This window comes from Argiope bruennichi, chromosome X1, assembly GCF_947563725.1.
Source record: "Argiope bruennichi chromosome X1, qqArgBrue1.1, whole genome shotgun sequence".
Classification (NCBI taxonomy): Eukaryota; Metazoa; Arthropoda; class Arachnida; order Araneae; family Araneidae; genus Argiope; species Argiope bruennichi.
Window position 1 is genome coordinate 109,203,420 of NC_079162.1, and position 72,089 is coordinate 109,275,508.

A 72,089-nucleotide genomic window follows, 5' to 3' on the forward strand; every position below is an offset into this window, starting at 1 on the left:
AAAGTTTTTACAAAATTAATAGAAAAAATAAATGCAACTATGTATGTTTCATACCAAATTTAATTTAAATATTAATCCTTATAGTTTGCACCAATTAGATGAATAACAATGTTGTAAAAAAAATTTGATTTTGATTTGTACAGAAATGAGTTATTTTAACTAAATTAAAAAAAAAGAAAATGTTGAGTTTTTTTTGACAATGAAAACTAAAATTTAAGAATTGGTCATAATTCTTTTGGGGTTCTTAGGTTATGGTTTAAACATTAATCTGAATGAAATTCACATTTCATAATCAGCGGTCAAAAGTTTGAATTTCAGATGACTTACATACATGAATTAACTTTTCCTAGCTATCTTCTTCAATTGTAAATGATTGAGCATTTTCTTGAGTTGTATTTTTATTTTTTTGGTTCAATAAATTTAAATTTCTTTCTTTCAATTGATCGCATCATCCCACTGTAGAAGCTTTTAATTATGCGATCTGTATTTGAGAATAGCTGCTTTATCAGACGTCAGACTTTTTATTTTACATTTCTTTTGCTTATTTAAATTTTTTTAAATATAAATAATAAGCATATTTTTTCCTCTGAAGCAATAACAAAAAAGTTTAATTAATTCCCTCAAAAAAGAGCATAATGAATTTAATATATGGTGATACAGTATATAAATTTAGTAATACATAACAGAAAAAAGCTTTGGTAAAATATGTATGTAGCACAAAAGTTGAAAATAAAAAATTAAAAAAAAAATCCCTCAATTTTATAAGAACAGGAAATGAAAAAGACATAATACAGCTGATACAAAAATTGGTTTGCCATAAAATGACCTATATAATTTTTTAAAACACTAATCAATGAATTGCGCTATGAAGTTTACATAATATTTAATTCAAAGAACTTATTCATTAATATCAGAAAATTATAATTAGAGGCAGGCATGAAAATAGATCATAAAGGAAAGTTTTTATAATGCAAAAATCAATCCTGTAAACCAGCGTTTCTCAACCTTTCAGTATTTGCGACCCAGTTTTCAATCATAATTTTCATCACGCCCCCCGCTTACAATAAAATGTATACAACAATAATGTATATTGAGTATTTTGAATTCTGTTTTTAAACTATTTTTAACTAACTGCGAAAACAAGAGTAAAAGCGAGTCAACGTTGGCGAGAAACCACATCTTGCATTTTGGACAAGCCGGCGGAAAAGAGATGAAGCGAATGAAAGCGGGGAAAATTTAAATATCATATTTGAAATGAAAGCCAAACAGGGAGATAGCATTAAAAGTATATGAAAGTAAAAAAAATCGTTAATGAAAGTTAACCTAGACAGTGTAAGATAAATTTAGAAACTGGAAATACATTTTTTAGAATAATAAACGAAATAAAACAGAAGCATGACTAAACAAAAGAGAAAAAAATAAGCAATGTTTGTGGTAGTGAATCTACACTACCTATGTCGTCTCGAGCATGTGCGGAGCAAATGTTTTCTCATAGGAAAAAGGAAAATGTTCGATAACGCAAGTTTCAATTCCAGCCAGTCTCATTCAAGTCGATCCTTTTATCGCTATCGAATCTACAGTGAATGTGTATGTTATATATGTTTTCGTGTTAATTGCAATTCACCATATTAAATATTCACAGCAGTAGATTTATGCAGACTCATGGATAAATTTTTAAGCGGAAGTAAGCAAGCATTAGACGATAGTCAAGCATCAAAAAGTACACAGACGAGCGTGGTTCCGAAAATAAAATCAAGAAAATATTCTCAGGAATACTTAAATTTTGGGTTTTTTACCAGTGCTGATGTAAAAGAAGAAGAAAGACCCCTGTGTATCATTTGCTCAAAAATGTTGGCAGCAGACAGCATGAAACCTAATAAACTTAAACGACATTTGGAAATGCTTCATAGTGAGTACGTCAACAAACCCAGATAATTCTTCGAATTAAAATTAAAATCATATAAAAAGCAAAAATCATTTTTAAAGAAACTTTGTCTGTGAATAAAAAAGTTTTAATTGCATCTTACAAAGTTCATATAAAATAGCCAGATGTAAAAAAACCCACACCATTGGTGAAGAGCTTATTTTGCCAGTAGCAATTGAGGTTGTAGAAACTATGTTTGGAGATAATTTTTCAAAACAATTGCAGTCCATACCTCTTTCAAATGATACTGTTGCTCGTCGAATTGGCGATATAGCCGAAGATGTACAGTGTCAACTTTTCTCGAAGTTGCTGACACAGAGAAGCTTTGGCTTCGAAAGCAATGAGTACTGGTCTGAATATTGTATTAACTACGGTTGTAACCGTAGTAAATTATATAAAAATGAGACCCCTGAAATCGAGAATCTTTTCCGCTCTTTGTAAAGACGTGGGTTTCGGTACATTCAGCATTACTATTTTATTCCGATGCAAGATGGTCATCACGTGGGAAATTTTTGCAACGTGTTTATGAATAAAGAGAAGAAATTTCCAATTTCCTAGTAGAAGAAAACAGACCGGAGGCCAAGAATTTTCGCGATGATTTATTTGTGATGAAAATGAAATACTTGGTCGACATATTTGGGAAATTAAATAACTTGAATCTTCAACTCCAAGGAGCAAATACACATACTACGTTAGATAGGAGTGATAAAGTTAATGCTTTTTGTAGAAAATTGGAATTGTGGAGCAGAAATTTAAAGCAAAAAACCTAACAATGTTTGCAAATGGGGATGATTGTACTAAAACTTACAAGGCTGAAGAAGAGCATGTAAAAGTTGTTTTGTAACCAATGAAAAATTTTTTTTAATTCTTTTCCAGCATGAGTAAAAGTATTTTCTTGCTGACGACAAACTGATAGCAAGTTATGAGTGGGTTATGGATCCATTTCATAAGACTCCCGAAGGACTCTCAATTGATGAGGAAGAAAAATTCATAGACTTCACGATAAGTGGCGAAACTAAAAGACAGTTTAGTAATAAATCGCTATTTGAATTTTGGGCAGGAGTAAGGATGATTTTTCTGGACTAAAAATAAGGGCATTTCACATTCTGTTACCATTTTCAACATCCAACTTTTGTGAAACTGGATTTTCTGCTGTGGCTTCTTTGAAGACAAAATATAGAAACAGAATTCAGAGTGGCTATTTCTAATACTAAGCCTTCCTCCGAAAAACTTTGCTTTGCAAGACAAGCCCAAGAAAGTCACTAATAATTATTAAATTTGTTTTTAATTTAGTATGTTTTGATTTAGTAAGTGGTTTTACTTTAATAAGTTATTAAATATGTCGAAATGTATTTTGTTTTCCATATGTATGTGTGCTTTCCTTTCACTCAGTGTCGGCGCTGCCGAGCTTTTTTAATTCTTATTTCTCATCAGAAAAATTAATAAGGCAAAGACTGCCCTTTTAGTAAATAAATGTAAACGAAAATAATTGGCATGACACCATATTTAAATTTTTTGACAACATTTAATTGACGTAGGACGAAACATAACATATATGAACACTATTACAAAATTTAGCATGAGAACATCCTAGAACTCCGAACATCCATCTCTCTCCTCTCTCGGCACCGTCTCTCCCGCCGTCCTCCTTCTCCACACTCTTCCCTTCAGTTCGTTTTCTGGTTCTAATCCTCCGCAGCGCCCTCACACTCAGTTAATCAATTTTTTAAAATAATATTTTCTCTTGGATATTCTCGCCCCCTCTAGTGTGCTCGCACCCCCCTAGGGGGCGCGTCCCACAGGTTGAGAATCGCTGGTTAAGTACTTTTTCCCTCGAAGCTATTGCTAGCTAATATTCCACCCCCAAAAGTATAAGCGTTTTCCCCTCTGTGGCATGAATAAATTTTTTCTTAACTCTTTCGCATGCATTGGCGAGTCTGAATCACACAATAAATTACTAAATTCTTAATTTTAAATCTACAATTAAGTGAAAGTATTAAGTAATTGAAAATCCAAATATCACTTAAAAACACCTCAATAACTACAATACCTTTTTTTAAATAATTATTTTAGGAATTAAAATAATAATAATTGTTCCAAATAGGAAGTGTCATCTAATTAGGAAGTAAAGAAAATTCATATGTCAAGGAGGTTAATGTAATTCATGCATGTTCTTGAATAACTGCTTTAATCATCATTTTATACAAAAACCATTAAAAAAAATTAGAAGCTTTGAAATTATATAATTTTGCAATGAAGAGTAATTGCAAGGAAAAGAGAGAGAGAGAGAGAGAAAAAGAAGAAGAAAAGAAAATATATTTTCAGATTGCATAGTTATAATACTGAAAGTAGTTTATTTAACAAGTTTAGCGCATATTTGGTAAGCTCTTTTAGTGTTGTTGAAAAGATACCATATCACAAATATTTATATTTGTCGTCGATTGCAATCGGTAATATTTCATTAGTGAAATAATTGTAGCCTAACAAACAAGAATGCAAAAAAAAAAAGAAAGATATTTTATTGTTAAATAAACTTAATTTATAACTATGCAGTTTATTTACTCGGGCGATTTATAGTAAATTCACATAATATGGCTACATCTAAGTAACTCTTGTTCGTAATACACGGCCACGCTGTACTGGTAGTAAGGTCTTAGCTTCGAAACCGCAGGGTTTTCGGTTCGAGTGATGGTTCCATCGAAGAACCGTCGTATGAGAGGGTCTGGTGCACGTTAAACCCGTTGGGGCTACGCGTCCATACCGATGGTGTAGTATGGAATTTTGGAGAAGGACTACCAACTCAGGTGTCGTTTTCGGCATCTGACTGCGGTTAAAATTGCGAGATCTATCTCAAAGCAGCCCTAGTTTTGCTATAAAACGGGACGTTAATATAACTAAAGCTAAACTTAGCATTACATTTTCATAAGAGAGTCTAGAGAAAGGAGTGTTTTATGAATATCGTTTAACTATTAACCAATTTTTAGTTCAAGAATTCTTATAATGGAATAATTAAAATGAACTTACAAATTCATTACCGAGGAAATAGCAATTGGATGAATAAAACAATGATTCTTTTCCGAACTATTCATCGCCCTATTCACATATAGTAAAAAAGTTTCGAATTCCCTAAAAATTCCATTGAGAAGTGATCGAAATAGTGGATGCAAAGAATCCCCCCCCCCATAAACCATGATACCATCTTAGCAGAAAGATAACGACAAAAGACGACAAAACTGCGACATCTTATTCACTTACTAGTTTGTAGATTATTCTACTAAATATAGTGGAAGTTATAAGCTGAATAACGACATTTGAATCAGATGTCTGAAAATCCACAAACTTAACGTCACCGAAACCCGACCAAAATTTGTCGGCAATTGTTCTTATAGATTTGCCACCTTATCAATTATTTTGTCAAATGTAGTCAAAACGCTTAAACCGTTATTTGGATATTTCGATTGTTTACAGTATATTAACTTTAAGATGGCTTTTAAATTATCATATTATGGCTCAGCTCTCTATAACCGTCTTAAAGTGGTGAAAACTTTTGCCGTCGAAACTCGCAATCTCTCGCCAACGGAAGAGGGGGGGGGGCAAAGCGGTTGCCAAACAGGAAAGACAATTTCCCCCAAGCTAACGTCGCCTCGTCTGTTCTATCTCAGAATATAAATGGATTTTTTTTTAATCTATTTTTATACAGTAAGGAAAAATATCTCTAATGGAAACACGGAAAAAAATGATAAGGAATAAAAAACGATGCTATTAAACGAACATCATATTTTAAGTTAAAAACGTAAAGAGAATTTCAATTAATCTCTGTTTATCTAGAGAAAGGGATAAATTTTTAGTAGAATCATTTACAACAATCTTGAATTTCTTTTGCTCATACAGCGTTTTTTCTTTATCGCTGGTATCAGCGTTTCTGGTATTGAAAGGAATTTTTCAATCATAGCACTCCCATGGACATCACGAACCTTTTTAGGGCAATACTGGGATCCTTTAATGCCTCTTTCTTATGTTTATGTCTCAAGTCTTCATTTTCACGCATTCATTCATTTGCAGAAAAAAAATATTTAAGGTCTAGCAGAGCATACTACAATAAAGTTTCTGCCATGGGTTTAAATTCCCAATAGCGTTTTTTATTTATTTGTAAATTTGCCTGTGTCTTGACATTATTTATTACTATTTTAGCTTGGTGCAGTATAGTCAGTATAATGGCCCCCTAAAATTCTTACAATCCAAAAAATAAAAATTAAAATCCTTTATTCATTTCTTGAGAAATTTGCTAAAGCATCTGACAATCCAGAACCATAAAGTATTATTCAACCTTCTATACTTATATAAAGCTCAATGTGTGTGTGTGTGTGTGTTCGCGTTCTACTACGTTCGACCTACAGGTACCAAATTTAGCACATGCATACCTTGGAGGTCGGAAATGTGCACCTGGGTTCTTCTTTTTGAATTTTTAATTAGAATTTTAATTATTAATTAAAAACTAACTTTCCTGCCAAAAAATCTTTTCATTTCTGCACCGCCAAATGAGTAAGGCTTCAGTATTTTTTCCCACGCTAACGAAGATAGGCTTAACATATTTTCGGCCGATTATCTCAAACTATTCTGTTTATTTTCTTAGTGTTTGATACACTTAAAATTAAACATTGTTAATTAATCGATCTTTCAGATTCATTCTGAAGTACTTTTGAATTAAAATAAAGCGGAATAAAGGAAATTAAAAATTTCTAATCTGTGTAGCGTTACCCTAACTGGCGTAGAAAATTCACGCATTTGCGTTACCACAATTGGCATTGAAAATTCACGCATGCGCATTGTGACAACTCTATTGTTGACAACTCTATTTTCAATGGATACGAACTTGGTTTTGAAGGCTTGACATGTTTCCGACCGATTAATTCAAGCGATTCTATTTATTTTCTTAGAGTTTCATGCATTTAAAACTAAACTTTGTTAATTAATTGATCTGTTCATGATGAATCTGAGGAAATTTTGTAGAAAACTTCTTGAGATATTACATAAATTAAAAAAGATATTTTTTAGTGCCCATAAGATTTAAATACTCAGCGACTCTGTTTTCAGTACTCATACTAAAAAAAAGAAGAAGAAAAAAATGCTTCGTTTCAGTAAAAAAATGTTCTTATATTAATTGCAATTTAACCATTTTTACTTTAATTTAAAGCATAAATTCTACGGGAGCTAACAGAAAATTAGAGAAATACATATTACGTTATGGCTGAAGGCCTTTATAATATTATGAAAGAATTATATGACTGTACAAATTTGAAGCTTTAAAATACTTTGATGAAGAAGCTATTAAAATAGGAGTTACATATAATATTTAATTAGTAAAATTTTAACGAGCATTAAGATTGGCGAACAGGCTGGTCTCCAATGGCGGCTAGTAGAAGAATATTTAAAAGAAATCGACTTCGCTGTTAAGAAAATGCATTCAACTAATTTACATTCAGACAAAAGTCTTGAGTATAAATTAACCTCGCAAATAACTATATTAAGCATATTGTAAATAAAAGGAAAGGAACAACGCTCGTGAGTTTAAATAGCAATATAAAATATTGATATGAAGTTTTTATGTGGAGGAAAAATAATATATAACGATCAGCATTTAATTTCCCATTCTTCACAAATTCAGAAAAATAGGATTAAAATCATTTTAAGAGATTTCAGTCACACGATAAAGAAAATTGTACTTAAGAAACGCCATGATTTGCTATAAACCATTCGGCAAGATTATGATCTTAAATCTCCCCCAAGATATGCAATGAATATAAATATATTTAAGCGAGCGCAAAATTTTATTTATGTCACGTCACCTTAAATTAACCTCATTACTTTGTTAAACATTTTGAAACTAAGAAGAGGAAAAACAGTAAGAAGTTTTTTTTCTGAAATTCACAGATGCCTTTAAATAATTTTTGTGATGTAACAATCAGGATATCGTTTACCGCAAAAAGAGAATCAAGATTTTAAAAATAAGTTATTTTACTTGATATTTTTTTCTCTTCCAGTATTCTAAATGTTGCTATAATTATCGGCATCAATTTATTTCGATTCATAATAATTAAAAAATATTTTCCGACATTGTTGTCTTTATGCAAAGAAAAAATCTTCTAATTAAATTTATCCATTACAATTATGGAAAAACCATCTATTTTATCATGTAATTTTGTTAAATACATAAGACTGTTCAAAATACAATGCAAAAATATGGAAAAATGCATTCAGTTTTCATTACAGTTTTACCAGCTGGAATTCTGAATTGACTATTCATCGGATAGTCTCCCAGCTATTTGTCTTTATACACATACATCTGTTTGTAAACGTCAGTGAATACACCAAATAATCATATTTGTCTGACATAATTACTCTGCGATCTTTCATGAAAAAATGACACTTCTATGTTAACGAAAGTCGTGCTTTGTTGTGTTTGGGAGCAGTTGCTCATATGACAAGAATTAAGATGTGGTGCTACGATATGAACTTTGAAGGGTATGTTGTATTATAAGAATTTCTTTCCTTCATTAAGTACTGGATTCAGTGGAAGGTGATTTATTTGCATGTTTTTCTAATTTCTTGTATTTGATGTTGACTGAATATGAATATGGTGAACATTTTTTAATGATAACCCAGATACAATCATATTGATTTTGAGGAAAACATTTGACCAATCAATATCCACAATAAAAGGTTGGAAGAATGGAATCCGTAATAAAAGAACCAGAATCCGTTCATCTGTCTACGATCTAACATAAAGGAGACACGCATGCTTAGAAAGAAAAGAAAGGTGTGCGGCAATTTGTTATCCAATTTATATTCCCATTGTATATTATCCCAATAGTGTGCACATGCTTGTGTTTTTAATGTTAAAGTATCGATTGGTGACGAGAGTTTTCAAATTCTGTTGCGATCAGTTTTTAATCTGGTAAAAACGTAGCTCAACTCAGATAATACTATGTCTTGTTTTGCTGTATTATAACGATACTTTCAGTCTGTAGAACTTGAGAAAATTCAATATATATATATTCATTTAAGAACTCCTTAAGCTCTAAAGCACCAACTTCTTTCCAATGTTTTATGAAAGGAGATCTTCAGTTTTCTGCACTCGATTTGAAGAATTTAATCCTTATTTGAAGTCTTTTCTTCGATTCTTACCACTTGAAATTACTTTGAAAATATCAAATCTGGTGTTTTAAATCTCAATTGCTTTGACTGTTTATGTAAAAAATGAGCCTCTTTTTATGAAAGGTTGCCATAATTATCTTACTTTCACTCTTTCTGGAGATATATAAAATTTAAGCTGAGAATTTGTAATTTTACTTTCTTTCTTATTTGAATCCCATGGCGATATTTTTAAAAAATTATCGTCTAAAGAAACTATGAAAAGTAATAAGAAAGCAGAAGCTTCGAAAATTGTTGTAGAAGAGCATTACGTAGAAGTCGTAATAGTAACCAAATGGATTTGACGATTGCTTAAATCGATGGGCTAGTATAATGTAACTTAGAGCGAATATTTATGCAGAATAGTTTAAATATGATAGGCCAAATATATAGAAGAAGTTGAAGGGTTTAGATAACTAAAATTGCTAGATCATTCTAGGTCATTTTTGAACAAAATATGTTCTCTGATAAAAGAATATCTTCTTCAGGTAGAGATATTCCAATGTCTTTATGAATAGAAGAGATGCTTGATGATATTTTTGTGTTAATAGAGTACGGTTAGTAAAAATTTTCATATTGAGGTTTAAAATGTGAATTATTGAGAATCAATTTCAGATCTGTAATTAATATGCCGGGCTAGTCAAATAAAAATGGATCTACTTTTTTCAACATAGAAACTTCTTACGTTGTAGCAAACTTCTTTGAAAAAGGTCTTTGGGTTTAGATCCGCAACTGTTTCCAAACAATGCACCTATTTGCATCCAATGCCACTGAAAATGACCACGCGAAGTTTATCAGCTCGATAATCAAATTAAGTCCCAAAATGTAGGCATAAATATGGTTAAAGTGCAAAAAATAATTAATGAAATTTTTACTCTCAGTTCGATACTTTTGCAAAATATGTACTGAAAATGAGTTGGAAAAAATTTAGTTATCGAAAGAAAAGGTTGTCTCTACAAAAAAAAAAAAAAAAAAAAATCCGATTCATTTTCATGTGAATGCAATGCTCGTATTCTCCAAAATCAGCTTTTTAACTGTAGATTCAAAAATGCGTTACTTTTTCATGCAGATGAGTCTAGAGTCGGCCAAGATAGATTATTTATCGAATCGTTGGAGTATGCATGCATCAGATCACAAAATCAGTGCGATTAATCCGCAGAAGATGATGATGTTAAAGACAAAAAATTAAATAGAATTGCATAAAATTCTTTACCTTAACGAAGATACAAATTTCAACCTGAAAAAAAAATAGCTTTGACTTTTTTTGAACATATCATACTTAAATTTGTTGCAAATAAGTGTCATTTCTTTTTGTCTTTAAATTATGCAAAATTTCTGTTTGTATATGATGATTCAGAATAAGGAAGAATTTTTGGTTATTTAACTTCAGTTCGAAAATAACTAGCTACATAGATTCAATGCAAGTTACAAACACAATGAAAATGTTTTACCTTTAATTAAAATGGTCTCATAGTACCCTGATAGCCAGTCTTATACATAATGCATATTTAATGTATTTTATGTACAAAAAAAAAAGTCTTCGGTACTATATTTCTGAGATTTCAAGAATTGTTCATGTATTTTTCAGTTCCTGTTAACAATTCGAGATTCCTCTAAACAGTGACATTTTGCTGTTTGTAAAGTTCTTCAATTAAATTCGTAGGTCATTCAATTATTTTTTCTCTGTCTCTTGAATTTCCTAATAAAATAATGTCAAGATATCGCTTATAATTCGAATGTATTTTGGTAATGTTTTAATGCATATATTAAAACTTGTATTCACTTCTGAATTGTATTTATTATTTTAATACATACGTACATTGTGTCTACAATGCTCTAAAGGGAATAATGTTTAAATTTCTTAAAACACTCGTGCGTTCTCAGGAACTTTCATAAGCAATTATTAAGAACAAATCTTCAGTGATTGGAAATCCTGCTTCTGCCAAATTTCAAAACTTTTTTCTCCTACACTTTAATTTTGAATTCATAAAATCCACTTTTTATCTTAATATATTAGGAAAAAAAGGTAGATTTTTTTTCGTATTCTATAGAAACACTATTCATAATGATACTTTCCTAAAAATTTTAGTACCTTTGTATATTGAATGCATTTAAATAAAACTCATAAAAAAGTATCATAAAAACATTGATCGAATAATTATAATATTTACTACTTTGGGTAAATTTATTTTATATCTTTAGTCTTTGAACCCTTTTTTTTTAAACCAATTCCAGCAAAAAGAAATAATTATCTAACTGAAGCAGTGAAATCAATATAGAATTTCATTTCCCAAATTTTTTCGGAAAAATAAGGTTATACCTCCGCCCATAAGAGTTGTTTTTTGTAGTAGAGTAAAATTAACCGAATATGTGTTTTTGGTGTCTTTTTTATACCGGTTCAAAGCCAATTTGAATTAGAGCTACAATTTTAATACAAAGAGCACATATCAAACTTCGTTTATATATAGTGTTGCATTTTTCAGTCATCGCGCTAACTTGTATACGAAAGTACAGAGCGACAGACAATCAACCCGATAGATTTTGTTCCCAAACCTGTTACAATCTACAATTTAGATGCTAAATCTGTGTACCAAATTTTATTCATCTAACTCACACTTGTAGTTATAGTGTTCACATGTACTTCATTAGAAAAACCAAATCTCAAGTTTGAATTTTTTGACGATGATAGTTTTTTCTTTTTTTATATTTCACACGGAAGAAAGTTAAAATGCTTGAATGCTCTAAATTACTAAATGTTCCATCTTTCAAAATTTTCCGTAGCATTCGCACATCATCTACAAAAACTTGTGAAAGATAATTTAATTCACTGAAGATGATTTTGAACCATTTTCAAATGAACTTAAATGAAGAAAGTTTGTGTTCATTAATGTTCCTCCTTTCCTTAGAAGATATAATGATGAATCTTCATTCGTGTAGTTGCAAAATAAGTGATCTCAATTAAAGAGATCAGTAAAATAAAACTGTAGATGAAATTTGTTTTACAGAAAAACATCATGAGATTATTATATAGCCTCATAAGATTAGTCATAAAAATAAGTTGCATCTTGATATAAGTTTTTTGACCACAATCATTTTTGAATTTTTATTTTTATATTATTTAACATCATTAAATATTTTGAAGCTTTTATTGTCACTTTTGTCTCATTACTTTTTAAGATGTGTGATCGCATATGATGCAGCATTAGACTTCGTATACAATACAATTTTTGAATTTTGAATAAAAATTAAAGTTAATCGAAACTAAAGGATTCACTAAAGTTCAGTCATTCGTCATCACTAGTAGGAGGAGTTGAAGGCTGCTCTTTTTCTTTACTTTCATTGTCCTTCTTTACTTTTCTGACTAAAAATAAGAGAAACAATTAGGAATTAGTAAATTCATTCTTTCACTATAACTGGCAGTTTGATTAAGAACAGTATATTTCAAATATACTAAGAACAGTCAAACTGAAACATATGAATTTATAAAGCTCGTTTTTTCACATTCTCTATTCTCTACTAATAATAAAGATGAAAGTATATGTTGGTGCTATGCAGATCACTCCATGTAACTTACATTTACCAAATTTGACATTTAAGAAGGAAGCACTTTGAAGGATAGAAATACATACATTGGAGCGATTTTTCAAACATTTTAGTTAGAATTTTAATTAATTGAAAATTGAGCAAAATTTTGGCATTTTCACCCGATAACTTCCGAAAATATATATTAAAAATGGTTTTTACTCAGTTCCAAAATCTTAAAAAATTTTTGTCGTTTTAAAGATGACAATTTAATAATCGCGCAAAATATTTCTTGATTTTTGGAAATTTTTAAATTTTTTTTAAATGTCCAACAGCAGATTTCATTGCTGACCTGAAATTCATACGGTTTTCTTTGTTTCATCAAATATTTAATCGCGCAATTTTTTCCCATTGCTGAAAGCCAAAGAAAGAGAATTCTGCTTAATATCTGTGTAGTTTACAGATGGATAGAAAATGACTTTTCAATACAGAGAAAGTTACAAAAGAGATTAACCAAATATTAAATTATATTAATTACAATAGACTGATCTTCATTAGAGAAATATCATGTACACAATAAACAGGGCGTGCGTAAGACGATTAAAATAACAGGTTTTAATGTCTGACACATTGATAGAATCATGAACACGAAATTATGTGTAAGCGATTGAATCGAAATTAAATATAACCAATATCCCCGGCCAACCAGCTGATCGCATACGGCGACTAGTGTATATTAAAAGAGAAACCTCTGTTAAAACAAAAAAATCTGATAGGCTGTAACGTAGAAAGTTTCATACTTTGGAACTGACCAGATAGCCTTTTCATATCTTTTCTAAATAATTTTATGGATTATGTCTTACCAAGTGATATTGTATTATAATTCTTAAATGTTTAATTTAGCATAATGCTATGTTACCATTTTAAATAATTGAGAAATAGATAAAATAATTACATTATTCTCAGAATTTCAAGATCTAAATATCAATAAAATTGATATTAGAAATGTCATGAACCGGCAAAAAAAAAAAAAAAAAAAAAATGTTCTTAAGCACGGATTGTTTACACATTCGGTGTAAACATACGGTGAAATGTTATTAACTAAAAACGACAGTTCATTTAAAAAATGTTTTGAGAAGGGATAATGCTGTGTAAACGGATATTTTCACTGAAATCAATTTCAGACTTCCCAGAAAATTTCCAGATATTCATTTCGGGTCCTTCTCAAATCTTCTACGTTCTGAATAAATTTTCAAGATTTCATATTTTGTGAGAAAAGAACAGCATGTTTGTTAACCAATTCAAAAATATATTTCTTACAAGAAAAAAGTTGGGTTTTAATGTGAAACAATTTGAAAACTGAAATTCTTTAAGTTATAACATTAATTATTGGAATTACGAAATACTGAATGCCGCTCTTACGTGTTCAATGAGAATATCGCATTCAATCTGAATGAAAACAGGAAGTATACTTTTCTATGAAATAACTATAACATAAACTCAAAGTATATACAATCCCATATTTGTTTTAATATACAACATACATACAATTCCATATATATATAAGCCCTCTGACTTATGTGTCCGGATACACATTTTAGTAATAAAATAGCTTAACATTTTTTTTGGGGGGGGGGTTCCATTTAAGTATAACTAAGTTCTATTAAGCTAACTGTTTCACTCCATAAAATATAAAATAATGGGTAAATTAATTTAAAGTTTCAATTCTTAAATTAATTTTATTAAGATATTTCAAAAATTCATATTCTTTCCATCGGCGGTGATTTCAAACTTTTAAAATTAAATCTTCATATTAATTTTTAAATTTTAAAAATTAATACTAGAAATTTTAGAAATAACTTCAAATTGTATTAGTTGTTTAAAAAATATCAACTCACCTAGGCGTACTCTCATCGTCATACCCCTTCTAGGTGGTGGCAGGCGTACTCTCATCGTCATACCCCTTCTAGGTGGTGGCCTGTTTTTTTTAGTTGTACGAACATTACGTGCTACGAATAAGAAAAATAATTTTAAAATTTTGCATCTAAGCAGTTAAAAGAAATGTGATTCTATAGGTATTCCAACTTTGATTATTATTAAAAATTCTAATGATATATACAAATTTTTTAATTATATTTTAAATGTAACTTTAACTGATTAATATTTTAAATAGTACCAAGTTAAAATGAGTTTTCTAATTTTAAATGCCACGACAGACAATTTTAAAATGTTTTAAAAAGTAAAAATTAACTTTCATAAGGTATTGATAGTTATGAAAAATTACAGAATTATTTTGTTATACCGGGAGGGCAAAAAGTAGGCAAAAAGTAGGCAAAAGTCCGTAAAAACATTAAAATTTCATAAAACCCGTAAGATTAAGAAAAATAGAAAATGGTTTGCAGATTTAACATCGATAAGTCACGGGATTTTTTTAGGTAAGAAAAAAAAATTCATATAACATCCGATAGGTGGTGCTGGTATGAACGACTTAGTTGGAAACGTGCAAATGAGGCAGAAGATTATAAATACTTACGCTCTTGAACAAGAATCAGTTCTCCGTTGCATGCTATGTAAGTAAACAAGGATGCTATGTGAAAAAGATAAAGCTTTGTTGATGAAGCTGTTTTACCTGAACCAGGAATCAGCGACTGTTGCACTGCGTAAATTCCGACTTCAGAAAAATGTGAATGGGAAAGGACGTTTAACAGTGGTAGGTCTCATAAAGCTTGTTCAGCGATTTAAGGAGATTTATAGTGTAAGGTCCAGACGACCAAGTCTAATGCAGACACGTTCGGAGCGCGTTGCAGCCGAAATGGAAAAATTAGCTTCCGAAACCGCGGCAAGGACTAGCAGTGCAGAAGCTGACAGACGCTTGAGATTACTATCATTCTCGGTACGCAACATTCTTCATGGAGTTCTTAATGAGTATCCATACAAATTACAGTCTTGCCATCAACTTTTAGCATCGGATACTATAGAGAGAAAAGCATTTGCGACGTGGGCTCTCTCCAAAATTGAACAAGATCCCTCCAGGGTCTTTAACATGTTGTGAACAGATGAAGCTCATTTTTCGCTCCGTCACGACATTAGTACTCATAAGTATAGTATCTGGGTGACGTTAAATCCACGAGTGTACGCTGAGAAACCACTGCATTCCCCCAAAGTCACAGTGTGGTGTGAGTTCACAGGTTCCTTCATCATAGGACCTTTCTTCTTTGAAACACTGTGTCCGTTAAACGAGTGGAGAACGGTGACAGTAAATGGTCAGCGTTATTTAACGCTCCTGCGCAAAAAGTTTGCTCCATGTTTGCGTAAAAAAGTTGCGCTTTCTGCTGTTACGTTTAAGCAAGATGGAGCAACAAGTCACACTGCTATTCCAGTCAAGGAATTCCTCATACAGACCTTCTGGGAAGAGAGAAAAATTAGTAGACGTTGCAAGTATCCATGGCATTCTCGATCACCAGGTATGACACAAACAGACTTTTGGCTATGGGGAAATTTAAAATCCCGGGTGTATCGATCCTTTCCATCCAATCTGTCGGAATTGAAAGATTCAATCCGCCGAGAGATGTCATGTATATAGCCGGACATGCTGCACTCTGCCGTTCCTGCACTTGGGACACGCCTGCAATGGGTAATCACTTGTTCTGGTGGACATTATGAACACATATAGCAATAATAAATTATTTGATAACATTATTTTTGTTTTTTGCATGTCTATTCTTTCACTTATGTACGAAACGTCAACTATCGATTGATTTTTGAATTAATTTTTTTTTCACCTTACCTAAAAAGAATCCCGTGATTTATCGATGTTAAATCTGCAAACCGTTTTTTATTTTGCTTAATTTTACGGGTTTTATGAATTTTTAAAGTGTTTACTGACTTTTTGCCCACACGGTATATAAAACTATGTACGATATCCAGGAAAACAACCAGAAATTTACCAGATGCTTGGGTAGTTTTCGCAATCCTTTTAGATTTTACCAACACCTTCAACTTTGGTACTGGCCGCTTGGGATTAAATATGTCCTCCATTTCTTTGTCCGACATATATCTACAAAATTATGTAATTTCCTGTTACAAATTTTTATAGCCTTTTATAACATAATGCAAATATTTTTTTTTTTCAAATAAGAGAAAAATTGTATAGTGTATTTGATTTTATTAGTATCTAAAAAAAGATGTAATGGGGAAAATTGGATATAATGGGAACATTATTTTTCTAATTTGTTATACAAAAGTTTTGTAGCTATGCGCTTAACAACAGCAGCAACAACAAAAAAAAAGCGGATTGAGATATATATATCTATCTATATAAAACTCTTTAAAATCTTTTGAATGAATACTGATTTAAATAATTCTAGTACTGTAAATTAAATTGCTGCTAATTTAGATTATATTACTTTCATTTCTTAAGAAAAAAGAGCTGTGAAAAAGCTATATAATTGTTTGCAAAATAATTATCAAAAAAATGTAACGAAACAGTTCATTAGAATCCTCTGAAGAAAAATAACAATAGAGATGCTACAGTAATAAGAACGCCTGCCTTCTTAATAGCTTATCTTTATTTGGGAAAAGAGAATTCAGTATTATTTAATGCAACGTTTTTAGAAGATTTACTAAGAACGCACATTGATTATTTACGTTTCTATGAGATAAATATTTCAGCAAAAATCTGTGCGATAAATTTTTTAAAGCCTTTATTTAGGAGTGAAAAAGTCAGTCGAGTGTTATTTATGTTTAGTAATAATAATGAATAAGCATATTTATTTTTATCCAAATATTATTTTAAAAAATTTCAAATAATATACAAAATTTCAAATAATATACAAAATTTCAAAGACGTTGTAATGGCTAAATTCAGAAGAGAAAAATATCTCACTATTTAAAATCAAATTAAATTGCTATTTATGTAAATGAAATTTTTTTAATGAAAATTGCTGAAACGAAATGAAATTTATTTTATTTCCCTTTATTTAGGGAAGAAAACTTTGAAGACAAATCCAGGAAATTCCAACTTAAAAAAATTCAGTGACATATATGCATACTCTGTATGTTTGACGTTTTCTACAAAGCACATGGCTGAGAGTGAAACGTTCTATTGCATCTTCACGCAGTCTCTATGTCGAATATCTGTACTGGACACTTTGTTTTACAGCTTCTACATAATTCTAAAAACAGATATATTATGATTATTGAATTATCAATTTCGATAGAAAATCCCTGTTTATTTTAAAAATCTCTGCAAAAAAATCGATCTTTGTCTAGAATTCCTTAAAGCCAATTGCCATCCTAAGGCCTGAAATACAAAGTCCGTGCAGCATGTGAAATATAACATCCAACTGGCAGAAGAAACCGTTCAAAAAAAAGTACTCTAATTGTCCAAATTTTTAGGAAAAATTATGAAAAAAATTTTTAGCTTTATTTTTTCGGTCAAAATTGTGTATTAAATGTTCATAAATTGCATAATTATTTTACATCTAATTTGAGAAGTTGGTGGAGAATGAAAAATAAAATAAACGCTCCAGCAGCAGATTCGATTCAGATATTTTCATGCTTATGGAAAAGCGCACTTACCCGCTCGACCGCAGGTTCCTTAAATATTGTGAAACTTGACAAGTATATAAAAATTCTTTCGAACTCGATTTTCTTAAAACTGCCAGAAAATAACGTCTGACAAATTAAATTTATTGATGTCTCCTAGTCATATCTTACAAAGGCGAGGAAAGTATTCGAATCTTTGAAAAAGAACGTAGATAGATTCCCTTTTGTTAGCAAAAATAGATGAGAATCTGAGAATTTGTCATCAATAACTTTACTATTCTTGAAGATAATCATAAATAGGGTATTAACTTTAGCAATAAATACGTACCTGAAATAACTTTATTGTGAGATATTAAATTTTAAAAAAATTGCAAAAACTTTATTTTTAATATTTCATTTGCATGTTTACTTAATAAATCCTACCCGACATTATATGAACACAAAAATGCTCCAGTTTGGGGTTTTAGTAATATAAAAGCATAGAAAAAATTCAAAAATAACCAAAAAATTATCTAAGATATGGTGGCCGTAAAGAAATTAAATGTTTTTGGATTTTCATTAGACGGAAATGACATTAAACATTCTGAAAGCTAATTATTCATTCATGTTAAATGGTAGGAGCCATTAACATGAAAGTAATAAGGAAATATTTTAAAATAAATTTAACCAGATGTTTATAAATAAGCGATTAGATTTCAATATAAATTCAGAGATAGAATAATTAATTTTAAATAACATTTTAAATGATTAAAATTATATTAGATAATATAATCAAATGTATCATAGTATTAAATACCTGACATTTGGAAGGCCTGGCTTTAGGTACACAGGTCTCTTTACATTCCCCTTTAAAAAAAATATCAATTTAATAATAGTTTGCAAAAAACAAAAATGAAATATGTTGTCTCAATTATAAAAAATTTCTGAAACCTTAAAATATAACGATAACAGATAGTAATCATACGGTCGGCATGTGCTGCTGTATTGCAGTAAACAGCTGAACTACCTCAAGCAATTTTCACCAGTATTTAGTAAATCCATTTGTTGTTTACCACTCATGCCTTGTTTGTGAATGCGGCTATGATTTTTTTTTGTCCTATGTGGAGCGCCAAATATTTAAAGAAGAATATATTTTTTATTTAAAGACCTCAAGAATTGATTAAATATTTTTCAATTTTCAGGCGTATGCAGTATAATTTGGTAAGAAAAGTTGCATGTTGTTTTCAAGTTAAATTATGAATTTTTTTCTTTCATTTACTGCAAATTGTGTTTACATTAAAAAAAAAAAATGTTAAGCGCCTCATTTCAATCGAATCACATTTAAACAATGAAACATGTTCCAGAAATTGTTAAGTATTAGCCTTTATATATTTTGATATGCGTTACACACCAATATATGTTAAGAAAATATTGAATTGATATGAAAATAAGTATGTTGCAAACAAACATTAAAATTATCGTATCATTTTTAACTATTATTCATTATATTTCGTAATACGTTATGTTAAATTTTCTTATAAAAATTTATAACGTACGTGGAAAATTAGCGAATAAATTCTCTTTAATTCATTCAAAAATGCAAATAAAAAAAATTATGGTAACTGTAAACAATTGCATTTTTACTTTTGAAAAGCTTTATTGGTTTGTCTTCACACTTTAAAAGATGTCCAAAAGCTAGTTATCTTCAAAAATTCAGCAAAAAAAGTGCAACATCTTATGACGTCAGACAGGAAACGAAAACAAGCAAAAGTGTCCAAACAGTCTCTTCCTTTCCTCATTATGTTAAAGGGAGGCCAGTGTCACAGTTTTTTTATTCTTTGTGAAGGGAGGAAAATTGACATTTCTTGTAAAAGAAAATTTTTCGTTCTTTATCTTTTTATAGCGGAGAACTGTTGATTTGTGAATCAGTTAGAGAAAAAAAGGAAGCTAGAACTCACTTATCCGGAAACAAATTTGAAATAAATAAATCTTAAGAAAAATATTCTGAATTTTGAACCAAAGTTGATTTAAATTAGAATTGTTTAAAGTACAGCATCCTTGTAAATTAAAATAAGTTGCCTATTTGATTTAGAAAAAAAGTATTTGGATCCTCGTGCAATATAGATTTTGAGCCCCTCTCCTAGTTATTGAGTCACGAAGCGACCGCCTTCAATGCCAACGCGAATAATCACCACATTATTAACTAAGCAAAAGATTGGTAGCACAAATTTCCAAATTTCTTCATCAGTTGCCAGGACAATTTGAAATGATCAAAACACAATCCGTCAAAACTACAACATTCTCCCTTATTTATCACCATTCTTTTAAAATATAATTTAAATGAGAAAAAATTGAAAAATTTAAAGTATTTAACTTACAGGGTCTTCTTTCTTAGTAGCTCCAGGATTTCTTTTTTGACGTTTTATTTCTCGTGCAACTATTTTGAAAATAAAAAGAAAATGATTATTTTAAAAAGAGTGCTTCAACATAGAAATTATACAAAAACAATAAATAAACTCGCCGAGCCCCCCGCCCTAAAAAAAACTATATTGACGGTTTGATAATAGCTTCCACAAGGTTCGTTACATAGAAGCAACGAAAATAATTCTATACCAATATTAACTCTAATAAATTAATACATTAATTACAATAAACATTAACAAGTTTCTGAATTTTAACTGTGAAACGTTTGAAGACAAAAATTTGGCGTTGGAATTCCTTTGAAGACATTATTAGATTGAAAAGAGAATATCAAGTTCATACAAAAAAATAAGAAAATATCCCTGATAAATTTCGTTGATTACGTGCACTTGATGTTTAAAGCGGTTTTTTTTAATGATATTTTACAATGTAAGAATAGCTTTTCGCCATGCATAAAATAAGAAATATTTTGTAACAGCTATTTCAAGTCAATACCTCTCGATATGTATGACGGCATTTGTAATTCCATCGGTAAACGCTGTCAGCAATCCCTGTTCAAAAACGACGCGCTATTCCAAAAACTGATAAAATACAACAGCTATATTAATTGACTTGAATGAACAGATTTCAATGCGAGTTACTAATTCTTCAATTAATGACTGACTATTTCCCCGACAGAAATATTAAAATTAAAATACAATTATTATGAGTTACAATTTATTATGAGTTACTCTATAGTAGGTCAGTATTAAATACTCGTCATAATACAGTTAAATATTTCTGAAGTAACATTGAATACTAAAATTCTTACTCATTTATTTGACATTTTTTAGATATTTCATATTGGCTAACAATCAAAATTTTTGATTTCTTTATATGTAATTGAAATTTATTAATGGCACCAGCTTACTTAACATTTTATGTCTAATGCTATATAATTAGTTAATATTGCTAAAATATCATTGAATGAAAAACCTATTAAAAAAAACTAAAGATAATTGTGTTGTTTTGATTTATAATAAATATATTGGTCTCTTAAATGAAATTAGAAATATAAATTAACGACACTTTATAAACTTACCACTCTCAAGTTGACTAGCCTTACGTTTGCTTCTTCGGAGTACTCTTTCTTCAACTGGGGCACTTTAAAAATAAATATTATTTTATTATCCAATCTATATTAAAATAATTTGCCTTTAATTTTTGATACAAAGTGTATTATTTTGAATGCAATGAATCATCTAAAATAAAAGTTGAGATAAATTTTCCAGAAAAAGAAAAATTAATATTCAAAATTTAAAATTTTACAAATGTTCATAAATATCAGGTTTATATTAAAAATATAGCTTTCAACTTTCGAAATTATTTTAAAAGTTATATATATATATATATATATATATATATATATATATATATATATATATATATATATATATATATATATATATACCAGTGGACCAAATTAAAATCAAGGAAAAAATCTTTATAAAATTAGCTTCGATAAAGCAACTGTCGGAAATCTAAAAATTCTTTCATTAAAAAATTGAAATTGAATTTTCTCTAATTTGTTTAAGAGTGATATTGAAATTTCAGTATTTTCATCAAACTGTCAACAAAGCTCTAACAGCGGATTATATTAAAAGATAATAAAATACAAATCTAGGGGGGGGGACAATTACCCTTCATTTCATTGTAAAATTATTACCTTTAGAAAAAACTGAAATAATCAAAAATATATGTGATAATTCAGTAAAAAATAAATTATTAATATGCAAATTATCCACGTGCGAATACTGGGTGGTTATAATTAAAGTCTCACTTTCAAAATGCTGTAAATAAAATAATAATAATAAAAATAAAAAATCATTGATCAGAATGGTTTCAAGTTTTAAAGGAACATCCTTCGAGAAGGGAGAAACAGCAAGGCATAAGGAAAAAATGTTTCAAAGTGTATCAATAGATTGCTACGTAAGTTTTATTCTACGCAAATTAAGAGACATTCATGCCCACGACACATTGCATTTGTTATAAAAACGCAGGGTACATGGCTTTCTCCTCACATGGCAGATGAGGAGCTCTCAAGTGAAAGATCCTGCTTTGCTTGTGAAACTCTTTTGCAAGAACGGCGACTATGCGCTGGCAGCTTTAAAGAAATTTCGGCCATTAAAGGATATAAAAAAGGCCATGATCCGATGTCGACCAAGGATCTAAAGAAAATGATTCAGAAATTCGAAGAGATACGTTCTTTTGAAGTGAAATCTGACAGAGGGAGGAAATCAATTGCTTTGACGTCAGTAGAAGAAGTCACCACAGCATTATAGGAAGCGGAGAGCAGTGGTGTGCAATGTGCGGGTAATTGCCCGATCTTTAGATGTGCCTGTGAGCTTGGTGTATAAAATTGTAAGCAATATCTTACATTGCTATCCACACAAAATTACCCATGTTCAGGAGTTGCTTCCTGCTGACCTGCCAGTAAGACATACTTTTGCTCTGGAATTTCTTGCTCGCACGGAAATGGACAATGAATGGCCATGGAACATTTCTTGGTCAGACGAAGCCCATTTCTATCTCCTAAACTATGTCAACAGAAAATCCATTCGCACGTGCACCAGAACCGCGACTGTAACTGCGTAGTGCGGGTTGAGGACATCATTTACAGTAGGGCATTCTTTTTTCGTGGAGATGTGTCCTGCGGGTCCCGTTACCTATACCGTCAATGGTAAATGCCATGAGAGTCTTTAGCGCAACCAAGTCATTCCAATACTTGAACAGCGAGCATGACTAGATAGAATCATTTTCATGCAAGAAGGCGCTCCTCCGTACATTGTAAAACCAGTGATGCAACTGCTCAACAGGCATTTTGGAATTGAGTGAATTATCAGCAGTCATTTTCCAACAGCCTGGTCTTCAAGATCACCGGACCTTGTGACTTCTGGGTATGGAGTTATCTTAAAAAATTCTGCTCAGTGGCCCTATTTGTGGAATCTAAAGCACAAATTACGCAACACACTCACAAAGTGTCCTCTGAGACACTTATGTCTGTGGTGGAGCATGCTGTTTATAAATTTCAACTTGTGGTAGAAAATAGTGGACAGCATATTGAACATGTCTTGCGTAAGTCTAGGGATAATTAAGGGCATTTTCATTATTTCTTTTTACGAGCGTTTTGACCCCATGACAATAAAAATCCGAATCATTATGTATTTTTGCGCAAATTTTGGCCTAAGGATAATTAAAACCTGATTTCTCTCATCCAGTGAGTTACGACCTTGCCGTGGTAGACGGGCATTCCACGGACAGTGCCACAAATGTTAAATGACTAGGAAGCTATTTTTTCAGTCAAAAAATAATGCACATTCAACAGTGCAGCTGATTTAATGTACAACTCAAGTAGAGTCGTCGTATCAAGAATCGAAATTCAAAATATCACTTGTAACCGAATCCACTTTTGTTACGCCACTTACAGCGCCATATATTTGAAATTTTTTCTGAATTATGCCATACCGTTTTTTTCTTCTTCAAGAATATTCTGTTCAAATTTGAAGCTATTCTGACGAATGGTTATTTTTTACAGCATTTTGACCGAGGGACTTTGATTATAATCACCTTGTATATTTATGAAAAAAGAGTTTCAATCATCATGATGACGCTCTTTATAAAAGTGTGTATTGCGTAATTCTTTGAGAGCCAGAGAGTGAATAAGTCTTGACTTATTGGATATTTTTAGGATATTCCAATTCTTTCAGGTAACTGGGTTTTGAATATAACAATTATTAAATTTTAAACATCTTTATATTGACTATTTTTTCAAAAGTAATTTATAAAGTTTGGCAATAATTTTCAAGAATTTTTTCAATTTTTATTGAAGGAATTTTGGAAAAAATATGTTTTTAATTTTATAGTATGAACCGTCTAACATGGAAAATCACCAATAGATTGATTTGAGAATGGGAAAAAGCTTAACTTTTTTACGTTTCAACTTCTTTCAAATTTTGAGGAGAGAGAAAAAACGCCCCAAAAAATTATGTTATTGTAGTACGTTAAATTTCAGCATATATAAACAAACCAGGAAAAAGTAAGAGAAAGCGAAAAATAGTTAAAACACAAAACTAACTGCTAATTTATAAAGATTTTTAAAGAGAATAATGATATCTGCATATAAACGTTAGAATTATCGCAAGTTTTAATTTAATTCGGTAAATGATTAATATCTTATAGTAAAATATCTCACGATTTCAATTACCTCGAAGTTGATGGCTCATCGAAAAATGGAACTCCTTCCTGTACAAATAAAAATACAATTACTTCTTGACGAAAAACGCAAGATAAATTTACCAAATTATGAAAGAAAAAGCATAGCAAACATAGAAAATGCATCATCATTTATCAATATTTTAATAAAGAAACAACTTTAAATGTCATGCGTTTTCGCAAAATCTATATTTTAAAATAAAAAATACAAGCAAAAATTATTACAATGAAATAAAAAATAAATTTTTTTATTGCTTTCGAAAATTTTTCTTAACAATTTTTTTTTTAATTTTTAACAAATCACATTACTCGCTTCTAAATTATTTTTTTAAAGCATTTAATTTATTTATGTCTTTTTCAGTCGAGAAGAATAAAAACATTTATAACACAAATAATCCTGAAAACCTACAATATTCTGAAAACTTAATGAAAATACGCAGAAAATATTTATGTTTTAATGGCATTCATTCTACCTGTAATTCAAGACTTCATTTTACCATCAATCATTTTCAGATAACTATCGGATTTTTGTTTTTAAATAATTGAAACGCCGATCTCTAGTATTCTTTAATAAAATTCGATTCTGGTGCATGAGATCAACTCACTCATAAATGAAATAAAACATTTCAAATCCGTTAGATCCGACATAGTTTTTATAGATCTGAAATTCTTTAAACATTTACCAACCGTAACCTATTTCTATAGCAAATAAAAATTGAAAACACTTTTTCGTAAGTCTCAAAGTTCCACGCCTCCCGAATTTTCAAGTAAAAAGAAATGCAAAATAAGAAAAATAAACATGTTATTAACGATGAAAGAAAAAAAAGAAAATTTGGCTTAAAAGGCTATTTTCCCCATAATAATATCCTCAACTCTTATACATTACTCAACTCCGACTCCTGCCGAAACCAATTGTGCATTTTCCCATCGAGTGGACCTTTGAGAAAGTTCACTCGATCGTTGCTGGGCAATTTAAAATGTAGTAGTGTTGAAAAACTTACAAAACAGCAGAAGTTGCCTTTAAAAATAACTACTTGCTTGTTATATGATTATGAAATAAGCGATAAATGTGTTTTTCTGATTGGTATGTATTTTATGAACTTTATAGTATATTTCTCTTAGATTTCTTTTAAGGTTTGATTAATAAAGCTGTAATATTTGTTATTAGTTTTGATTTGCTGATTCCCTTCGAATTAAAAAATAAACCATTTCACTGATATTCATAGATAAAGGAAAATTGATTTTAGTCGACTTCATGAAGTAAAAAATATAACCAGATAAAAAATGTAAGTTTTGAAAGTTTCGTTTCTGTCATCGGAGCGAGAAAGGAAGAGGGGAATAACAGCAATAAAATAAAGACATAGCTATCATCTCAATCGTCACAGATGGTCACTGTATTAATTATAAGATAAGCATATTCCAATTGGTCGCTTTCATTATTGAAAAATCTGTCTATTTTTTCTTTAGTCAGTATTTTCATCTGCTTTTTTTTATATGATTTACATTTACTCTCGATCATTAGAAAATTTAGCTAAACCAATAGTTATTCCATTTTCTGTTATTTTTAACACATCAGGTTTTCAAACTAAAATTATTTAAAATTCACAACTTAACACATAAAAAATACAAATAAATAAATAACCGCAGAACGAAATTTTAAAATTATATATAAAAAAAAATTGCAGTTAACTATTTTACTAAACTATTTAATTCATTCATTCAAAAGGAATAATTTTAATTACATAATTATGTAAAAAATATCATTTAAAAAAGAAAAGAGACATTTTTGAAATTGAAATGATTTTATCTTACCACTTCTCGCATCGTCTGAGTTGAAACTGAAAATGATAAAAGAAAGACAATTAAAAAACTTATATAAATATCATAATGAGAAAAATTAACATATTATATCCAAAAACATTTTTGCACTTTACATACATCTCATTTAAACAAGAAATATTATGGTACAATGCTTCAAAACTCTGATTAAATAATGACAATTGACAATGTGGCTTATTGATTAATTCTCATGCTTTATGGTTGTAAAGATGCAGTTTTCTAATGGTTTTTTTCATTTATTTCCTCGTGTAGAAGAGTTCTTAAATTTCGTAAGAGAATTATTTTTTACAGTAGTTATATTATTGTTACTGTTTACTGATTTCAAATATTTTAACAATTTTAGAGTTCCTAATTATTAATTAATATATTAATTTAATTAAAAAAATGATTTCTCAGGAATTTACACATATAAATTAATATCAGAATCATAACTTTCCGATTCCGTAAAATACCTAACCACTAATAACGAAATATATTTAAAACTAAAAAGCAGAAAATAATAAAAATATAAAGGTTTTAAAGATCATTTTCGTAGCGTAGTAAAAAGTAAGAAATACTAGTTATTTTACTATCGAAAAATCCAGCAATATCATAGAAGAAATAGTAAGAAATTCTTCTATATTCATTGAAAGTATTAATATATTATAAATGAGATTAAAATTTCAGAGTATTTCCATTTGAATATCACATTTTTTACAGGCTTGTTTTGATACACATGCTTTTGATTTAAAAAATAATTTGAAGTAAGAAATGAAGAATATTACAGTAAAAATTAAGAAATTTCTTGTTCAAACATGAATATAACTTATTCGAGCTAGAATATTTACTGTTCTAAACCAAACTGTATATATGTTACCGTTAAAGTATTAAATCCGTTATTATATAGAATACCTAGTTATACCATGAAATAATTGATCGTGTCCGTTAAAGTGTAAAACTCTTGTATTTCCTGGTTTAACTAGTTATTTCATAGAATAACGATCTGCAGCATGTTAAAGTGTAAAATAATCTATATCATTTATCTCGCACGACAAATACATTTACCTTCCACCCCTACTGCATAAAACAATTATATTCCCGATCCCAGTTCAGTATCTCCGAACAAAAATTAATTAAAATCGAAGAAGTACCGGATGTAGAAATATCGCTCCAGTCGGTTGCTACAGCTCAAAGTTTAGGTACTTATTTAAAAAATGTTCGTGTAAAACCCAGTGTGTCAACAAAAAATGTTTTTGTTTTAGAAATAATGTTCTTTGTAATTCCAAGTGTCATTTTAGTAATCCTTGTTGTAACAAATGATTTTATCGTACGTTTCCATAAATACCATTTATACGCTGCATAAATTAGATAAATTGCTTCTTTTTCATTTTAATTCTCTATCATTAGTTTAATTTCATTTTAGATAAATTGTTTATTTTACACTTTAACTGTCTCTCATTAGTTAATTTATAGAATACCTAGTTATTTCATAGAATAACTAGTTAAAGTGTCAAATTAATAACATATTACACACTTTAACGGACATGAACAGTTATTTCATGGAATAACTAGGTATTCTATGAAATATCTGCATTATATACTTTAACGGTAACATATACATAACGCTAATGTGAATGCAAAATCAGACCGAATGTGTTAATCGCTGCTTGGAAACAGCTCGGACGTTCGGATTGTTTATACTCTTGTGGAAAATCTGAGTCTTCAATGTTATTAATTAATTAATTATTATTATTTTGAGTGGATTAATACGAAAAATGAAGTCGAGCGGTTTCTATTACGAATCGATTTTAACGAAAATGGACTGTTAGCGCAATTGAAGGCTTTCATAAGAAGTTCTAGTCGGAATGAAGGAAATAAAACGTTTTTATCTTTGGAGGAACATTTCCGATCTGCAGGAGAATCGTCAATTAATTTCGCCGCTTTGAAGTACAATTGACCATACAGAATGTTCTATCATTATTGTTCGAGTATAATTTGAAATAATATGATCAAAATAAAATGGCATCTTTTTATAACGAGATATGGTTCTTCAAAATTGACTCACATGACTTAATTACTGACTGATCTTACTTAAACTACTTACTTATTTACTAATCTTACTGATACTCGCCATCTTCAGCCATTATTTCCTGCTTATTAACTTTAAACTGGTCAATTTTAATGAAATGCATTTTAGCAAAACAGGGAAAAAGAAGCAAATTTAATTTTGATTTTTAGACATCTTAAATTTATATATTTTTGTCTTCTGACATTTACATTATTATATCTCTCTGCTACCAGAAAATGTTAATTTTATAAACTGACGACTTAGTACTAAGTAATTGATGAAAAATTAATGTTAGCATTTCATGCAATTTAAATAATTTAATTTTACTTTTAGTAATAAATGTATTTATAAAATCTTATTACAAGCAGAAATAAACGATAAGAGTGCGAAGCAACATGCAATCATGTAATGATCTAGAGAAAATTACTACATGATTCTTGGAAATGGATGAGTGGAGAGAGAAAGCGATGTAATCTCCTAGTATTGAACTGGTTATGTACAAATTAGAAAATTTATTCTTATAAATCCAAAATTTTAACAGATGATAATTTATTTCATAATTGAATTTCAGATTACTACTTAAAATATAGATGTGAAATCAGTAAAAAACGCCCAATTTAATATAATTGTTTTCTTATGGAGTTCCAATGCCAATATTAAAGAAACCATTTATCGGATGTTTTACATGTTTTGAGCCTTTTTTAAAGTCTCAATGAGTTTCACAAGAAAAAGTCCAAATCCAGATAATAATATCTAGGAAAACGTTTTATTAAAAATAATTACGTTTATCAAGATACTAAAGAGGGAAAATATGTTTTTTTAAAGGTCGAAATGAAAACTATAATAGAATGGAGCACAAAAAAATAATATGAATATATATCGCAAAGAAAATAAAAATACCCAAAATTCTATTCATAAAAATTAAGATACATTATAAATGTGATTACGCTTACATTTATTTAAAGTTTTTATCTACATCCCAAGATTTTACGATTTTTGTCTTGAATTCTAGGTATTTGATTTTAAAATCATTTTTCATATGCTAATGAAAATGATTATTTTCATTCTTTATATTAAATACAAATTTCTTTCAGTGGTTAAATTTGATGGTGAAAGTAAAACAATGTTTCAGGTTAAAGACCAGTTGACGAGTTAGGAGCCAACAATCAAAGAGAATACATGGATTAATGAAAGATACGCTGAGCCGCGCTTGCAATTCTCATCAGTCGGAGTTATTATCAATAGTAATAACTGTCCCATAACGGTGAATTTTGAGACAATAGTCACACTTGCATGATTAACATAAATGGATAAGCCATTTGAGCATTTAACTACATTGTTACGCTGGGTAGGAGCATCTGCATTACAAATACAAGTCTTTTTCACATTTTTGTAAACTTTCTTGTCTAGGGGGAAAATACACTATTTTTCGATTTTGGGCTGTTATAATAAAAAAAAAGAAAAATCATTATTATAGAATGTTTTTCATTTTTCCTAATAAAAGATTTTTATTCTTAAATCAGATTATGCATTTTTTTTAATTATCTCTGGAACTGCTGGGATGCACACACCAGTGTATATATTTGTTGATAATTTTAGGAAACTAAAATGTAATATAATAAATCTATAATTATAAAAGGAAATGTCATTTACATGCAAATGTTGCCCAGACGAAACTTTCGTACTTGCAGACATAAAATTTGGCCCAGATGTACTCATATTTATGACTTTAATATACTTCGATACCTACAATTTAAACTTGAATTTTAAACTTTAATTTGAAAAGTTTTATTGAGTATGTCGTTGTTTTTGCTAGTTTTATGCGTGCCTTTGTCCACAATATCGTCTTTTGCCTAAAACCACGAATTGCACCACAAAAATGTTTGGCATCTTCCCGACATTGACCGGTATTCGGAATATCGACCAACAGATACTGTACAATAATCAATAGATGCAATACAAAAGATATCATACAATATTTTGTGCTAATAGGGTGGTGATTATAGACAGGGAAAAATCGATGGCTCATCATGGATCAAACAATCGCAATTCTAATGTATTTGTTTTGAACATTTAACGCACATTTCTTAATTTTGTGGAATTTTAAATACATAATTAATTGTTCAAGATGATTTTAAGAATTTAATTTAAAACTATGTTTTTGTTATAGTTTTTCAAATTTTATGCGGCAGTAATTAAAATATTTTCAACGATATATTTAAAGCAAGAACGATCGTAATACTCATTTTTTTAATTGATTGCTCACCCTGTAAGTGCAAAGATTTTTTTTCTTTCATATCTGCAGTAAAATATATGTTGAGGCAAGGGATCCCTCTTTCGCAGGAGTGTTATCAGTGTAGTACGTGTTTTTCAAATTTTACTCAGCACTAAGGCTAATCAGATATTATTAATGTTCCAAGAATCATGACAGAGTAACACCGCCACAAGGCTGTTAGTAAAATTTAAATAACTTAGGTAAGGCCAGCTCAATGAAGCTAGCAATACGAAAGAAATGAATGTGGACAAAAAATATATATAATGAATAAACTTCGTAAAAAAGTTGTAAAAAATAACTTTTATTGCTTTAACGAAAAATAGAAATTGCATCATTTTAAGAATTTTGTACGTTTTTTTAGGTTTCAACTTATAATTTGTTATTTATATTACCAATAAATATTGAAATTAATTTTTTTTGTCTGGTGAAACAGCTAGTATTTATTCGGAATTTAAACATAAAAATCAAATGATAAATAAGTTTTAGAGATATAAAAAAATGTATTACCATCTAGAACACAGAAGTGTGCAAAATTTCCAAATTCTAACAAAGAGGTGAGTGAAAGATCGGTTACAAGGGGGAAAAAATTAGCAGTAAAAATACCAATACACCATTAAGAGATTATCTTAACTTCAGAATACTTTCTATTTTTCTCGTGAATATGAATTTGACCCATAGATACTCTTTAAATAAATGATAATATTTTTATACTTTTAATAATTAATTTGAATTATGAAAATTGATGTGTTTTATTAGTTCTGAATATAATGGCTTTTCGTTTTTAAAGAATACATTTTAAAAGAAATATGGATCTAAGAAGCCTGTTGAAATGAAAATTGGTACTAGACACTGAATAATTATTGAAAATAATGATCCGATTCTATGAAAAAGCAAATCTTTAAAACGTTGAAAAGCTGTAAAAAAAAGGTCTGAAATAACCATGCTGCTTTATAGAAAAGAAGACTGCTGCTCAGCCATGCATGAAAACTCCTGTTTGAATTTTAACTGTTATTTTAACTGTTTACCATAAAACTTTTGGTTTCATTTTAGCGCGTTTTTTTTTCTTTGATGGCCAGAGGTAATGAATACATTTTTTAAAATTATAATTTAAAAAGTTATTAAAAAATAAAGAATGATTGTAAAAAATTATAATACTCTTTAAAAAGACCGTATATATACAAATTTGTTTATTTTTAAATAGGAGTAAACAGTAAAAATATTTCTTAGATGTGGTGTGAACCATGGAGTTACTAAGTTTCATCGGTAGCACATTTTAGTTTTTGATTTAAATAGTAACACTCATTCGTAAATAAATGTAATTTGCATCCAAAATTTCTGAATTTTCGAATAAAAATATTTTTTCAGCAAGCATTTGATTTAAAAAATAATTATAAAACTCTTCTCCAGTATTGATTTCTATAGAAAGTTTTGGCGTATTTAAGTAGTTATTTAGGACTTCAATTTATATCCTCTTTTCACATAATTGTTTTCATTATCTAAATATGTGATTCTGCTTTTACCTTTTGTAAAATTTAATTCAATTAATTTTTTTAATGAAATGTCAAAATTAATTATTATTGTAAACATAAATTATATAAAAACTCTTTTTCCTTTTAAATAGTTTCTACACTAAAAAGTATTACATAGAATAAGAGACTTTATTTTCTGGATTGTTAAATTATACAGGTTAATAGAAAAACATTCTTTTTTATATAAGGTGTGATTCTAGAATTTTTAACCATTTATTGATCAAATTTTTTTTTCTGATGGCTATCAGTAAAAAAAAAAAACTGATATCAGTATCATCATGAAAAATTAAGGTGTCTTTATAACATTAACTTGCATAAAATTTTCGTACATCCAGTGCTTTGTTAACTTTTTAGTATATTTAAAATATACCAGAATAAAAATTATATTGGAAAAAATTGAAATATTTTTACATCAAATTGATTATTTTTAGACTTATAGCATTTTTTTAGATTTTAATAAGGTAATAAAAATATTTTGAACTTACCTGGAACATTCTGTGCTTGCCTTTCTTCACCAGTTTGTTCAGTTGCATCAGGCTGACTTGCATCATGTTGATTATCTTCAACCTCTGCTCTTTTTCTGCAATAATATACATTGCTGTCTTATTTAATATATTATATATAGGTGTAACTAATCCATAATTTTTTTGATTGAAAATGTTAGAGTAATCGGTTGGTGGAATACTTGAAATAGTTTTGGAAGAAACAGAATATTAAACTTTTAAAAATCTTGCATTAAAAAAGTGTCAATTATGTTTTAGAATTAACTTGCACCTGCAAATCTCTAAATTATGAGGTAATCTTTTTCAAGTTTGTTTAAGAGTTCAAATAATATATTTTTATAATGCATGTTTTCTATGATTAATTATTTTGTGGAAATTTAGTCCTTTTCTTGTTCTTTATTTAAGGAATCATTACAAATCTTTTACCACTGTCAGTACTCCAGTAAGGCACTATAAAACTGGCAAAAAATTAAAAAAAAAAAAAAAAAAAAAGGGCTTAAACTTAACAACTATCTAAAATTCTACTAGCCTGAAAAATCTAAAATTCTGCTTTTATTTAAAAAAATGATAATATTGAATATTCAATAAGTTGGTTTTGTGTGATATTTAAATTTCTGTGCTCAAACTAGAAGAGCAAGTAATAATAAATATAATCAAAAGGGTCAGATATAAATTAATTGACATTATGCATTTAGAAATGTGATTATTTTTAAATAAAACCGATAAACAAAAAGTATATTATCATAATAAAGTGCCATCATTCAACATTGTTTGACACACTTATCAAGTTCATGTATAGGTATAACAAACATGTTTAATATTTTACACAGATATTCATCATAACTATTTTATATGAATTTTTGTTGAAAAACAGTCTATTGAATGCATTCGATATTTATTGTAGACTGAACTTGAATCTGAATATTATCACAGATGGAAAAAAGAATATTATGAATCAAGCTTTTTGAAAATAAATAATAGTTTATTTTTTTAAATTTAGTAATTGTACTTTAATGCTTAGTTGTAGAATACCAATTGCATTTTTTTTTTTTTTGTGATCTTTATAAAGTTTGTTAAAAAGAAATAAAATTATCCATATCAGAAAATCTATTCTGATCATCTGTTGTTGAAAGTGTAGGTAATTAATAGGAATTCTAATTTTGAATAATAATTTGTATGTAGTATGCTTGATATTATGATGAAAACTATGTTAAGGTGACAAAATAAATTTGTAATGAGGTTCTTATTAGATATGGGTGTGACCGAAAATAGTTGAAAGATGACTGGTTTGGGTTCCAGAATCGTTCAGCTAATTAGGAATGTACCTTGTATAGTAGTACGAAGCCTCACAGCTGCATTTTTAAAATGAGGTTATTGATCATATCTTTTGACAATAAATGAAATCTCCGTTATTCGGTTTGATATAATTGCTTGTTACCCTATTTTGCAGATACTCTCCTTTTCTAAAATATGATCTGTCAACCGAGTTTCCTGTGACCTCACACCATTCATAAAAAGAAAATGTCCTCTAGGCTTTTTGAGCAAATCTCTTACATGAGATTTTACAATCCCTTACCCCTTTATTGGGAAACAGTGGTAGGTTTCAGGATATCTTCAGATGAAGAATTATTAGATAATATTATTAGATTATTATTAATTCTTAGATGTATATTTATTAGATGTATTTAATTTTTGTATGTATGCATATTATTATGAATGTATATTAAATCTTAGCTTATCAGTAAAGAGGGCATAACCTAATCTGCTCTGTCTAAGAATTTTTATTATTATTATTATTATTTTACAAACACAATATCTACCTATCTTTTTCTTCTAGATTGCTCTTTTATATTTGATTTGGAGAATGCATAACAAAAAGTATTCTTTAACATGAATACCAATCTTTTAAATTATTATTTGAATTTTCCTTGAAAAAAATATATGATTGTTCATGTATTTTAAGCTTTTTCCCTTGTACTTCTTTGCAAGTTTGTGTTTTTTTTTTCATTCTTAATATTGAACAAAAGATTTATTTTCTGTTTTTTTTTATATATATTATATTACAAATGGATATTTAATCTATTACAACAGTAATCATGTGTAAAATTACTTTTCATAATCATTGTTTATTATTTTTTTCAAAATTTACCTCAGAATTTTGTTACAAAATTTAAAATGCCATGGTCTTCCAACATTTTAAAAAATGTTAGGCTTTTCTGTTATTCATGCCATTTGGTAAAAATAGGAATTCAGTTATATAAATTAAGCATATTAACTGTTTTATTACATTATGGCTACAAAACAAAAAGTAGTCAGTTATGGAAGTGTTATATTCAACTGGAATTTGCTGTGTCCTAATATTAACTTTTTTTTATTTTAACTTATCCTCAGGTATATTAATTTAAGGGAGTGGCAAATGAAGTGGTGTTATGATTCTAGTAATATTATTCCACCAGATAGAACTTTAGGATTTCTATAGTTGACGTCTGTGTATATTGAAAGAAATTTGGTATAAGAAGGTTAACATTATATTATATAAAGTGTAAAAAATTTAATATCATATCATGGGGTCCCCAAATAATATCAATCTGCATTTATAAAATTTTTGTATGAAGAAAGTGCTAAGGAACTGCATTTAATATCTTATGAACAATGTGTTTGGATTAAATGTATTTTATAATCTTTCCTATTTTAAAGAAATTGTAAGTATAGACTTTTGAGCATGGATGACATTCTACAAGCAAGTTAATTACATGTATTTACTATTGTAAAAACCACTTCATAATCCGAAAAGTGAAATTTGCAACATACAATTAGTTCCAACGATCCTTCTTTTGATTGTAAAGCATATCCTCCAACAGCCACGGAAAATTGAGGAAAACTAAGAATTTACAGATATACAGAGAAAAGCTACAGAAAATTATAAAAAATGCTAAAAATCCTCACTCAGAGCAGTGCTAGTAGTGAATGAATTTTTAGCATAGTTAGAGAAAATAAATAAATGGAATCTTATACTAGCATGAATACAAAAACTGTGTAGTCACTTTTCATTAGAAAAATAAATATGAGAATTTATTATGATGTTAAAATGAGCAATGGTAACTTAAGAAAAGCAAAAGTCATTGCTGTTTAATGAAACAAAATTATTAATATCTAACAAATAGTGTTGATTTATTTGATCAACAAAATCATGTTGTGTGTGTGTGTGTTTAAATTATTTCACTTATATATTTAGTCAATAATAAATGTCTATAAAATAATTTTGAATATGGTTTGAAAATATTTGTTTGAATTAATTAAAATCCTTTGGAAATATCTGTTCTTCAGCAATATGCTGATAGTAGATTATATGTAATAAATTTTTAGGAAGTCCTACTGTTGACTGGGTAACCAATGTTGAAGTTAATGGTAAAGGCATTTTAATAAGCATTTTTTATCCATAAAAATTGGATTCCTGCACATTGAACTTATTTGTAGAAATCCATTGTGTGATTAGTTGCAGTTTAAAGATATAGTCATCAACCAAAAAATGAAGAATCTGTATCAACCAAAGAAATTTGTATAACTTTGTTATTTATAATTGTATTTTCACAAAACTAATGTCAATGGAAATTACACAAGAAGGCAGTTTATTTAAATTAAAAAAAGTGATTAACTGAGTTAATTAGAATCTCAGAATTTTCCCATTACAGGAGTTGAGACTTTCCCATAATTCGATCCATTATGCCATTTTATGCATGTGGATCAAATTTCATTCCGAAATTTGCAGTGGGCCTTGCAGTATAATTCATTTTGTTTGTTTGAAGCTTTGCCTGCAGAGAGCCCACCCACTAAGGACCATGTTTTGAGTAAATCTCAGTTTAATAATACCAAACTTGGCATTTTTTTCATTTTAATTCATTGTGATTAATTAAAAAATTAAATAAAAGTAAATTAAATTTATCTTTATTAGATTGATTTCAAATTTCAACAGGTATGATTTTTTTATTGAAAATTTGAGCATTTTGTTTCTTTTCAAAATATTTTTGAATTCTTCTTTACAGTTGATCTGGTTCAGTTTTACCCAGAAATTATTCCCAATTATATGAATTTTTTTTATAGAAATGAAACTTTTTAAAATTGTACATCAAATTTTACTTCGATACAAAATGACAAATTTGCATCTTGGCAGTTTAAGCCATTGAATTTATCAGCAAAGAAGAAATTTTATTTTTGCATCGAAGCTATTGTTAATCAGATAGGAAATTCAGTTAACTGAGAAGTCCTTTTTTTATAATAAAGATATTACTCTTTATTTTCAAACAGATTTTAATAATATTTTAATCCAATAGAATGCTTTAGGATTTTAAATTACAGAATAAAGGTTAATTAACAGAAAGAAATTCAACTGATGTCATCTGGTTTAAATAACTGCACATAGATAATATTTATGGTGGTGAATTGATTTGTCACCAGAATTAATATTTTTTATTTCACTAGAATTAAATTTGTATCTATTATTTTTTATTTATTTATTTATTTTTGCAAACAAGACAAAACACTATAATTATCTAACAATTTGACCCCAAAAAGCTATGAAATTTTATGTATGGTCTATACACTATATACTTTAAATTAATTAAAAGATCAATTGCCTTTAGAATATTTTCAGCAGTAGTACACATTTGCAATACAGACATAATGAGGGCAATCGGAGTTAGAAAATCAATAAGTGAAAGGATCGAATGACCATTAATTTGTGTACAAGGTTTGTAAAGGAAAAAGGAATACATTTGAAAGAAAAGAAATTCACATTCATATCACAAGAAAAGAAAACAATCATAGAAACAGTTATTTAGTATCGACTTCAATGGGTGCGACCTCTGGTATTTTCTAAAAAGAAGCTATCTACAAATGATACTACTACTTCAGATCAAAGCACGGACACTTATTACTACAACAAGAAAAGTGAAGATACATTTCATTTACTTCAACTTTTGTGATAATTGGTTGACTACTATTTAAGATAGATGCAATGATTTAATTTCTTTGACTTATACCATCTCAATTTGCAAATTTCAGGAAAAATATAAAATCTTTTTTGAAGCACAGATGAGATAGAAATTTTAACCAAATGTCTTGATTGTAATTCCAATACAGTTTTATAAATAAATATGAAATACCATTCTTTTTTAAATTTCTCAATAAAGAAAATTTTTGAATACGAAAAAAAGAAATGTATAACTATCTTTATCTATCATGTATAAATAAGACAGTTTTTATCACCCTTATTTGAAATCTTGTAATTAAACTATAGAATTTCTGCCCAAATTTTGCTTAAAATTTCATAAAAATGCATTACGTGTACACCTAAATATTTATCATTAAATTTTGGAAAGAAAGACAAAACTTAAATGATTCATTACAAATCGCAATCCAGCAACGTATGTATTCTTTCAACTAACGAGAAATTCTTTGACATCAATTGATAAAATTTATTTATTTTTGATAAGAAAGGAAATCCTACTTCGTATAAAATAATCAGATCTGGAAATTATCCAAAGCAGTTTTATAATTGTAGTTAAAACTCATGTTCCTGATGAGCAGATCAATAGAAACAATTTGAAATTATATATAATCCTTCAACAAAAAAGCATATAAAGACATTACGAATCAACAATGGAAATTTTGCAAGTTTTTGAAAATATTTCAAAAACTATTATAGATATGCATAATTTATAGGAATCCAATGTTTTATTATCTCAGTTTTACTGTCATGTACAAATTTTACTTTGTTCATTTCACTTTTGTATCACAAAGAAATTTAAAAATGAGTAAAAAAATAGATTGGTTTTAAAATTTACAAATTTATTTCATCCATTTGTGTAGTAAAAGTATGTTCTTTAAACAAATTTTTAAAAAATCTTTTTGTGAAATATATTTTTTTGAGATATCACTAAAGGTTTTTAACATTGAACACTCAATGTTTTAAAGCTTTATAACGTTTGAAATTTGGGGGGGGGGGGCTAATTTCATTATGATCAATTATTTGAAGAAAAGAAGTAGGTATAATGTTAAGATTTTGTGATTCTAATGAATTAACTGATAATTGGTCGGCTCAATCAATTTATCTATCTGAACAAATGTATTCTCTTAAGCTACTTCCATTGACACCAGTTTTGTGAAGATGTGAAAATAAATAGTAGAGTTACAGAGATGTCCCATTATTTTTGTAGATGACTCTACCTGTTGCTCAGAGGGGGAAAAAAAAAGATTACTTTTTTTATATGTGCTTTGATATTCTCATGCATAGCAGAATATGTACACTGTAAATTTGAAAAATAAAATCAGAAATTTTCATCAATTTTTATTTTAAATGTCAAAAATTAATTAACATATTAATAAAGTTAGAACATGTATTTCAGTTTGATGAGTTTGAAAAGATTATTTTTCATGGTCTATTAGTGAATATTTGATTTAATGTATCAATTGCAAGATTAACTCCAGTTGAATTTATTTTAAAATCAAATCAAATCAAAGCAATGAATTAAAATTTAAAAAATAGATACTATAGACCAGGTTTGTTAAACTTCAAATTTGTGATCATTTGAGGACAATCATCATAATAGATGACATACATATTCATGGTAATTATGGCGGACCATAAACATGGTCTGCCAGAGAAATCTCAAAATTTTATCCCATAGAAGAATACCTGAATCCCACTTTGATTTGAATGACTCTTTTAAAGGCTTAGTTTTAAAATTTAAGAATTGTTTTTTATATTGATCAGTATTGTACTATCTTACTTGCTTATTAACTTGTACTATCTTAAAAAATTTATAATTATTACTTTCAAAGAATTAGTATTAAATTTGTAACAATAAAAATTATCAAACAGAAAGACAATAAATACCTTGGATTCTCTTCATCACTGTGGCTTGAAGACATTATTACTGCCTAATACGAATGGGAATTCAACTTTAGCTATATAATAGAAAAGAAATATGTCAAACTAAAGAATAATGTTTTACTTTTCTTAAAATGTGTTATAAATACTAATAGTTCAAAGTTTATATTAACGAAAATTTTCAACAACAATATTTTAGCATGCTTTAATACAGTTAATCACTCATAATTGAAGTTAAAAGCATTGTTTACTTCTCAGACCGACATTATTTCATCTTTTCAACTATATAATATTGCCTTAATCCTTCAGTATTTTGCTGAAGATAAATAAAATTTGATTATTTTCCATAATAAAGGTGTTTGATAGCAATACTTTCATGCATTTTTAATATCGTTATTTCAGTCAGAATCGAAATTAGAAACTTAATATGTTTTTTTTTCTTTTTTCGGCTGTCAATAAATTTCAATAGAAAATGCAAAATAATCTTTCAACATTTTACAGAAAATGAATGTAGAATGATTACTTACATACTATCAAAAATGAAATTATAGTTTTTCTTATATTGGTGGCTTGTTAATTTCCTTAGGAATTTGATTTTCGTTCTTTCGAGCGATTCTAAAGACCCGGATTGACGGAAGTGAACGGTTCTATCGTATACCTAATAACCGAAAAAAGTAAAGCAGTTCATATTATGTTTGGAATCCAAATCCGAAAACGATATTCCATATTAGGATTTTATGAAATATATATATATATATATATATATACTGTTTTAAAAATTTAATTGCAGTGAATTCTGGAATCTCAAAATGAAATTTTAAAAATTGTTCATCACAAATATTAAAAAAGAAGTTTTAAAACAGCAAAAGAAGAAGAAAAAAAGCCTTTCATTTAAAAAAAAGAAAAAAATTTACCAACAACCTGCTAAATGTTAAAATCTACAAATTAGCAAGTTGCAATTATATTTGTAGACAGACCTTTACTATATTTAAAAAATGCTGAAAAGAATTATTGGATTTGGGAGTTGTGTCTTTTTTTTTTTTTTTCCCCATGATGGAAATTCTAATGATTCAAATTCAGTTCATTTTTCCAATGATTCATGAATTTGTATGTGCGAGTATCTGCTGCCAAACGATTACACGGTTGAGCGGAAGTTTCTGGCATAAAAATAACTTTTCCTTCAAATGATATTTAATAACACTTTATAGAAGGTATTAATAAAAATTACGAAGAAGTGCTAATAAATTTAGGGCTGTTGAATATTTAACCACGTTGTATAAGATAATAATATTGTTTTACAAATTATTTTACTAAAAAAAAAATGTTTTTATTTCTCAAATCGCCTTTGGTTTTTGTAGAATGTCAGAATTATATTTCTAAGGAGCAACTTTCATTGGTAAGATAATTTATTGTTTTATTCATATATAGAGATGACAGATTGGTGGCTTAATTTAAATATAAATTAACAAAATCAGTAAGGCATATTGCATTTTATTTGGCATTTGATATTCTAGATTCTCTGATTATTCAGTTTTGAAGTCTGTGGTAATTTGGCTTTCTAAATGCAGGTCCCTGTTTCAAATCTTGGTTTCATGGTAGAGCCGTTGTATAAGCAGATCTGGTATAAGTTAAGACAGCAAGGCCAATTCTTCTCTTGCTGGTGTCTTCTGTGGTGTTCAAGTTCGTGAAGAGGGTATTAGTTCAGACATCACCCTAATTCAAGCAAGATCTTGGTTCAAATTACTAGGTATGTTCAAAAATACTCCTAATGTTGCATCCAAATGGGACATTAACATAATCAAATTTAAAAAAAGCTTTTCACTTGTGAAACTCAAATGGAATATATTCAAGCTTGTTATTTAGTGGTGAATGACTGTATTCTCTTGATAATTATTACTGTCTATAAAAATTGTTTCTGAAATAATCTTCATGAGCTTGTAAATTCAAGTATTAAAAGATTAGTTTTGAAGTTAAAGAAACTGTCAATATAAAATCAATAAAATATTTTTTGTCATTCTTAAGTAAAAATACTTCACCTGTAAGTTTATTAATACTTAACTTGTATACTTTAAATTGTAATTTTGTAACTAATTTATTCTTTCCATAGGTGACTAATAGCAATGAATGCCATTGTAACTGGTGCATCAGGTCTTCTAGGATGTGCTGTGGTTACTGAATTTAAAAGAAATTGGTGAAAAATCCTGGGACTTGCTCTAACTAGAATCAAAGATGATTTAATGCAAATCGATCTTACTGATATTGATGCCGTTTCTGCCATTGTTAGAGAATTCAAAGTAAATTTTAGCACTTTATCAATATTGCTCTTTATTAAAATGAATATTTTTTATTGTTATTCATTATCACTAACTTTTAAATCTATGTTATATATATATATATATATATATATATCTGTCATAATTTAACTTTTTCCTTCTGCTGAAGCTTTTGTAGTTGTTCCTTTTTTAATTGAATTTAGTATTTTAATAGTAATTTGAATTCTGAATTGCTACTAAATTATATTCTGTATTCTCTATTGTTTTCAATTTATTAACTGGATAAAAAGAAATTTCTTTTATTTTATAGGTGTGTTTTTTTTTAATATAGTTTGATAAGTAAGTCATTGTTTGCTGCTTTATGAGCGATAAAGTAGTATTTCAATTCATTGTTGATGAGGTATTTAGAAATCTTTTTGTGATTATCAGAAGAGTCCATAAAAATTTTGATTGATTTATCTAATTCTTTGGCCCAACAGTTGATGTTATAACTAGTATTAAACTCTCCTAATACTTTTCTCATATTCTGCCGTCAAGTGGAACATAATTGATGTAATATGTCAAAGAACAGCATTTTAATTTTCAAAAGTGTTGTGGTTGGTTAAATCCTTAAACCTGTTGTGCGTTTTAATTGAGTTGCCAGAATCCTTGACTTTTTAAATGAGTTATCATGACTACTAAACTCTGCAATCTTTTTCTGTTAGTGTTTTGAAATTTTTCCTGTTGGTACTTTCATTGACCAAATCTTCAGGATTGAATACTGTTTTGGCCATTATATTAGAATTATCAGCACTAACTGACGCTACAGTTACTTCTTGTTGAGTAAAAATTCATCTGGTGCTTTCTGTATTATCATTATTCATTTCATTATAAGTGATGGCATTATCATATTTCATTAACGGCATCATTAATTTGATTTATATTATCTGCATTGTGCATTTTATCATTATTAAAATCTTTAGAATTTAAGTAATCATGATTTACTCGTTAATAATTACTATTTGACCTATTTATAAACTGTGACAGAAGTAATTGGTTCTTTTAAAGCTTTTTCCATATAACCATTGAAATTAAAAATTTTTAGAAATTATTAATTTCGTATTCTATTCATCAGTCTTTTGATTACAAAGGTAATTTGGAACTAAATGATTATATTGCATTTAAAAGAAAAATTTAATATAATTTACTATTAGAAAGTTATACTAGTAATTTATAAAACATGTTTTAAGGTACATTCATTTGGTAAAATTTCTTTTTATTAACATATAAAAAGACAACAACATATATTAATCACTAATGATTAATAATATGGATGCTGATTTTGAAATGTTATTTGCAAATGTTACAAGAAATATATTTGATATTTTATTACAAACTCCTTGTTTTGTGTTTGTTTGTTCTGTTAGTGGGCTTTTAAAGCAGCAGCAATTCTTCTAACTAACTTTTGTAAATTAGTTTCAGTAATCTTTTCATTCAATCGTTTAAATAATTTGCTCGCTAAAATTATTTGAATAAATATTTAGTTTATTATCTAGGAGAAAAATGTCAATTTTTTGTTTTGTGTTGTAATTCTGAATATTTTTTGTTTATATTTTAACAAACATAGCAATTATTGATCATACATTTGTTTTGGTTTATTTCATTAAAAGCTGTTAAGTTGGAAATTAGATTTAAATTTTTATATTTTGATTTATTTTTTAAAGATAAAATACATTAATTTCAAGCATTAAGTCCAATAATCCTGCAGTCCATCTACAAAAACATCGGGTCTGCTGATCTGATAATGTGTGAACCACTTTGTAGGGCAATCACATGATTATCTAGTAAGGACACAGGAATGCCTCATAGGACATTCATACTTGCTATTGATCGATTTCTTGAATGACATGCTCTTAACATTAGATCAAGGCCTATGGTTCCAGATCATGAAACTTAGGTAAGTTTCAGCTCTCCTGTACATAATTGGCTGAATATGGAAATAGATGTGAGAGTCCTGTTTTATGACCGCCGCGATCGCCAGATCTGACATCATCAAATTTCTCCACATTGGGCCATCTGATGGAATTGATGTTTCGAGACCTAGTTACTACAAAAAGCAATTTATTTCACGCCACGTGAATGCATATCTCAATATGTGCAGTGACATTTTGAACATCTTCCTATGTAAACATACATGATTACCGATTTTCATGTTTCCAATATATGTATTTTTTTTTCTGTGAACCTAACTTGACATAATATTTTTCTCAAAAACTGTTGGTCATTAAGGTATATTTTTTTATATACTCTAAGCAATGAATCTGCACAATTTAGGTAGTCTTCATGATACACCCTATGTATTATAATACTTACCAATTCTTCCTTTCTGCCATGAAATCTTATTAGAGTATTAATGATAGAATCTCTCATCTTTTATATAATATGGTTTTTATCTAATGGGTTAAATTTTCCTTAATTTTTATTTCTGAACAATGTTTTACCAAAGCTATTTTACTGGACAGTATCAGAGTTCAACACAATCAAGCAGCAATTCATAACTTCCAAAATGTCATGCACCAAAAAGAAATAAAATATTAGAATCAAATGACTTTAGTGAAATATTGGTTAAATCTGGAGGAGGATTTCTTTATGCTTCGATTTTTCAGTTTCAGTAAAGCAAATTGATTTATCGCTTGATGAAGAGATAACGTGCATACGTACATTATCCAAAGTTGAATCAACCAAAATTTAATTTAAAAAATAAACCAAAGTCGGTTAGTGTTTTGATATTAAATTTAAAATTTAAAACCAAAGTCGGTTAGTGTTTTGAAATTAAACTAAATATTGAAAACTTAAGTCGGTAAGAACCAAGATTGAAGAAAAAAATGTGTAAAATAGTCAAATGTTTTAAATGTGAGTGTCAAATGTTTATTATACCATACAACGATAAAAACAATTGCGTAACGACCTACATACAAGATAAACCTTGTGTAAATTGTTGTTGCGACGCAAAAGGCGAACACCAAAGTTGATTAAAAATAAACAATTGGTTTACTGACTAATCGATATCTAAACTCCTCCAATTTGTGTATTTTTACTTTTTAGCCCAGCCTATATAAATCCAGACGTTTCCTCCAACACGACATTGCATTCGTATTTTTTGAACGGTAAAACTGTCTCTAGCACGAGTCTCGTAAAAGATGGAAAATGTCAAATTGAATAATGACAGCATAGTCGATGCTATGCATACAGAGTCTGGTGCTGCGTTACGAGAGGATACTCCTGCAAGTCCAATGGAACCTGCATCTTGTGCTGCGTTAAGTGAGGATACTCCTTTAAGTCCAATGGAACAAAAATCTTGTTCTGCATTAATGGAAAATGAATGTGATGCGTTACGAGAGAAAAGTGCTGCAGTCAAGGCGAAATCATATATTGTGCTGCGATTCATCAAAAATCGCAAATTTACATTAAAATTAAATTTTTCTAAAAAAATCCATTTTCTCAATTCGGAAATGCCTCAAATCATCTACTATAAAGATGTAGATGGGACTGTAATTGAGTATCTACCCGTTCAGAAAAAAACTGAAATGTAAATGACAATTTTTTCTACATTTTTTATTTGTATATGTTATATTTCTATATTTGTATGTATTGCAAAAATTATATTTGTATGAAAAATGTAAAAAAATAACCCCCCCCCCCAAAAAAAAAAGGTTTTTTGAACCTTTACGGGGGGTATTTTTTTATTGAAATTATGTACCTACGTTGAAATAAAATTATTTTATAAGCAATACACGTCTCGTGTCTAATATTGAAAAAGTTTGAAAAAAATTATTATTTAGACCAAGATTGGTTAAACTTTTAATTTTGAAAATGTTTAATTTAATGTTCAACCTTGAGAAAAACAAATTTCATTTTCAATCAATTCACTGTACCATTATTTGTTAAAAATTTTAAAAAAAGCATTTTACCAAACTTATCTGGTAAAAATTATTTTATTAAAAAAGACAGTAGGAGAGAAGGAGGATAATTGTGTTTCATGAGAAGTAAATTTTATTTTCAAGCTTGAGAAGTAGTCTTAGATTTACTGTAAAAACGTTTTGATCATTTCAATTCTTTTTCTTTTTCACGATAAACAAAACTTTTTAACCACTAGATTTCCTTTCATTTCCAACTTGCCAAATGCCCTAAAGCGACGACCTGGGGTGTACCGGGATGTTTAATCTCCCCCCTTTATTTACAATTTTGGACATTTTTTTTCCCGACTAATAAAGGGGGGAAAAGAAAAATGAAAATGAAAGAGGGAGAAGATTAAGAGAGAGAAAGAAATAATATATATATATTATATTATTTCTCTCTTAATCTTTTCCTTTTTTCAATTTCATTTTGCTTTTCTTTTTTCCCCCTTTATTAGTCGGGGAAAAATGTTAAAAAAATATCCAAAAAATATAAAACAAGAGGAAAATGAGCACCCCGGTACATCCTCGGTCGTTCATTCTGGAGCGATTCAAACCTGAAAATTAAACCAAATTCACTCAGAAATTTATTATTTTTGAAAACAGAGGGGGTAAAATGTATGACATTAAGGAGAAAATTTAAAGTAACAATTACCAAAAAAAATAACCAGACACGAATGTACAAAAAAATATACTTTATTTTTACAATTTCACACTTAATATTTAATATACTTGTATTTTTGTTTATCATCAAAAAAATAGTATACATAATACCGTTTTTTTACGCTTGTCAATTCATTTTCACAGTCTCGTAAGTCCGCGTTCACTCCAATTTCACGCTCTTCTGAATGCGCCTCTTTTAAACATTCGATGGCATATTTAAAATCTGCAGAAAGGGCATTATAAGCCTCGGTAGGTAATTGACCTATAAAATCCAACAATGCATTTGCCTAAAGTTGATCTTCGTATTTTTCGATATATATACGAAACAGCGATAGTTCATCAAATAAACTTTTGTTTTGTTTATCAAAGGATTCGTAAAGATTGATAAGGAGATTTATATAATCCATCACAATTCGTTGATATATTCTGTACTCGACATTTGCTTCGCTAGTGTTTAGTTCAAAAATTGAAAATAAATTAGCATCGTCAATAGAAAAGTATAATTTTGACATGTCTTCTGTAATCCTTGTTGCATCGGATTCAAATCTCATGACATATTTTTTATTTCTAAATTGTAAACAATTTTTCAACAATTACAGAATAAAAGTATTTATACAAGGAATCGGGTCCATCAATAGGACGTGTTTAAAATATTTGATATCGAACGAACGTACCTATTTACAAATTCTTTGTAAAGATGGATTCGTTCGGTTTCCTTTTCAGAATTTCTATTCTTCCTCCACTCGTCAAACAGGAAATATGGTACAGGATCTTCATAATATAAACTTAAATCGTTATCAATGCTGTGCTTCAACGTTTCTTTTATAATGCAGAGATTAGAAAAACACTCTTGACAAAACACGTCGTTATATTTTTCGTCTTTACGTTCTGCACACCAATAACAAGAATCGTGTAGGCAAAGGTAATCTTCTTTTACAAACATTGCATGGCAAAACGGGCTTTCGTCACAATTGTCCTTTTGAATATAATTTCGAAGGCATTCGACGTGAAAATTGTGATTACACTCTGTCTCAAAATTTTCTCTGGAAATGCAGGATAAATTACGATGACAAATGAGGCATTCAAAATAACGGGGTCTAACGCTTTCAATCTCCATTTCTTTAATGGGCGATGAAAAATCTTGGGACATTTTGAATGGTATTTTTGTATAATTTTGCAGTGAATTTGCATCCATAAATCCCTAAACATTTTGTCTTGAGTGAATAGACAGATGTAAGAAATCATTTTATCCTTACAAAAGAAAAAAATGTATACCAGTTTATAACTAAATTATATTAAGGGGGAAACAAGTATATATATATAAACTATTTTTTTTGAAATATATTTAGATTATAAACTAGTGATTTTTTAAAAATATATTTATATTATAAACTAATAAAAGTTTTTTTTTTTCAATGTTGTATGCTTTTACTGAACAACTCGACAGTTTCATTGTTTGACCATTTTATTCCTCCACGCATCATTTTATAAAGAATTACAGTAAACTTGGTTGGACCCGAAACATTTCTGTTCTATTCACATTAACATAAAAAAAAAAAAACTTGTTTATAACTAAAATAATATATATATATATATATATAAATTTTTTTCTCGATAGAATACATCTTCACAGCAGTTGAAAGAAAAATACTTCCCACAATTTCCTCTTGGAAGGAGATTCTGTGAAAAAAATTTGAAAAATATTTCACATAAATTAAACTTTTCTATGGGGGGGATTCTGTCAAAAAAATATATTTACTACAATCTTCTCCCAAAGAGAGGATGATTCTGTGAAAAAAACAACTTTTTCTTGATACGTGTTCAACCCCAGAGGAAACTTGAAGTTATATTATTCTTCCAAGTTATATTTAAAAAAATTATTTCAGAAGGAGGAAGATTGTGTCAATTATTTTTGAAACTACTGTGAGGATGTTTCAAAAAATTTCTCCATCTGTTGGACAGAAGGAATGTATGAAATATATTTGAAACTTTTGCGATGATGTTGAAAAATATTTTATTAGAAAAAAAAAGATGGTAGGAGAGAGGGCGGGAGATTTTGTAAAACATTCTTTCAAACCTTTTGAGAATTTTTTTAAAAAAATTCCCCCATCAAAGACTGTAGGAGAGAGGGCGGGAGATTTTGAAAATATTTTTTTTTTTGTGAAGTTGTGAAGCTATTTGAAAGAATATTTCTTATTTAAAAAAAAATTATAATTGAAATATATAAATATATTTCAAATATGCCGGGTGTCCCATAAATTTGTAAATACTTTAAAAATTCATAAAAATTGAAGGACTGGGTATATTTGAATGCGGTTTGCGAAACTATTATTCTCATGAAGGGGGATTTTTTTTTATACAGAAAAAAATAATAATTCAAAAATGTGTCAATAGAGGGCGCTGCACACAAGCAAATCAGTGGAAATATGCAAAATTAAAGTCTTATGAAAGGCAGAGTGAGCGATTGACACATCATTTCTAAAGGTTTGCATAAGGTTTGTATTAAGATGTTGACACTGGTGGATAAAGCACTATTGGTAAAGTTGTTTTATGTCAGCAACGAATCGGCGGCTTAAGCCTTACGAAAGTTTAGGACCCAGAAAAGATTGAAGAAAGGTTCAGGTCCGATCACTCCTGCTGGACTTGTTTCCCTAGAAGGCCGTTTCGAAGAAACTGGAAGTTTGTGTCATCGGCCACGCAGTGGTGCACCTCGTTTAACAACAGTCCGTACCCCCGATGTCTCTTCGCAAATCGACACGCTAAGGGAGCAGTCAGTAGCGAACGAGAAGTGGCACGAATAACTGGTATACCAAAGACTTCGGTGTACCGTATCCATCATGGTGTATTGCAATTGTACCCATACAAATTGCAATCGCTACATCAGCTCTTACCAAATGATACAGCTAAGAGATTGGAATTCTCAAACTGGGCTTTGGCGAAAATTGAAGATGATCCGCGATGGCTGCTGAAAATATTGTGGACAGATGAGGCTCATTTTGCTTTGCATGGAGCAGTTAATACCCATAACTGTAGAAGATGGACACATGAGAATCCACATGTTTACACTGAGAAGCCCCTGCATTAACCATGGAACAAGTTACTTGGAAATGTTACAGAAGGAAGTGATACCGTCCTTATTAGAACACAATGTCCTTGACACAGTGACATTCATGCAAGACGGGGCACCTCCTCACATCGACACCGAAGTGAAGGCCTTTTTGAGAAGAACTTTTACTGAAGAACGGATAATCAGCCATCACTTTACACATGAATGGCCCCCACGCTCACCAGATTTAACACCCCTTGATTTTTGGCTATGGGGTTACCTTAAGTCTCGGGTGTACCGCCATAGGCCAACTTCGTTAGTGCAGCTAAAGGAAGCCATTCGCCACGAAATCTCATGCATTCATCCGGATATGCTGTATGATGCAGTTACCAGTGTTGTCTCCCGCTTCCAAACTGTTATTTGTGGTGATGGCGGACACATAGAACAAGTACTGTAGTACTGATGTGATGCGCATGTAAACAACTGCTTGCATGCAAATTGTGTGAGGGAGAAATGGACGAAAAACTTTTGGAAATGTTTGAGGTGAATATTGAACGCGTCGATTTCTTTGCAGATCCTGGAAATGGTTTTTATTAAAAATGAAAGTTTCAGATGAGAAAAAAATTTATCAAGTCATTAAAACTGCACAAAATTTATTTTAAATCTAGGTTGCAAAAATTTAAACACTGAACAATGTATAAAAATTTCAAACGATTAAATTGTATGACAAAACTACCCAAACTAATTGAATAAATATACAGGGTGTTCATTAATTATTGTCGGGGTTTCCGTACCTCATAACTTTCGAATAAAAAATATTACGCAAAAACCGATTACGTATTCGTAAATTACAATTCAAAGAATTTTACGTGGCAACAATGCGATCTTAGCGCATTTGCAGTCTGTGTAATTATGACGTCATAAATAAAAATGGCGACCGTGCAAGAAAAAGCAGTGCGTGTATTGTAGTTTTTCGAAACTAAATCAGTCATAACTACTCAACGTCACTTCAGGACCACTCACAAGAAAGATCCTCCTTCGGATAATTCTATCATACACTGGTTACACACAATTTCAGGAAACTGGTAGCGTTCTACACCGAAAGGGAGCGGGAATAACAAGCACTTCGCAGGAAAATGTTGATCGCATCCAAGAAACGTTTACTCGCAGTCTACGAAAATCAAGGAGACAAGCAGCTGTGCAGTTATATATGCCGCATGCGACGATATGGAACGTTCTCCATAACCGCCTTCGTCTGAATGCCTACAAAGTGCAAATTGTGCAAGCTTTACATCCGCATGATAAACCGCGTCGTTTTGAGTTCGCTGAACAAATTTTGACTCGAATTAAGGATGATGAAAATTACCTTCGGAAATGGTTCTTCAGTGACGAATCCACTTTTCATGTGTCAGAAAAAGTGAATAAACATAACTGTAGAATACGGGTCTAGGAGAACACGCACGATTATCAAGAACTAGAAAGAGATAGCCCAAAGGTGAATGTTTGGTGTGCTTTATCACATACTGAAGTTATTGGACCTTTCTTCTTTGCTGAAACAATAAACGTGACATCCTTGACATGCTGGAGATGTATACGGTTCCTCAGATGCAGCAACATCAGCCAGATGTGATATTTCAACACCCCCACATTGGGGCATTATTGTACGTGACTTTTTAGACGAGAACTTTCCTGACAGATGGTGTGGAAGAGGTGGACCAATCCCATGGCCTCCGAGATCACCAGATATAACACCGCTGGACTTCTTTCTATGGGGGTTTCTCAAGAACATTGTGTACAAGACCCCTGTGCCCTCACTTCTTGATGAACTGAAGCGCAGAATTGTTATTGCGATCCAAAATGTTACCCCTCAAATGCTGGAGAACACTTGGAGGGAAATCGAATTTCGTCTCGATGTGTTACGAGCCACGAAGGGCAGCCATGTGCAAATTCATTAATCTTTTTAATATCATTAATAAAATTCTTTGAGTTGTAATTTACGAATACATAATCGCCTTTAGCTGAATGCCTACAAAGTGCAAATTGTGCAAGCTTTACACTTTAATGTCGTTCATAAAATTCTTTGAGTAGTAATTTACGAATACGTAATCGGTTTTTGCGTAATATTTTTTATTCGAAAGTTATGAGGTACGGAAACCCCGACAATAATTAATGAACACCCTGCATATATAAAAAAGTCGATAGAGAGAGGGTGAGAGGCAGAGAGCGAGATTGTGTGTAATTTGTTTCAAATTTTCCTAGAAATGTTTGATTTTGATTAAAAATTTTAAAATTACTACAAATTTTATTTTAAACTTTAAAAAACAGGAAAAATTATTCAGTAGCAATTGTTTGCAACATTGATAGTAATTAAAAACTGCAAACTTTTACCAATTCTATAAGTATCGTAAAATTTTTATTAGTACATTTTTCAACAAATCAAATTTACAGTAAAAACGAGCGGTAAATTCAAAAAATGACAAAACACGTACATTTTTATAACCATTTATTTCAAATTTTTGTTACATAAGGAAAATGTACAATTTTTATTTTTACATTCGCTCTCGACCCACGTCGTGTTTTTGGTACTTGTGATTCACTTTATAGTCGTAAAATTTTAAAAATCTTCGCAATGCCAGTCTCGCTTTCGTAAAAGGGCAACCAGTTTCCAAACAACTCGCGCACGGAAATCGAAAATTGTCTTTGGGATCGTAATAGACGTAAATTTCTGGTAGAATTTTGGGTTCCAGCATCGAGTGAATGCGTCATCCCACCACGATCAATTCCCTCACGATTAATTGTTTCAACGTCTCGATAAATTTGGGAATCCAATCGTCTTTACACGCACCGTGAAAATGATGGTGGACCGTTCTGAAATAAAATGTTTCTCCGTAATCGGAGAGGGCAACCACTCCAACTACGTTGTTGATGGGAACGGGTTCGAAACAATCTTCTTCTCTCGTAATGTTTAAATTGTTGACTTGTTTTGAAACGTCCTCGTCAATTTCCATGTCTAGAGTTTCAGATTCGGATTCATAGTCGAGTGGCTCGGTCATTGTTGCCCAACTTGGTTCCATGTCGGAAAATGAATTTTTCAAAAGATTTGGCAATAAAAAAATGACCAAAAAGAAATTATTTATAACTGATGAGTAAAGGAATAAAATGTTTAAAAAGTAAAAGTGTTCCGCAGTTAATAAAATTATATTGTATCATGAAAAAAAAAATTATAATTTATATATATATATATATTTCAATTTGAAAATATTCTTTGAAACATCTTCACAGAGGTTTGAAAGAATACTTTATAAAATCTCCCGGCCTCTCTCCTACAGTCATTCTTTGAGGGGGGAAATGTTTTCGAAACATCTTTAGAGTTTTCAAAAAAAAAAAATAATTAAATTTTTTTGTTATTGCCTTGTCTTGCTCGGAAAAAATTTGGAAACCATGAAAATTTTTTCCCTGGTGCTCGTTCCTATATAAATACAACTCCAAGTCTCTAATATTCCTTGCCAAGCGTTATTCTTATACAATGTGGGAGAGTAAAATTTGCTACGAATTGATACGCGAGAAGCCGTACAAGACGCCTTGTGGTTGCTCTTTTCATGAGGAATGTTGGAACGAGGAAATTGAACAGGAAGACACGAAAAGGTGTTATCAATACAATGCTTATATTGCAAAGCAATTGGATTTTCCTGTGCATGACCTGTTTACTCAATTGGATGACATGCAATGCATTTATTGCAACTGGAAACTGGTCAAGAAAATTTCTTTCACTTTAGATTCCATTCGACTGAGATTTGTCTTTAACCACCATTGTAATTTCTGCTACATCAATTGCAGCTACATGATTAAATCGTCAAACATACCATTAACCATTAAAGAGATTTTATCAGACTTGAAACCCTACGATGGATCTTTTTCCAACAGAGGAAAACGTATATACGGAGACTCTGCAAAACCCTACAATAAATATGAATATTTGTACTGTAAACGGTGTAATAATCAGGTCATGTTTGAGAACGAGGACATTGAATCGATGAATCCAGACGATCCCATTCTTCCCAAACCGTGCAATTACTCTTCGTCTTTCAGGTGCAATAATTTGACGTATGGAACGTTGCTGGACTGCACGTATTAAAAGTTGCTCAAATGTGCCATTTGTCAAGAAATTGTGACACGAGAAGAACGTTTTGAGAGATTTTGTTGCATGTTTACCCCTTTTCATTACGAGTGCAGTTGGAAGCATCCCGGTTGTCCAGTCTGTGGATTTGAGAGTCAACTGACGTTTGAAATTCCCAAATCGGATCCTTCCATCAAAGAATGGTTGAAAGTTTGAGCAAAACGACGCATGTGTAAATAATGATTATTTTTCAAAAATAATTGTATTGAAAAAATGTTTAAATAAAAAGTTCTTCAAAAAATGTTTAAAAATTTTTTTCCAAAAAATGTTTAAAAAAATTTTTCAACAAAATGTTCAAAAAAGTGTTTAAAAAAATTTTTCAAAAAAGTGCTATCAAAAATTTTTCAGAAAATTTTCAAAAGTGTTTTCTAAAATTTTTTGAATTTTTTTTAAAATTTTTCAAAAACATTTCAAAAAAGTGTTTTCTTAAATTTTTCAAAAAAAGTTTTTAAAAAATTTGTTTAAAAAAATTTTTCAAAAAAATTATTCAAAATTTTTTTTTCAAAAAAGTGTTTTCAAAATTTTTTTTTCAAAAAAGTGTTTTCAAAAATTTTGTAAAAAAGTGTTTTCAAAAATTTTTCAAAAAAGTGTTTTCAAAAATTTTGTAAAAAAGTGTTTTCAAAAATTTTTCAAAAAAGTGTTTTCAAAAATTTTAAAAAAAATTCAAAAAAATTTTTAAAAATTTTCAAAAAAGTGTTTTCAAAAATTTTTCAAAAAAATTTCGAAAACATTTTTCAAAAAAAATGTTTTCAAAATTTTTTATAAATTTTTCAAAAAAAAATTTTTCAAACATTTTAATTTGTATCACACCTTTACCCTCATAGAAAAATATAAAAATAATTTCATAAATTTGTATCACACCTCTACCCTCAGAAAAATATTTAAAAAAAATTTCCTAAATTTGGGTCACACCTTTACTCTACAGAATCACCCTCCTCTCCCCCTCTGAGAGAAGATTCTGTAAAAAGTCTTTTTCTTTCTCTAATAATAATAATAATAATAATAATAATTTCTCTAATAATAATCATACTTTCTCTAATAATAATAAGAATAATTATAATTTCTCTAATAATAATCATAAATATATATATATATATATAGCATGTAAGCTTTATTTTATGTGAAGCAGAATGCAGTTTGAAGACAATGAAGAGATTTTTTATCTTTTTAAATTCTTTTTAATCCATCGGGAAAGCATAATTATTTACAAGCAAAAACGCGGACAAGGCGTCCGCCACAGCGCAGCACACAAGCGAAAGTGGGGAAGAAGGGCCGAAATAATTATATTTTAGAATGAAGTTACTATGGGCTAAATTAAGATAAAATCTTGGAAATTAATTAAGTTGAAATTAAAGTTTAAAATATCATTACATATATATATGTATATATATTAGATTGTAAACTAGATTTTTTTTTCATACATTTGTTACATTTCCTTCTCCCATCGCGTTTACATTTCGGTGAATAAATACACTTTTTTTTATAAATTGACAATTTTTTTACATCATATATGATTTCTGAAAAAAGAAATTTAGTAGTCTGAATCGATTGGGAAACCTTTGTCTATATTTTCTTGTGTGTCGGACAGCATAACGACAAGAATCTTAAAAGAAATGTCACAAAATTGATTAAAAAAACTGATTCCTTCAAAATCGTGTTTAAAACATGACAATTCACACCACGAATCTATTAAATTTAGATTGTCGGAATTTTTCAACGCCAGTATAAAGATTTCTACACATTTCTGCAACGTTTCCAAATGTTTTTTATATCTTTCTTCGTCCAAAGGCGGAAGATTTATATCGTCTTTAATCCTCTTTAATTGTTCGGCCATAGAGTCGATACCCGATACGTCAAGATTTCGTTCCATGTCAAGCATTTCGTCAAACAAATCATCCATTCGAGAATTTATTTCCACATTCTTCTTTTTTTCTTCATCCGTTTGACCCGTACTATACTGTAATATGAAATGTTGGAAAATTTTATAAAAATCTAAAACCTTTTTGCTCGTTAATCTGCGCGCTTTAAATTTTGAATGTGATTTTCAAAAGTTGAGACGGGAAATTTGATTTAGTGAAGTTTTTATCCTTTGATCAAACAACAGTTCTTTTATATACATTTTTTAACATGCTCCTAATAAAAAATGTTTGAAAAAAAACATCTTTAGAAGTTTTTTTAAATCACCATCTTTGGGAGTTTTTTTTATATAACTATGTTTAAATAACGATTGAAATAACGGTACTGACTAATCGATAAAGTAATCGATAATCAATTTATTTATTACCCAACATTGAATTTTAAATCGATATAAAATAATCGATACTACATAATTGATTATTTTATATCGATTATTTTATTTCAGAAATATAAAATTATCTTTTATGTAAAAAAAAGAGATTTATTGCATCTGAAAAATACAAGGATATGATGGATTTATTGCCATATATATCTCACATTCATCATGAATATTATTCAAAATGTTAAATCTTGAATAAAATTCAAATTGATTATACCTACCCCTTTTTATCAAGTGAATAAATACTTATAAAAACTTGAATAGTATTTTGTTTTCATTCTTAAAAAAAAGCTGATTCCCAATTAAATGAATGATTATTCTGAAGCTATTATTTCCCAATTAAATGAATGATTGTAATAATTCTTTAATTTTGAAAGTGAGGCAATTTCATTTAGTTATAATGGAACTCTTATTTTTTTAGTCAGCACTCTAAACACTATTAAATTATAAACTTACATTATCTGGTACCACAAAATACAAAAAATATATCTATCAATATTTATTGAAGCACAAACTTTTAAATATCTCGCAATAACAAATAATGGACTTTCCCCATTTTCAAAATAAACGGCTTACTTTTGAAAGTGGGACAAATTAAACGTCATAACATCTGTTATTTTTAACTAAGTGCGAAAAATGTGAATATGCAGTGGCTCCCAAAAGTGTTCGTACACCAACAAGAATCAATTAAAAACCTCATTATTTACCATTATATATTCTTATTTTTACATGAAAATTTTTTCATAGCATATTTTTACAGTTCTTAATAAAGCAGTGAAGAATAAATTTTAATTACGATGCAAATTATTTTTTTTAAAAATGACAATAAATAAAATTGCACAAAAATAGGACACAAAAGTGATCATACACTTTAAAAAAACATCACTAAATATGAAATTTTCTAAATTTTTATAAATGTTTAGTATTTAGTAGGATATCCTTTATTCTTTATAACAGCTTTTAAACGTTTTGGCATAGATTTAACTAAACGGTCGGTTACTTCTGCACCGATCTTGTTCCATTCTTCGATCATTACTGCTTTCAGTTGAATTTTCGATTTAATGTCGTGACTTCTTATTCGCACCTCTAATTCTTTCCAAATATGTTCTATAGGGTTTAAATCCGGTGATTGAGCTGGTGTTTTAAGGGTTTGAGGGCAATGATAGAGACAAAAAAGACGAACATTCATGGCCGTGTGCTTAGGATCGTTGTCTTGGTAATACACAAAGTTGTTTAAAATGCCCAATTTTTGTGCTGACACTTTTAAATTATTATTGAGAATATTTATATAAACTCTATGATCCATTATACCATCAATGAATACTAAATTGCCTACTCCAGCCGCTGACATACACCCCCCAAACCATGACACCTCCACCGCCATGTTTTACTGCTCCAACTAAATTCTTGGGATTAAGTTCTTCGTGTTTTTTTTTTTTTTTTTTTTTTTTTTTTTTTTTTTTTCCATACAATGATTCTCCCATCCGACCCAAAGATGTTAAACTTACTTTCATCTGCAAATAAGACACGATTCCAATAGCTCTCTGGCTGGTTTATCATAGATTTGGCAAATTTAAGCCTAGCAATTCTGTTCTTCTGACTTACAAAGAATTTTCTTCGTGCAGAGCGGCCATGTATACCAGCATTCCAAAGAATTCTACGAATAGTTTCACAAGAAATAGAAGTTCCATTTGATTCATTATATTGTGAAGTAAACTTTATTGCACTCAGATTTCGATTTTTTAGAAATTTACTCACAATATTTCTTTGACTTCTAGCTGACAGAATTTGAGGGCGACCATTACGAGGCTTGTTTGCAATCCTTTTTCCCTCTCTGTAAAGTTTTATTATGCTTTGCACCGTTGAATGAGGTAGATTAGTTATAGTTGCAATACCTCTAATTGATTTTCCAGCTTTAAAATGAAATATAATTAATTTTCGTACGTCTAAACTCGTTTCTTTACGAATGCGCGTCATATCTAAGAATAAAGTAAATAGAATAAATAATTGTGACATTAAATACTGAAATCAAACGATTTTAGTGTATTTTTCAATTAGAAGAAAAATAAGCCGCAAAAGATATTTTTATGATGAATTTAAATAAATAATGTTTGGATGTACAAAGACTTTTGTGTTCTAATTTTGTGACATTTTTTATTTATTTATTTTTTAAAACAATACTACTTTAGTTTTTATAAAAATATTTGTTCAGTTTTATTAAGAACTATTTAAAGATGCTAATGAAAAAAAAAACCAACTAATAAAATGCTTTATTAAGAAGTATAGAACACGATTTCTGCAAATTTCTTTAGTGTACGAACACTTTTGGGAGCCACTGTATCTGTTACAGCTTCGTTGGCGCTTTTTGTTAAAGAATGTTTGCAACCATACGCTGAATTGGCTTCAGCGATAAAATTTACCGTGCTGACATACTAGCATCTAAAGCACAACACGCTGTGAATGAGACGGACGAGTCCATTGAATGACGTATTTTTTCGTAGGGATAAGGTTTAAGAGGAAGAGACTAGTTTTTGTTTACAAAACTGCAGGAGTTAGCCAATTGTACAGACAAAGGATACCGACGTGCTCTAATTGGTAGATTTCTTTCTCACAGAATTTTCTGTGCTGTATTTGCTGCAACCAATACGTGTTATTTAGTTTAATTTATGCGTTCTTTTTCGTCTGCTCTTTTTCAAAACGGAGAAAATAAATCTTCATAGAAATATAAGTATATAGTAATTGAGATTGATGGAAATTTGGCTGTTTTCCGTATTTCCGATATTATAAATAATTAGCGTGGAGAATTATTAAAATAAGACTTGAAAATCAAGCTTTTATAAGCTACCATAAAATATCTATATGCAGATATATTATATTTATTAAGATATTTCGATGACATTAAACGGTATAGAAATCATTATAATTCCTACTGAATATGCATGTGCAAGAAGAGATTTATTTTTTAAATTTTATATTAAAATTATTACCATTAGATGTCTATCTGGAAATGTATTATATTTATTAAGGTATTTTCAATGAAATTAAATGGTATAGAAATCATTTCAATTCACTCTGAATATGCATATGAAATATCACAAGAGGAGACATATTGAATCCATAGAGATTCAAAATAAATGAATTAAAAATCAAACTATTTATTTTGCTGATTTTTTAAATTTAAATATGATATTAAAATTTATCTATGTTTATCTGAAAACAAAATATATAATTTTATTAAAAAAAAGAGTTCAAATTTAGATAAAATTCTTACTTGTGGCAATAAAAAAATTACTTCACTTATAAATTCATATTCTAAAATATGAAACGTTAATGGTATGTATCAAGAAAGAGATAAATGTAGTAAAGTGGTGAGCACCAGTTGCTCCTCGAATATTTCAACTCTGTTATGGATAAAAATAACAATATTTTTGACTTATCTTGCAATGAAGAAACAACATTCCCAATGGTTTCATTTTTTAAGGATTGCCCAGAGATTTCTGACTTTTCTTTGAGCTGTAAACTTTTAGGAAGTTCTTTTTTGGCAAACTGGAATTTTCAGAAAACAGAGAATTGAATTCTGTTTAGTTATTAACTTAATATCAAGATTTATAAATATATAAATAGTTCATATATCTCTTTTGAATACTTATCGCTTGCATTTTTGTAAAACATATGTTAGGAATGGATTAAAGAATATGAATAAAAATCAGAAACAGGCGTTTTCACAAAATACACAAATCAACTGGGTGCCTTAATGTTTATAAATGTGACTTAATATGCCAGTACAATGTGCGACAAGTAATAACTAATATTTCATATTTTATTGCTTCAAATGCATTACATGTGTGATTTTAGACACTTTTTATTTTATTATTTAGATAATAACAAGGTTAGATTTAAAGTTTATTTGCATGTGGCAAGAGACATATTTGTATCTGTCTAGCTACAGATATATTTAATTGCAGCAAATTTCATTCTAATATTTTTATTATTCATGTTTTTTAAATTGTTTTAATGTTACAAATTCTTAAAAGTTTTAGAGCTTCCATACTCTGTACTATATATTGACATATATTTTTAACCAAAGTCTGATCTAAAGTTCATTTTGCTTGAGGCATGAATGATATTTGATGCCTCCCTTGTTACACAGCACTTTGCAAATGGTGCATAGTTTATATGTATTTTCCTGGTATGGAAATATTTTTTCTTTTTATTCTATTTTCAATCTTCCGATCAGTTCGATGAACAAAAGAAAATCCAGTGATTTTTTTTTTTTGTGTGTGCTGTTATTTGTGATTTTCACAATGCACATTTCATTAATAAGAGCACATTTTATGTTAAGAAAACATTTTTAAAATTTCAGATCTGGACCTGAATTGAATTTAAAAGCTGTACCTGATAGGCCATTTGCAACCAATGAAGGGTTAAGAATTGAAATAAAATATTGATTTATTTATGATTTTAATAAATTTATGATCTTTAGACACATTTAAAATATTGTTAAAATAAAATAATAAAAAAAAGACTTAAGATTGGTTTATTATTAGTTGAAATTTTTAAAACACTACTTCATACTTTATAAATAATATTTATTTTCTTCTACTTAAATTCATCCACACTTAATGCTCTCATTATTAATAATTATATGAAAACTATTTTTACAGTTACTAAAATGTAAGAAAGAAAGTAAAAATACTTGCTGCTTTGCAATTCTTAAAATTACTATTCAAAGGTAAGTTTTAATTATTTAAATTTGATTTATAATAATAACAAATAATATATATAATAAAATATATGAAACATTGATGGTATTTATTGAGAAACAGATTGCAGATACTTGATGTACAGTGGTAAGCACTGGCTTTTGAACTCAGTTTTAAAAAAAAATAATATTTTTGCTGTGTCTTACAATGCAGGAACAACATTTCCATAGTTTGGCTTTTTAAGAATTGCCCTTAAATTTCTGTCTTTTTTTCTTTTCTTTTTTTTTAAGTTTCATACTTTTATGTAGTACCTTTGCAGCAAATTTCAATATTTCATAATCCAGTCTTATCTAATATTACATATCTTAAGTGTAAAATGAAATTCCTAACTAAAAAGAAATTCTGAATTATTTTAATAGCTTACAAATATAAATTAAATTCATAAGCATAAAATAAAAATAAACATAAAACATTTCTGATTTGTCATGTAATGTATATAATCTGTACATGAAAAATATTTTTATTTTCGTAACTTTTAACTAATGGTTATCCTATTCTATAAACATTGTGATCTAAGCTTCTAATATAAAACTTCATCAATAATTAGCTAATGAATTCATTTTTATGATTAAACCTGTGCTCCATAGAAATAAAATTGAATTTATTATACATTTTTATCATGAGTTGTCAAAAGATTGAGATAAGAAATTTGTATTTAGTGTGATTGTTGGATTTATTTGTCACTTAGTTACTTATAAAACTAATTTTTTAAAAAAAATCAGATTACATTTTTCTTAATATGTGTTAATGCCTAATATCTCCTTCATTTAATTAATTATTTTTCAATATCAATAATTATTTCTTATATTTTCAATAATAAGTTTTTATCTCTAATATTATTATGAATTATATTTTGAAAATCTTAAGTTTGCTTTGCTTTTATTTTTGGAATTTATAAAGTGCCTCAATTTAAAAATGATAAAATATATTAGAATATCAAAAATTGATTTTTTTTTTAAATTTCAAATATAAAAAAATAGGAAGTATTTATAGTTTTTCTATCTTCTGTAAAGCTGTATTAATATATCAGTCATAAATCTATCAATTAAACAAAGAGAGGAAAAGCATTAGGGAAAAATGTATCCCTAATCCACAAAATTTTTCAATCTAAGAATTGTAAAATTAATCAGTGTTATGCTATTATTACGAGATATTAAAAAGTAATATTTCATACATATGAATTATTTTCACTGTGAGATACCAAAAAAATATTTATTTTTTTAAAAATAAATAGGTACAAAAGTTTTCAAACTAGAATGAATGTTTTAATTTATTTGTAAAAAGAGATCTTGTCCTAATTAAGTTTTTCATTTTCAGTTTTTTAGATATACTGCATAAATATAGTTCACAAAGAGACTAAGTATTTAGAAAATTTGTGTTTAAAAATCAGTATACATTTTTTCATTAAAACTATTTATGTCAACGGTGCTAATAAATATTTTGCAAAACATATTAAATTTCTTAATGCTATTTATTACTATGAAATATATTTTTATATAAATAAATGAAATATTTACATTTATCTCCTCTCCCCTTTTTTATGGTTTACATGTAATATTAATCTGGAACACATATACAGCAAAAAAGATCAAATCCTGAAACCTAAATTCAGGAAATATGAAAATTACAATTTCATACAAATGTTTTTGGGTTTCCAATTTTGATATAACTAAAAAAAATTAGCTTCGAAATCACATATTCTGTTTATACATTTTGGGGTATTAAGTAATCATCTCCCCCCCCCATATGTAGTTGATACGATAGTAACAAATGTTTCAATGGCTGCATAAAATTATCTAATAATGGCACGAAAATCACGGAAAAATAAGAAGTATTTAATTGCTGCATCATATATTTCGCAATTACGTTTATATAGTTTTTATACTTCTGTGCATAAATAACATTAGTTACTTATATTAATAGTTTCATAAATTAGAAATAGAAACGTTTTTTGAGATTGAAATAGTTTTCTATTTGGTTGGAATTAATGTTTCATTAAACACAATATTTATTTAATACAATTATTTAAATAAAAATTAGATCTTGTTGAAATTCACTCCTATCTTTCATAAAAATAATGAAAACCGCAAGGTTTGAGCCAAATAAGCGTTAATTACACTATTATGTGTGCAAAACATTGCCAAAAAGATGCCAAGGCTTAAACCAATCAGAGCACATCGGTATCCTTTGCCATAGAGTTACTAGTTTTTTAGTTATTTGCGAACTCGTCAAATTTGCGAACCGAAACTACCCGATCCCGAGATATATTTCACGGACTAACGGTTCATTCATTGCACAAGGCTATTTAATTATGTTTAATATTAGAATATAATAAACTTAACAGCATTTCATACATTGTGAAATTTTATTATTTGGAAATGGAGCAAAGAAAATCATTTTCTGCAGCCATTAGTTGTGAAAAATGTGGGATAACGTTTAAAGAAAGGAAAAATTTAAATGCTCACTGTAGAAATTTCCATCCAGAGCAAAATTACCTCATCAAGAGCAATCAAATTTGTGGACTATGTAGTGGGGCTTTTAGGACGATAGTTAAATTGCAAGAGCATATGCAGAGTCAACATTCCATAAATCTCAACTACATCAATGAGACTTTTTACTCAGCTCAAGACTTTCTGAACTGGAAAGTGAGAATTGAGAAAGAAAGCCAGTCTTCCTATATACTTCGAAACTCCTCTGAAAAAAAAGATGTAGGAAAAAAATTATCTTATTACATCTGCCATCGCAGTGGCTGCTTTAAGCCAAAGGGAGGAAAAATTCGCCAACTCAAAGCGTCGGGATCGAACAAATCTGGTTACACTTGCCCTGCAGTTATAAAAGTGTGTACAGAAACTATCGATGGGATTTCTGAAATAAAGGTTTTGTACCAATCTGTTCATGTCGGACATGAAATGGAGGTTGGAAGATTGCGCTTGACAGAAGAAGAAAGGACAGATATTGCTGCAAATCTTCATCTCGGAATACCCATGACAAAAATACTAGATGAAACAAGACGTAACTTTTCTCCAAAAAATCGTCTCAGTTTGACAACCAGGAAAGATTTGTGTAACATAAAGAGTGGCTTTAAAATTCAAGAGGAAACAGTTATGCATCAAGATGATGCTACTTCCATCGACATACTAGTTAAAAAATTAAAAAATGACGAGAAAAATCCGGTGCTTATTTATAAGCCAGTTGGAGAAATTTTACAAGATTATCCTTCTGTACGTCAAAACGATTTTTTATTTGGACTAATGAATGATGCCCAAGAAAAATTGCTTGAAATATACGGGAATGCATGCATTATGATTGACTCGACCCATGGAACAAATCAATATGGGTTCGAGTTAACAACGGTAATGGTGCACGACGAAAATCATGAAGGTTTGCCAGTTGCTGTATTAGTACTCAAATTACATTAAAGACCTGTACCAGCCATATTATTATTACCTGTGAAGAAAGGTCTTATAATTTTTTTTTAATGGCTGCTCTTGATATTTTCTCTTATAATTATACACTTTGATGGTGATGGAATTCTAAATTTTTATAAGGTTTACTTTTTTTTTTTAGGTGAACTTTTGTACATTACCAAGACATTTCTGATATGTTTTGAATATTGTACATTTGTATGTAAATGTAAATTTTTTCCTGAATGTTAAAGACATAGCTGATATTGAATTGAATGTATTGTACATGTATGTTCTAATAAATGCCATTATTATATATATAAATCCATATTGACCATATAATTCTTTATTGAAACATAAAATTTTTAAAACACTTCATTTAATTCTATTTTAAACATTGTACAAACATTAATTTCTACATTTACATTTTTAACACAATTCTATTTAAAAAGAAAAGGTTGCATAAGATTTCATTGTTCTTATTCATCTATGAAAATATTCATATATTAATATATATTTCCCATTTCCATCTTTGTTTATTTCATAAAAAAATGAAAAGTTATTAAATGATAATTTTATTTTTTAGAATATTTTATAAACATTTTTTTTCTGGTACAAAATGTTAAATGTCTTTCACTGGTTAAAGTAACTTCTACTTTCAAAGGCTCTAAAATTTAAATAAATATATATATATATACAGTATCATTTTCAAATATTCGAGCACTTTTTTTTATTCCAGTTGTATTTCTATATTTGGAATTTTAATGCAAATGTATTTTAAAAATGAGTTTGCATAAGTGATCATTGTTAACATTAATCTCTGAAAATATTGAGGGATTTTTATATGTAAACATATGTTTTAATTCGAGAATGAATAATGATATAAAAGTACATATTGTGTAAATGTAATGCATTATTAGTTTTTAGAACTACTACACTTGAATATATAATTTATTTTTTTGTTCACTGATAATTGTCCATAATGCTCATATCAGAAAACCATTTCTTTAGTAGTTTAATTTCATAAAGTAAAAAGTAGTAATGAAATTAAAATTTTATATCTCGGATTATTTTGAAAACTTTTCACTGTTTAAAACTTCCTGGCATTGATGGATATAATACTTTTTACTGGCATATAATAGATAATTTCTCCATTATGCACATAAACATTCATATCAGCATGTGTTACTTTCATAAATTAAATAATTTAAAAAATATTATCTAAAAATTCTTTAAAATCTGTTTTTTCTAAAAGAATGCAAAAAGTCTTTCTCTAGTTAAATTGTGATAAATTTTATTGGCAACGAATCAAAACTTTCAAGAAATATCCTTTCTTTCAACCTAAGATGTTTGTTCCTTTTTGTATATTTGAAATTTAATTTATTTTTAATGCTTCTATAAGTGCTGGATGTGTTTCTATATTCATTTGTACATTTTAATCTTTAACACACATCTATTTTAGGAAAGTGCTTGCATAAGTGGATCATTTTTAATATTCACTTTTGAATATATATTTGAGTAATATATGTATATTTTGATTTGAGAATGAATGATATCAGAATTAAAATACAGATTAAGTAAATTGAATGCATCAGAAGGTTTTAGAACTGCCACACATTAATGGATATAGCATTCATTTCTAGCAGATAATAGATAATTCTCCTTTACGCTTATACACATCCATTTCAATATATTTTGATAATTAATTTGCATTTAATCATAATATAAAAAAGTAATATAATGAAAATTTTATATCAGAGTATTTCAAGAAGTGTTATTTTTTGGTGGTGGATGTTAAATGTCTTTTTCTAGTTAATTAAAATTTAATTGGATAGGTAATCAATCAGAAATATGATGAAACTCGCAGTCTTTCCTCTTCATGTATTTGTACAGATTTTTAATGTTATGTTTTGAAATCACTTCTAAATTTTATAGAGATTTTATTCTTCTTTTCATTGAAAAACGGTGTAATTTAGGAAAGGTTTTAGGAAGTTTTGATATTGTACTGATTTTTGCTACAACATTCAATAAAATAGCATTTTAAACAATTCTTTTTATTGTTCCATTCTAAACAATCATTCACGGTTCATTGCTAATTATTGTAATTCATATTACATCTTTGAATGTCTTATTAATCTGGAAGCCATATTGACATCTAGTAGTCTAAGTGCATTAAAAGCTTGCACACGCCTGACTTTATTCCGCTTTCTATAAAGATGTCAGAATGTCGTTTTTCTTATTAGCTGTTCAGGTGACTATAAATATTTTTCATTATAAGTATGCCCTATGATATTAATGTCCATCTCCTTTTTATATATATATATATATATAAACATATATTTTTGAAGCAGTTTCATGGCAGAAGAGAGAGAAAATATTTTCCCGAGTTATATATACTATGAGTTCTAATAGGAATTTCTTTACGCATGTCGATTTAGGATAGGGAATTATAGGGATCTTTTAAAAGAATGTGTTAGATCGATAAATATTTATCACCTCACTTGCTGTGGCAACTTGTCGAAGTCAGCAATTTTACAGAGCTTCTATTGCATTAATTAACCAAAAAGGGTGGATTTGGATCAAGAAATAAGAGAACTTTTAGAATAAAGTTAATATGGGCTCAATTAAGATGAAAACTAGGAAATTGATTAGAGTTTAATTTTGAATGAAGAGATATCATTACATGTATATACACACACACAAATAATAATAATAATAATAATGAAAAAGACATACATATACTACTTTTTTGACTTTAGGCATGTTATGGAAACTCTGAATATTGAAATAAATCCTTTGTTAACATATATAAGTCTTAATAATAAAGTTAATATCTCTAATAATATGCAAAATTATTTCACACATTTCATTAAATTCTCTTATCAAGATTTACTAATAAAAATGTTTAATAATATACCTAGTACTCTGTGAAAAATTTAATGCATTGCACGAAATATAAAAGTATAGATTTGCATAAAAATTCGAAAGATTTTATCTAAAACTGAATTAACACATTAATTTTAGTATGACATGTAAAATTGCACTTTTCTAAAACTTTAGTAAAATTTATTAATATACATATAAAAAAAAGGATGCATCAATTTCGAAAAGTTTTGAAGTCCTTTGGTGTCAAAAATGTTAAAAATTCGCTTTCTTTATTTTTGATTTAAAAATGGGTATGATTGCATTGAAGTCGGTTAAGTTATACTCAAGAGAACTAAATAACAATCTTTTTTGTCAGAATAAAGCTCTGATATATGAAAATATAATATTTAATTAGCAAAAAGATCTTTTGCAGCTTGCCCTTGATATTGCTATCTTCAATAGTATCAGCAAAGTTGACTCTCAGTTTAAAAGTAAACAAATAATGTGTGTGTGTTGTAAAAATATCCGACTGCTGTTCGGTTATTCAATCTAACCCAATTTAAATCATAATATAGATTTTTGTGGCTAATAATTTCCATGATAGGTCCCTTTTTTATAAAAAAATATTTCAAAGTTTTCGTATTTTAAAGCATTAGTCCTAATTCCATAAGATCTGTAATAATCTCTTAATAATATATATATTTTTTCTGACTAATATAAATTCTGATGAAAATAAATGAGATCATCCTTGCTTTTTTACATTTACTCCGCGATTTTTAACCCATTTCCTGTAGGCACTCCAAATAAAAAGAATTGGGAAATTTAGTTTTATTGTGAGTACTGCCCATTCTTTATTTGGTTTTGAGACGTATGTCTCGGTTATATCAATCATAAACATACTTCCTAATATTCATGATTCGATTTTCAGGTACGTAGTTTCTGATAATTTGTTTTACTCCCCATGTACCTGCCAAGGTTGGCTCTTGCGCCAATAAAACTCACAACCTCGAATGCTCGAATCCCGGAATGAAGGTAACTTAAAAAATGGAGATAAAATGTCAATCTCTATGTAATTTGTATAACGCTTCATTTTCCTTGATACTTCCCGGGGAAGTAAAGACTGTAATTTTTTGTCGTTAACCATTCTTTTATAAATACTTCCTAGAATAATGCAAGAAATTCTGAAATCGAAGTTTGTTTCTTCTGTAGTTAGCCTAGCATTACGATACCCGCAGTGGCAGACTGGCGACATTACCAGCTGGCCTGATGGCAAGTGATCCCCTTACACTTAAGTCAATATAGCCCTTAGGATGCGTATGTTGGCTCTAAAAGTTCTCTATATCGAATTATTAAAAGTTAATTTTGTAGCAGAATTAAACTTGGTGATAGTGGACAAAATAAAAGTCTGCACAATTTGTCTTCTTTACGATTATCAAAAAGTGCTGCTATCAAATCCAAATTTGTATTAGATACTGGTATCATATATGAAGTTTTGAATCAAATTGAGTCAGAGTACATTTTAAAAACTTAGGGTATAAGATGACATTTTGATTAGATTGCCACCTAATGTGATCAAAAATGAAAAAAATGTAGCCCCTTATTTTTATGTGTAAATGATTTATAAACATCATATTCGTTAGAAATTTAATGAATTTGGGATGCTTTCTTCTTTGAGGAATTATATGCCCTAAGATCATGATTACCAGTTAATAACTTAATTTCAGCTTGAGTTGTGTTTAACTTGTGCAGCTTGGTCATTTTCGAAAATTTTCAATTTTTGTATAATCAATTATTGTTTTTATTTTTTTTAGGAGAATCAGTCGTATACAATTCGAAAAGTTGCTGCAGACAAAAAAGTTGCTAAAGACAATTAAAACGATATTTGTTTACTAAAAATTACGCATAACATTTAAAAAAAGTTTTTCTACTGATTTTTTTTTCAGTCTGTGTTCGTTTCCTCGTTACGTTTATAAAATATCTCGCAACTCACTTCATTATTGACTAAATTTTAACACCTGCACCATTTGTCGTTTAATCGCATTGATTAAGTGATCTAATATGCAATGACGCTGAAAGGCATCGATAGATTATTAAAATAGCAATATGAACTAGGTATATGCTAATCAATTGAAAATGCCTGATATTTAATCTGAGTAAAATTAGGCTAATACGAGTATACGTTCAAGAAGCAAAATCGACATTTTCTCGGAATAGCAAACATAGTTTTAATGATTTCATAGACAAGAGATGAAAAGAACTTCAATAACTGAATTACTTCACTTAAATGACAGTAAATACATAGAAAAAAACTACCGACGAGACATAAAATTTCACAGGGAATATTCCGTTTAATTATCCTTTCAAATTTTGTCTGCTCGGAAAAAGTCTTTGTGGGGAGGGATGGCGACTGCTCCTAACTTTTCACAGGAAGCGTCCGGGAGTTCACTGATTGGTCTATTCTTTTACCCCATCCTCCGTACCACTTCACCCTTGACTAGGAGAATTGCTTCTCCGCTTTTGCCTCTGTTTTCTCTTGTCAAGTTTTCTGTGGTGACCAACAGATGGCGCTTACAATTTCGCCTCTCGCCAATTGGTCGTTTCTCAAAATAGCAGTATTACTGCAGCTTCGAATTCGAAGCTCCATCGTGAGGTCTGGAACTGAATAAGGCAAGTAGACGCAGGAGAATAAAGGGGGATTTAATTCTAATTTTGAAAAACTCATATTCAAAAACAACAAAAGAAAGATAAAAAATGAATCAAAAGGTAGAAGAGAAGGAGGTAGAACGTAGTAACCTAAAAAGGAAAGACTATTATTCCGCTGATTTTTAATTGTGATGTTCTTACCGACAATAAATTCCCAAAACAACTTGGGTCATGCCTTTAGTCACTCTTCCTCTATTATACTTCCTTTTCGTGAGGAATGTTTCGTCTAAAAGTATTGTTTTTCCTGAAATATAAAGAAATCATTTAAAACATTTTTGACAACATTTCATTACAATCTACTGAAGAATGATATGTGGAAGATTATATTGTAATAGAAGATAGAAACTCTTTACCTGGACCACCTAGCATTTTGCTATTATGTGACGCAAACACTTCCACTATTTCACGAAAAAATGAAAACATATCCACCAAAGATTTAGGCGCCATTTTTGTTTAGTTTACTAATGCCCTGTGTTCATTTATAATTTGCAGTGGTCCATAAAAGATATTCGTGCAACAAACAAATACATTAGAATAAAAACTTCTTTAAATGTCAATTTCACGTTGCAGAAAAAGGTATTGGTCAGTGGATTGATCTATGAAAGAAATAATAATAAAGAATTTCCTTAATTTTCTAGCAAAATATTTTGAATTCAGCAAATTTTATGAAATAATTAAGTGAACAAAAAAAATCATAAGAAAAAACATATCATAATTTCATTTTTTTTATTATAAAAATTCATTTTAAAATATTTGAAAAGGACATTGCGAAATCGTTCGTATGCTTAATGTGCATCGGCAAACAGTGTTTAATGCAATCTGTCGTTTCAAAGAGCTTGCCAATGATGCTTCAAGTACAGGAAGAGGATAAAAATGTATGGTGAACACTTTCAATAACCGTAAGGCAATCAAAGAGCGAGTTCAATGAAATCCGAGGGTTTCCAATTAGAAACATCCCTCGTGAAATGGGAATAAGTGACCGATCAGTGCGGCGAATGGCAAAAACAGAGCTTGTGCTGAAGCCTTACCAGTGCCAAAAAGTTCAGCTTCTGGCTGAAGGAAATAAACTCGTGCGGCTCCAAATATGACTTTTGAGACAGGCCGCAAGTCAGCGCTGGGAAAGATTCCTTTTCAGTAATGAGAAGCTCTTTACCGTCCAACTAACTCAAATTCCCAGAACAATGGGATCAGGTCTGTAGAACACTCCAAGCACCTTGGCGATTGTTGAGCATCGTCAGCATCCAAAGTCGGTCATGGTCTGAGGCAGAATTTGCTCTAGCGGCAAAACACCTGTGGATGAGGATGAGGACTTATTTTAAGTCAAAGAGTGTACCAGCGGGACCTTCTGGAAGCTGTTGTACGCTGCAAAACGCGACCACTTTGAAACTAATTGAATTTATTTGTTAGTAAAAGTCTACTCTTATTATTATTTGTTATATTTTGTTGATTTGTTTATTTTAAATAAAGTTATATTAAAAATTGTTTGTTGGAGATATTCTGCCACCCTGTATTAATAACCAAATTCACTATAAAGAAAAAGCTTTACTTTCCTTTAGTTCTAGCTCATCTTCTTCAAAACTGTTTCCAACTATGTTGCTCATTTGAAAGATTACGATATTCAAAATCTGCGTGTTCGTTTATTTTTACATTTTCTAGAATGCTAATACTGATGGAATTACAAAATCTGAAAACTTGATTGGATCGTGGCACTCAACCCAGTGAACAAACTTTCAAAATTCTTCATTATCATGAATCTCTTTAAAAAAGATTTAGTCCGAAATTCATTTCCCATTCTAGGTACTAGGCAAAACTTCATTACTAAAAAGTTTACCGATTAAAAAATTTAATTGAACTAAGATTTTTCAGAAATTAAATTTAAATCCATTGTTCACCCATCATAATAATTATTATTTAATTCAGCCATACTCATATCCACCAACTTTGATTTTCATTTTATCACAGAGAAATCACTGTTATTATTTATACCTGCACAATAAATATAGAGCATCCTGTTTGGTCTATATAGAGTGTGAAAGGTGGTGAAATT

General features: G+C 29.0%; 2 protein-coding genes and 1 long non-coding RNA gene across 4 annotated transcripts; 2 read left to right on the top strand and 1 right to left on the bottom strand.

Moving 5' to 3' along the window:
• Nucleotides 1-12,393: 12,393 nt before the first annotated feature.
• LOC129958819 (uncharacterized) lies at nt 12,394-40,570 on the bottom strand. The gene is made up of 11 exons (XM_056071515.1): nt 40,445-40,570; nt 39,924-39,994; nt 33,011-33,105; nt 26,648-26,673; nt 24,828-24,865; nt 21,666-21,727; nt 20,542-20,600; nt 18,981-19,030; nt 16,585-16,694; nt 14,536-14,646; nt 12,394-12,476 (listed from the first exon to the last, which is right to left on the bottom strand). The coding sequence occupies exons 2-11, from the start codon at nt 39,956-39,958 to the stop codon at nt 12,400-12,402; spliced, it is 663 nt and encodes a 220-aa protein (XP_055927490.1). The 5' UTR covers nt 39,959-39,994; nt 40,445-40,570; the 3' UTR covers nt 12,394-12,399.
• Nucleotides 32,025-45,860, top strand: LOC129958820 (uncharacterized). 2 transcript variants are annotated; one of them, XR_008783322.1, is made up of 4 exons: nt 32,025-32,074; nt 41,486-41,664; nt 42,025-42,211; nt 45,275-45,860. It is a non-coding gene; the product is annotated as an uncharacterized LOC129958820 (long non-coding RNA). The 2 variants fall into 2 exon arrangements; XR_008783321.1 differs by lacking the exon at nt 32,025-32,074 and adding an exon at nt 34,483-34,624.
• A 17,588-nt stretch (nt 45,861-63,448) lies between these two features.
• Nucleotides 63,449-64,489, top strand: LOC129959354 (uncharacterized). The gene has a single exon (XM_056072173.1). It carries the CDS (start codon nt 63,449-63,451, stop codon nt 64,487-64,489), a length of 1,041 nt encoding a protein of 346 aa, XP_055928148.1.
• Nucleotides 64,490-72,089: the final 7,600 nt, after the last annotated feature.

Coding starts and splice junctions, on each gene's coding strand:
- LOC129958819 (XM_056071515.1), bottom strand. CDS start 39,958: ATGTCTTCAAGCCACAGTGATGAAGAGAATCCAAG. Junction 19,031..20,541: donor CTACTAAGAAAGAAGACCCT/GTAAGTTAAATA, acceptor TTTTTTTTAAAG/GGGAATGTAAAGAGACCTGT. Junction 16,695..18,980: donor CCAGGCCTTCCAAATGTCAG/GTATTTAATACT, acceptor ATAATTTTGTAG/ATATATGTCGGACAAAGAAA.
- LOC129959354 (XM_056072173.1), top strand. CDS start 63,449: ATGGAGCAAAGAAAATCATTTTCTGCAGCCATTAGTTGTGAAAAATGT.